Source organism: Lygodium microphyllum, chromosome 19, assembly GCF_053477565.2.
Source record: "Lygodium microphyllum isolate KBCC chromosome 19, Lygodium_microphyllum_v1.1.10, whole genome shotgun sequence".
NCBI lineage: Eukaryota > Viridiplantae > Streptophyta > Polypodiopsida > Schizaeales > Lygodiaceae > Lygodium > Lygodium microphyllum.
Genome location: NC_141153.1, coordinates 71,032,375 through 71,104,463, shown reverse-complemented (window position 1 = coordinate 71,104,463; position 72,089 = coordinate 71,032,375). Strand labels below are relative to the sequence as shown.

Below are 72,089 nucleotides of genomic sequence, written 5' to 3'. Positions count from 1 at the left end.
GTTTTTGATAGTTTGGAATGGTTTTAGTATGAGTTATGTGGTTCTGATGCTTTCTGTTAGCCCTTTGGGAAATCTTCTGTAAACCTTCTATTGAGCTTCTGTAGAGCCTCTATTTTACTGTTTTGTTCTGTTTTTATGCCTCTATAAGTGTTTTGTGGAATATATGTGTGGCTTTGGGAAAGTTTTCTAGCCTTGGAAAGAGGTGAATGCAAGTTCAAAAGAGCCCAAGAAAGTGAAAGAAGTAGCTGTTGAAGACTCAAGAGAAGACTGGAGTGAAGTGACAGTGGTGAGCTATGAAGAGACACTGTAATGGCTCTGGTGACCTTTCATATCAGACACGCCTTTTGGAAAAGACATCCACGACCAAAGAAGGATTATTATGAGTGATTATAGAGTATTGAAATGAGGAGATAATGTATTATTGATTGAGAGAGAAAGAGAGAGTTACAGATAGCCAATTCTATGCAAAACAATGTATCTATCTATGAAAGATTGTGAGAGAAAACTTTGAAAACAATGAAGATGAATACTATGTGATATTTTTCCATTCAAATTTGTGTTTCTCTTGTGTTCTCTTTGTCTATCAATGAAAAATATAAATAATATGAAGAGAATGATGAATTTTGTTGAAGATAAAGCCGTGGGAGATTGTTTATATGATGTTGCATGAAGAATTCTTGCTAGTGGTGTTCTTTTCCTTGTTGTGGTTCTCTAAATATTGAAACAAAAGCTTATTGATGTTACAAGACAGATTTTCTTACAGTAGAAACCCCTTTTCCTTGGTGTCTCTCTTAGGGCTTCATGTTTTTGGTGTGCAGCCGAGGAAACTTGCCATCAACAAGGCATCAGAAGAGGCTAAAAATAAAGGAAATGGCATTGCCAAGAAGAGAAGAACTCAATGGATGTTTGCAAAGTTCCTTCTTTCACTGAAGAGTTGGACATTCTCATTACCAAAGCCACTTTCCACAAGAAGTTCATCCCACAATGGTGGAAATATATTACCATCATGATGTATGCTCTATGTGGTGGATTATTTCCTCTTTCTATTGAAGCAGCAAAAGCTTACATCTTGGTGGCAAATTGTTTGGGAACAAACTGAAGTGCAAAAATAGAGAGAATGACTATCCGTGGAAGATTTGGCATTCATTGAGAAGTTTTCGGACATCATCAAGTGGGAGATCGTGAAGAAGCTTCAGGAGTCATGGTCAATTGAGGTTCACGAAAACAAGAAAGAAAGAAGTTGGAATTTGTTCGTATATGCTCAATAACAGGATACGTGGGATGCATGGTGCACTGACAATCTCTTGTTTGTCTAATTAGCAATCCACTAGAAGTTGGTAGGTAGAGTATTCTTTACAACATACACTATTGAAACCATCAAAAGCTAGCATTATTATGATGATGGCACAACAACGATCCTTAGAAGAATGAGTTTTGATACCTTCAAAGCAGAATATCTCCCCCTCTGTAATGGTTTGAAGGCTAAATTCAAAGACATAAAAAAGAAGGAAGTAGAAGGGATGTTGGCTAGAGAATCCTCTAGAGACTAAACCCCCTTTGATTCCATTTAGTTGAGTATAGACTAACTAGTTGGAGCCAACCCCCTGATGAATGACACAATCAAGAGGCAAGCACTAGAACGATTCTAGAGGTATGTGAGATGAGAGAAGGCAAAAATCTATGAAAGAGTCGCCATAAAAGACAAGCAGCACAAACTTTTGGCACATGGGACGACTTGAAGTTGGCCTTCCTCACTAAATTCAAGTGTGAAGGTTTTGAAGAGCGGACGTAAGAGGAGTTTATGAACCTAAGTCTATGTCTCACAAATGGAATCCATCTTGAAGAGATGGACCAATCATCATTTGGATGAAGGCATCCAGAAAGAAGTGTTCCTTAGAGGCCTACAACCAAAAGTTTGCAAGTTAATGGAATTGAGAAGACTAGTTAATCTGCAAGTTGCAATGGAAGGTGCAAGACTGTATGATGAAGTTGAAGCAAGGTTATTAATGACCTCAAGAAGAGAAGTCTTACCTCCTCCCATGCCAGGAATGGTATATCCACCAAATGTAGTCCCAGGGACAGTTCCCTACCCCTACCCCCAGATGCAAACAATGCCACAATACAATGCACCTAATCCACAATGGGGGCCACAGACAACAATGCCTCAAATGATGATTCGACCACAACAGTAGTGGTCTCAAACAGTTCCTCCAATGGCGACTCAACAACAGTGGAATCCTACCCACCGGAATTAATAACCCCAAGTCTCAGGAGCTCTGAATTAGAACCAAAATAGATGACCTCTTGGATCAACCCAACCAATGTATGTAATAATTATAGAAGATTTCCAAAACCCTACTACAAGGGCTCCAAGAAGTGAAAATATGAAGGACTATCTGTCCAATTCAATGGCAAGCATTAAGAAAGAGCTTATGGATGTGATTACAGAGCAGCTATAGATGCAGTAGCTACAGATGCTGAAGGTGAAAACCGCCAATATATCCATTCCTACAAGAGGTGGGAGAGATGTGATGCGTTCTAACACATGGTGTGGAACATGCCATCAACAAGCAAGACATTTAGCCACTGAATGTACCCGAAAACCAACCATTCCTAGAGCCTTCTACTCGTACTCTTTGAGGAAGAATCATGTAGAGGATATCTGCTCTCTAAAAGAGATGCACGAACAAAGAAAGAAAGATGAAGATATAAGATTCAACTTGTTGGAATCCAAAATGACAACGCAGGACATTGGACCAAAGCCTAGGGAGTTTGGTCCTAATTTTGGTCCAAGGAGGTTTTCCTCTCAGAGTTAACAGAGCACAACAATCTAGCGATGGTCAGATATCAAAAGTGGAATGTTACAAATGTGGGGAAAAGGGTCATATCTCACCAAATTGGCCAAACCCTAGAAGGTCTGTGGATTACAAGCCCTTATGCAGTCAATGCAAAGGAGAAGGCCACACTACAAAAGACTGCCCAAGCTCAGCTCCAATGAAGAACAAATGATAACCAGTCAAAAGTCCAAGAGCCTGCCTCCAATTTGGTGGAATTGGAGGTTGCTGTCATCACACGTGCCAAGAAGAAGGAACCACTTGTCCAGTAAGAAAATAATCCTACCAAAACAGTTAAGTTCAGTCTTCCAACAGAAAACTAGAATAGAACAGTGTTGTACAGAGCACTACAGTGCCACAAAGAGTCACAAAGATAGTCCTAGAGACAGGACCAAAAGTCCATGAAATAGAGGATATAGAAGTACCTCCTCATGAAAAAGAAGCGTAGATGTTGCCGCTCCTAGAAGAAAAAGGGAAGATAAAAGTGGGCCTGGCCCCATTTCCCAGACGATTGGAAAAGCATGTGGATCCTATCAAAGAGTATGATTTGGTCAAAGATCTAGACACTTTTAAACCAAACTTAACATTTCGATAGTTGCTGATGTTGTCTCCCAGCTATTGAAAGAACTTGAAAATCATACTGATTAGAAGAAGAGGCTTAAGAATTGTTTCCTTCATGGTAACCAAGTCCAACAGAGTCTCAGAACCCGTAAAGGAAGTAGATGTGGCTAACGCCTTCCTGGATCCTGGAACCCCAAAGATTGGCATATGGATTGAAGAGTGCTTTATTGCAGATGTATTGATTGATGGAGGCTCGTCAATAAACATAATGACAGATGTGACAATGAAGGATCTAGGTTTGCAAGGAATGCAACCTACACAGTGGCTTATCAGATTGGCAGACCAAAGTAAAATCAAACCGTTGGACAAAAGACAACCCTCGTAGGAAGAGACTATTGGCTAACATATCTTGTGGTCAAACCAAATTCCTACGGGACCTCATACCCTCTGCTGTTGGGAAGACCTTGGCTTTTTGAAGCAAGAGCAAGGACGAACTGGTTCAAAGGAACCCTAACCCTAGGTAGAAGATCCAATAAAGTAGTATTGAAGTTCACAAAAAGGCAATGGATCCACATCCATCAAAGCCGTAACATACTCCTCCAATGAAGTAACAGATGGTAAGAGATGAAGAGGCCGTCAAATAGATCCTCCCCAAGAAAACAGAGACACCGTCCCTAATAGTGGGCACTGTAAGACAACTCCCAATAGATGCAAAGTCCTTGTCAATGGGTGAATACTTCTACATAAGCTAGGAACAACTTCCGAAATCACTACTGATAGTGAGATAGAAGCATGGATATATTGCTCTCCCTGTTACATGGCCATAGTAGAGCCAGAGATAGAGGTAGAAGGTGAAGTAGAGAACCTATTCTTCTCTTACAAAGCTCCTACAAGAGGTAGAGTTAGAGCCTAAAGAGGACGATGATGAACCTGAAGAAGAATATTATGAAAGTGAGACAGAAGAATCTATTCCATCCGAAGAAGGCATGGATGAAGAGGGAGTCCCAAAAGCCTCAAAAGCAAAAGACTTATGCAATTCGATAGAATGACGATGGTATCCTTTGGACTGGTAAATGGATCTTCTCATATGCAAAACCTTTATAAGAACTAGATTAAGAAAAATAAGCCGTCTTTTACCAATGGTTTTTGCCAACCTCATCTACCCTTGCCAAGAAAGGATGATGATGATGCCCCTTGTCAACAAGCACCAGCCCCAAGGGCCCAACAGAATTTCGAGAGCCCATGTTATGTGACGTTCTTGGATGCATCCTCAGAAGAGGAGTCCTTGAGCTCCAAGGTAATTAATACCCAAACCAAATCCAAGATAGCCCTAATATCATTTTAGCATCCTAAGGAGCAACCCAAGTCCTCACTGAAACAAGAAGTCGGGTCTAGTGGGACATCAAAAGAAGACACCACCCCCTTGAACGAGTTGGATCTGTACCTAGAAGCAGTCCGTAGGACCTTCATCTGTGAAGTGGAAGGTGAAAGGCAGTTAACCTTTGTGGATGCAAATGGCACTAAATGCCACTTGAAGGTGGGTAGCAACCTGCCAGAAGGGGAGTTGTTGATCTTATACAACTTATTGAAAGAGAATTTAGTCGTGTTTGCATGATCCTATAAATACCTGAAAGAGATTGATCCCACAGTATGTCAGCATCACATTGACTTGGAGCCTAATGCTGAGCCAGTACGGCAACAACAAAGGTGCATGAATCCAAATTACTCCACCTTGGTGAAAGCAAAGCTGCTGAAGCTTTTGGAAGCCGAGTTCATCTATCCAATGGCTAATAGTGTATGGGTTTCACCCATCGTGGTCATACCCAAGAAGAATGGGAAGCTTTGCATATGTGTGGATTTCCACAAATTGAATTCCAAAACCAAGAAGGATAACTTTCCTATCCCTTTTACAGACTATCTGTTAGACACAGTTGCAGGACACGAGCTTTACTCCTTGTTAGATGGCTTCGGTGGATAGAACGAAGTGCAGATAGCAGAAGAAGATCGGTCCAAAATAACCCTCACCACAAAATGGGGGATGTATGCTTACAGGGTGATGCCATTTGGGCTCTGCAACACCCCAGCTACCTTCCAGAGAGTCATGATGGCCGCATTCCAAAATCATCTACATGACTTTATTGAGGTATATCTGGATAACTTTTGTGTTTACAGTTTGACCCTTAAACATTGGGGACATTTAGAGCAATGCTTTGGTCGATGCCGGGAGTATGGGATCTCCCTCAACCCCAACAAATGCATATTTGGAGTCTCTTCTAGATTTCTATTGGGCCACATTGTCTTTACACAAGGGATATCAACACACCCTGCAAAGATTGAGAAGATCGTAGCCTTAACAACACCAACTAACCTCAAAAAGTTGAGGGGATTTCTAGGCCATGTGGGCTACTACAGAAGGTTCATAACCCATTTTGCAACAAAGGTAGCCCCCTGCATAAGCTTCTAAGGAAATATGTGAAGTTTATTTGGACAAAAGAATGTGACAAAGCCTTCAGCACTCTGAAGTAGTGTCTGATTGAAGCACCCATCCTGCAACCTCCTGATTAGACAAAGGAATCCCATGTACACTGATGTATCAATTGAAGGCTTAGGTGCAGTCCTATGCTAGAAGGGATCCTCGAAGCTGGATCAACCCATTTATCATGCAAGCAGAAAGGTCATTGACACAGAGCGAAACTATACACGGCGACAGAGGTGGAGTGTTTGGCAATGGTGTTTGCCCTAGAGAAGTTTCGCCACTACCTGTTGTCAACTCATTTTAAATTTTATGTGGATCATGAGGCCATGTCCTTCCTAATGAACAAAGCATATGTGAAGGGAAGAATGGTGAGATGGCTCCTTCTATTCTAGGAGTTTGACTTTGAGATAGTCAGCAAACCTGGTCGCTCCCATGTTCTGGCTGATCATCTGTCGCATATCCCGTAGAATGCAGACGAGGAGCAGGATAATCCAAACCTCCCTGATGCTTCTCTATTCTTGGTAGAAAGTGACATCCCCTAGTAATGCAAACATCACCAACCTACTGGCAACCCAACAGTATCCTCTTGGCATCTCTAGTCAGGAAAGGAAGAAGCTTCTGTTAGAATCATCCCCCTACACCCTATTAGGTGGCGCACTATACAAGAAAGGAAAAGATGAAGTGCTCAGAAGATGTATTGCAGGAGACGAGATTGGGATTGTTGTGAAGGCTTGCTATGATGAGCCATGTGGAGGCCACTTTGCAAAAAGAAGCAACAGCTAGAAAGGCTCTGTTAGTAGGTTACTGGTGGCCGACCCTCCCTAAGGATGCCTATGACTACTGTAAGTGATGTGATGCATGTCAACGGATGAGGAAACCCACCAAGTCTAGTGCCATGCCATTGCAACCTATCCTTCCCTTCTTGAAGTCGTTCGAGAAGTGAGGCATCGACTTCGTAGGTCCAATCGATCCCCCCACCAGACGGAAGCAGAACAAATATATCTTGGTATGTATGAATTATGTCACCAAGTGGTGTGAAGCTAAAGCTCTGCACAGCAGGATGATGGTAATAGCATGGCCTTGTTACTGTACAAGAATATCATCACCCGTTTTGGCAGTCCCCTAGAGATGGTAAGTGACAGAGGCATTCATTTCATTAATAAGGTCATGGAAGAACTCACAAAGCTATATAAGATTCGTCATCCTAAGTCCACACCCTATTATCCCAGAGCCAACGACTAAGTTGAAGTCACCAATCGCATCCTCTACTCGATCTTGACAATGACAATTGTTGCACATTGCCGTGATTGGGATGATCGACTTAGTAGAGGCCCTATGAGTGTACAAAACCTCCCATAAGGCAGCTATAGGGGATAGATACCCTTCCAACTAGTGTATGGTTTAGAAGTCGTTTTTCCTATTGAATTGGAGTTGCCCTCCCTGCGGGTGGCTATCAAGGAGCGCTTGGGAGATGCCAAGTCCTTATAACGCTGTCTCCTGCACTTAAAATGTCCAGACAAGACTCACAGGATGGCTCTATAGTGCATGGAAGCCACGCAAGCTCGACGAAAGGCTTATCATGACAACTTTATCAAGCAAAAGAAGTTCAAGGAAAGCGACTTAGTCCTCGCTTATGATTCTCAATTTGGCAAGTTTCTAGGAAAGCTTCAACAACGTTGGATGGGTCCTTATAAGGTACTTGCCGCCGTCAATCCAAATGGCTCAGTCCAAGTCCAAGCAGTCAATGCTTCAAATGATCCATTCCTTATTAATGGCTATCGCCTCAAGAAGTATTAACCCTCCTTGGGGATCCTGACAATCACAGTCGACTCACTCTCCCCCTTTTGGGCGTTGCACTGTCTTTCTCCTCATGCCCTTGATAGCCCTTCAGATCTTCTTCATGAGGTGGCCTCATTCTACTAACCCCTCACAGATACCTCCCACCCCTACCTTGTTCTCTTCTCGTTTGATTCAGCAATGCTGGTGAGGATGGTCCTGACACATGGTATTTCTACCATTCTCTTTATTTTTAAAAAAACCAAAAAAAAAACAAAACAAACTGTTATGGGAGAAAAGAAAGCAAGTCCCTGTCATAGCAGGCCTCGTTCCGAGAAAAGGTGGAAACACCCTTGGACAGAAAGTTGGCTGTGGAAAAGGTGGTAATGCCCCACAGTCTAGGATAGTCGAATCATCAACAGACACTTTTCCAGAAGAAGTTCCAAAGCCACCTCCCTTGGTGTGCTGTCTCTATACTCCCCGCAAAACATGTGATTCCCTAACATAGACGACATGATCTCCAAAAAATCTATAGTACCAGATATATGGGCTACCTCCCTGGATATGCCTTGTCATCAACTCCCTGATGCTAGCAACAGACAAAGCAATCTTCATCGACAAACAATTGAGCGATGTGAGCTTTCATTCTAATAGGATGGCCTGTGAGTATGGGCTGCCCTCTATATTTATCAACAGAGCGTAAGACAGAGGGTGGGGTGATGACCAATCCTTGCCCTTGATATTCAACATAGAGGTGAGATGTGTAAATGGAGGGTTGCACACACGAGATGGGCCTCTTAATGCACAAAGCACAAACTTGTTCCTGTGTACAGAACTATAAGGCTCTTTGGTCTTCCTTCTTGCACCATATGCTGGCACATGGCGGGATACACTGCTGCACCATCAAATGTGCACAAGGCATACAACCTTTGCACAAGTGATTGTGAGGATAATAATAATGGGTGTAAGGATCGGGTTGCCCTCCTATATTCTCAAACAGAGTGTCAATCAGAGGGGGGTCGAGTGTGACTAGTGTGTCCTCAAAACAATCATCGAGAGGTGAGATTGAGGGACGTTATGACACTTGGCACAAGGTATGTTTTTCTTTTCCTATGCAACCACAGGATGGGTTTCTGCTATCACCACAGGACACGTCACCCTGTTCTGTACACTGCACCATAGGGCTCCCTGGCCTTCCTACTTGCACCTATGCCAGACACACTTATGCACCATCAACTGTGCACCCTAGCATACTCCTTCTATCCCATTTCCCTTGTCAATTTCTAAATCGGGTGTACATTATGGGGTTCTCTACGAGATTCATCGAGTGATGTATGTTATGGAGCAAGTAACTATTCTTTCCTCCCCATTTGAGCGACTATGGCACTGAGTGCAATATCATTCGTCATCACTTGAATTCATGCACCTTCATCAGCAAAGTTGCCTCCCTGGGTGCTGCTACGTGGTCCCTGCTGTGAAGACATCTTGGTACCTCCTACAACCGACTGCGACCCATGATGCAACATCAATAGTCAACCACAATGCTCGACAAACTGGGCCAAGTTTTTCTAACCCTCCACCTTTTTTTTGCCAATGACGGTCATGTTTTAAGTATGGGGACGTTAACGTACAATGCAGTGACACGTCTTGTGTTCATGCGGAGCCATTTCACCCTACCCAGTAACGTTTTAAGTGTGGGAACACATCCCTGCACATCTGTCGAGTATACATCTTGCATATGTCATTCACGAAATCTGCATATATCCCATGTCTTCACTTTACCTTAGTGTTCCCTTGCCCACCCATTAGCCCTCATGTCCCTACATATGTCATTCACAAAATCTGCATATATCCCATGTCTTCACTTTACCTTAGTGTTCCCTTGCCCACCCATCAGCCCTCATGTCCCTTATCGACGAGGTTGTTCCTATTGTTATTTTTCTTTACACGGTGTTTTGGTTGCTTTTCCTATGTGAACACATCCTAAGGTTACAAAAATCCAAGTCCAACCTTACAGCCATGTGTATCCCTTTAAACTGTACCTTTTTCCTTTTTATCGCCCCCGTTTCAAGCAACGGATTGAAAGTTATTAATTTTTGAAGCAATTCTCGCACATTGGATGTTTTTCCATGTGAACGCTCCTTCGGAACGCTGATCTGATGTGAGACCCATGTCCTACACCTTCCATATGACATTTTTTCTTTTAACGCCTTATCATTCCGACGTACGGTTTGTCCGTTATTAGTTTTTGCGTGTTTTTGTATCTTTTTCGTGTATATTTTCATTCTTTTTTCATGTGAATCTACCCTAGTCTCCTCGAAATTCAATTCTGAGTGGATAGCCTTGACCGGCCCCCTTTCCTTCCCATTTTTCCTTTTTCCACTGCCTTGTTTTGACCTATAGATTTTTCATTATTGATTTTTATAGGTGTTTTTGAGCTTCGTTTTATTATTTTCTATGTGAATGCCTCCTAACCCCATCGGAACTAAGTTCTAATGTGTCAACCTTGAAGATCATCTGCATCCTAACATTTCTCCTTTTGACTACCCTCCATTCCAGTGGACGGATCATTAAGTATTAATTTTTGAATCCCTTTTTGGGTACGATTATTGGGTTTTTTCCATGTGAACGCATCTTATCTTGATCAGAATTGTGTTTTGATGTGATAGGATTGTCGGACAAGTTCTTCGATACATTTTTCATTCTTCCTGCACTTCATTCCGACGAACAAATTCTCTGATATTAATTCCCGTATGCATTTTCAAGCTCGATTTTTGCCTTTTTTTCATATGAATGCTCTGCATTCTCCCCAAACCCCCTGTTGCATTTTTCCATTGTCTTCTCTCTACCTTCCGACACATTTTCCATTTTTACGACATTTCATTCCCATGCACGCTTTGGGTTTTATTTAAAAAAATTCGTATTTTTACGTGTGTACTCGCCTCCCACGTTGCGTGCGAACATCCGCATTTTTCAATTTACACATCTTCTGATGTATCCGTCACACCATTCGCCCCCATAACGATGTCCCAACCATCTATGAGTCCCGCCATTGCAAAAAAATTTTGCCCATGCTTTGCGCATGAACATCCGCATTTTTCAATTTACATGTCTTCTGATACGTCCGTCACACCATTCGCCCCTGTGATGATGTCCCAACTGTCTATGAGTCTCGCCACTGCAAAAATTTTTTACCCTCACCCCACGCCTGTGCGTGGGACAAGGGGGCTACCTTTGATTTTTCTTTTTTTTTAACACACACATCAAATACTTTTTTTTTCTTTTTTTAAAAAATAAAAATCATAATAATCCCTCCCCGATGGTTCCCTCCTCCCCCCTCCTTCCCTCCTCTCTCCTCTCTCTTCCTTCTTTCTTTCTTTCTCTCTCCTCCCCCTCCCTCTCTCTCCCCGACACCCCCTTCTCTCTGCTCCTTCTCTCTTCCTCTCTCTCTCTCTCTCTCTCTTTCTTCTTCTCTCTCCCCAACCCCCTCTCTCTCCTCTCCTTCCTCCTCCCCCTCCTCCTCCTCCTCCTCCATCTTCTTCTTCTCCACTCCCTCTCCCTGCCTTCATGCCGCCACCTCTTCTTGCACCGCCCAACCGCTCGTGCTGCCGCCGCATGGAGCCGCTTGCCTTCTCTCCCTGCACCACCCCACCTAGCCGCCCTGCCAACCAACCCACCACCCCCTATTTAGTCCCCCTTCCTCCTACCCTTCTCCACCACCCTCTCCTTAGCCCCCCTTCTCCCTACCCTTTCCCACCACCCCCTACTTAGCCCCCCTTCACCACCACCCTACCGAAACAAACACGAACACACCATCCCCTTGTGTGCTTGTGTTCGCGTGCGAGAACCTTGGTCTTGCGTGTTTTTCGGCCTTGTTCACGTGCCACCGCCGCGTGGAGCCACTCACCTTCTCTCCTTGCACCACCCAGCCGCCCCGCCAACCAACCCACCACCCCCTACTTAGCCCCCTTCCCCATACCCTTCTCCACGACCCGCTACTTAGTCCCCCCTACCCTTCTCCACCACCCCTACTAGCCCCCCTTCCCCCCACCACCCCCTACTTAGCCCCCCTTCACCCCCCAAACAAACACAAACACACCATCCCCTTGCGTGCTCGTGTTTGCATGTGGGAACCTTGGTCTTGCGTGTTTTTCGGCCCTGTTCACATGCTATAGCAATTTATACATGTCTTGTTTGCGGCTGTTCGTGTGCGGGACTGTCACTAGTGTTTCTTGCGAGTTTGAAGCTGTCGTTCCTGTGTATTTCGTGTCTCCTGGATCATGTCCGTGACTTGCTCGTGCAATGTTTCGTGGCTATTCACACGAGTGGATGCGCGTGTCCCCTTGTTCGTGCGATGGTGCGGGTGTTAGCAGCCGTTCACGTGACGTAGCCATTCCTACACAGTTCATATGTGCTAGCAGCTGTTCACATGTAATTTTCAAACCCGAATCCATTAAAAAATCCAATTAAAACACCAACAACCATAAACAAATTTAAAAACCATTAAAATCTATAAATTTTTAAAAAATCACAAAAAATAGATGGAAATTTTCTTAATCAATTGCTACTTTTTTGAATCATTTTTCTTTGCTAAAGACACATGAATAAATGATAAAATAAATTATAAAATTTTCAAAATCCTTTCACAATTCATAAATATTGTAGCGTTAAAAAATCATTAAACAAATCAATAAAAATCCAATTTTTTTTCAAATTTCAAGTTCTGTGAGAATGGAAAATGGCACTAAATTGGATATCATTGGTATTAGGGATGTTAGAATGCACTTTACTTTAGGTAGCTCTTTTGTTGCCATGTATTGGCTTTAACCAAAAGCCTAGTCTCTGGTGGACAATTGGATGATGCAAGATATAATGTCCCTTTTGGTGATTATACATGGAAAATTACCCATGGTTATCTTATTTTTGCTTGAGGTGTCAAGGTTGAAAGCATCTATCCTTTTGCTTGTATTTGGATCTGTTGACCATGTGGATGTGACCAATCTACCACATGTATCTTTATGGCATCATCACCTTGGGCACATGTCTTTGAAAGGAATGAAAGTACTTACTCGTTTGCAATATATTCCACCTTTTGATTACTCACATTTTGATTCATGTGGTCATTGTCTTTATGGCATGTAGACATATGACGCTTATAAAAAGACTGGCTCTACATGCATGAGTGAACCTCTAGCTTTGTGCATTCCGATATATTGGTCCCATGCCATGTCACTCATTGGGTGGTGCAAAGTACTTTGTGGCATTTATTGATGATTATTTGTGTAAAGGTCTGGGCTTATCCTACTAATAAGAATTCAGATGTTTTGGCTACATTTCATCGCTTTTACTTCTCATTTAGGCACTTTTGCCTTTAAGTGGGAGGTTATTGGGGGTTAAAGGTGCATGTGCCTAGCTAGAGACATATATTCATTGTAAACTATATCCGTACACTTTGTACACTATAGGTGGTGGGCACCCATCACACTGTCACTTTACTCTTTATTCTTTCAAGACAATAGAATAAGGGGAAGGCCAATCACACATTGTGATTGTTGGAGTTCCCACATGCAGTCTCTCTCTCTCTTGCTCCATCTGCCATAGCTCTTGCTTTTGCTTGTGTGCTTCAACTCAGGCTCTATGTTTCCACATTGGCCTATCGACATCATTATTAGAGAGCAAACCAAGTTGCATTTGCTAGGGTGATAGGATATTTCCATGCTACATTAATTAAAACAAGCTCTCTCTTAGCTACTTATTCTATTCTGGCACACCCTATAGCTTGCATTTTGCATCCACGTGTCTCTTACTAGTAACATCATTATGACAATATGCCTCTATTTCTCCTCATTCTCATTCATGATGCTGTTATACACTAATATACAATAGCCAAGTGGGACCCTTCTAGGCTAACATCATCTTTTTTTAGGCCATTTAAATCAAATGTAGCATTTTTCTTATTTTGTTACAAGTATTTTCAAAGGATGCAGATAGTAGACCAATAAGATCAGTAGGATTGTATTGATTGGGACTATGAGGATCACTAAAATGATGATCGAGATTGAGAGGACCAGTGTTCCAATCACCATGCTTGTGAGGATCATCTCAAAGATCAAGATAGAGATAGTGGTATGAGTCAACACATGGACTATGATCAATTCTCGACCACCTTCATGCCATTCTCTCTTTGTTCCCCCTTCCATGGCTTGAAGTTTACAATTGGCTATTATGGCACCACTTGTTTAAGTGCTTGTACTATATTCTCTTCCCACTTTTGAAATGCAAAATGGTTTCAACAAATTTATGGGATTGGCCAAAGCTTGCTCGTTTCTCTTATTGAGCTATATAGATTTTGTGCTCATGCATGTTAGATGTATTTTCATTGTTATGGAGGTCTAGATCCGATTGGCATCCTTCTATCACGTGTTATTATTTGGGTATCATATGACCCTTGAATTGAAGATACAATATGTCTATTGATTAGAGTTTCCTTAGATAAATGATCAAATCAACAAGATGGAGGAGGTTTGCGATGAGCTTGCATCCCTCGGTAAGATTATAACTTTGAAGATCTTATTGTGATACTTTTTCACATTTGCCATCACCAAAGCATGGCATCTTCTATATGAGTCCTCTCACCTCTTGTACACAGGTACTATGCTTGGGAAGAACTTGGTTGGGAGGAGCTAGCCCTTTGTGGTGCTTGAGCAAGATGCACATCACAATGACATAGAGCGGAGACAGTGTACATCACTATGGATTTATAGCTTCATTATCATATAAAGGTTAGTCTAAGAAAAAGAAAGGGAAGAGCAATTGCTGTGAAAAATTGGTAGAAGAGGGGGCTATATTGGCTCCCTTCCCCTTTTAGCATGAAGGATCCTTTGAGGTAGCTCTCCCTTGTTGCACTTGTTTCCTTTCATGTACCCCCATCTTTCAAGTCCTACCCCATCTCCTATGGTGGTTCCCTTGTACCCCCCATCCCTTCTAGATTTTGTTGATCTCAAACATATGATTGTGGATCCTTAGGCCCTTCTATTTTCAAGGGGATTGCTAGGATCATGAGTAGATTCTTCGGGGATTGTAATCTTCTAGGGTCCTTTCATTCATGTGGTGGACTCTTTTTCTTTGTCATTGAATCACCCATCCCCCACTAGATATCACTAGAGTGGTTCGTTTGAGGGCTCTCCACTCTCGTGTTCCTGTTGTGGCCTCTCGTTGGCTTGGACTTTCATCTAGACAAGGGGTTTTATTTCTTGGTTGGCTTTCTTCATAGACAAACTTCATTGGCAATGGTACTTTTCTTGCCACCTTCGAATAATTGGAAATGGTACTCTTCTTACCACCTTTGAATTATTAGTAGTGATACTCTTCTTGCCACCTTCAAATCCATTCCATCTCCTTTAGCCTTCCGCTACCACATCTAGGCTCTGAGAAGGGGTATTGGCAGTCATGAGTGTCTTGTATGGTTATCTCTTACTTATGAGCCTTAGTTTGAGTTAGATGATGACATTAAGAGCTCTAATAGCTTGTTTATCCATCAACTCTTGCTTGCAAGCCTTAGTTTGAGTAAGAAGATGCCATTAAGAGCTCTACTAGTGTGTTTGTCCATCAATTCATTTGTCCTAGACACTTTGGTGTAGATCCACTCTTGTATTTCACACCAAGTAGACTATTTGGCTTTCATCCCAATTAGGCATTTATGGCAACAAGTAGGGTAGACGTAATCAAGTAGGAAGGCAACACGTGCTACATTTTATTAGGCATAAGTGTTTAGGTCCAACTTGCATTAATGCAAGTCAATCAATTTTAACATGTTGCACTCAATCATTACTTGTCTATTCTATTATTAGCCCTCTTCATCATTTAGTCTCCATCTCTTCTACCTTTGCCTGACATCCTCATTAACACTCTATGATACGTATAGGGGCTAATTGTTTCACCCTTTTACTTTCAACTTCTATTAGTTTTGTTCCTTTAGTTTGACTATGTTCCTCTTGTCTCATTTTATATTTGTTTTCCTTTTTGTTGCACACTCTCATAGTTTCTAAGAGTATTTAGAAGGAGCACAAGGAGATTTCTCATGCTTTCAGTTTATTTTGCCTCTTTAATGGTTGTTGAAGGTTTTTGTATAAGTTCCCGAATCATAGTAACATGCATTATTCTTGAAAGACATTCCAAATTTCTTGGTAGTCCCCATTTACAATGTTGAATCTCTCATATTAGACAATGGTCAAAGCTTTGGCCTTTGTAGTAATAAAGTTTCCCTTTCCACATATTCCACATCCCTATCTTGTTTTCAACAAGAAAATCCATGATGTGATCTTGAATCTTACTTTTGCTATAAGCTTTGAATTTGGAGGAAGTCCTTGTTCTTATAATTTGGATTTTGATAAAGCGTATGACAAAGTTAACTAAGCATTTGTCATTTGCACTCTAAGGGCTTCCAATTTTGGCCATATGTTACTAGGATGACAAGTCAATAACTATTTTGGACTCGATTGACCATATCATTGGATCCCCCTCAGTCCCTGTTAAGGTTAAGTTGAGTTTGTCTAAGGCTCTCTTTTTAAAGGGATTAGGAGATGGATTGAAATTTGGGGCTCTTCTAAACTAGGTACTTGGGATTTGCATAGCTAATTGGGATAGATTATCATATCATGGACAAAGAGAAGGATTGGGTGGTGCAAGTCTTTTTAAAGAAAAAAGAATAAAAAGAATAGTGATAGTTTATGGAGCTTGATGCTCATTGAGTTTTTAACTGTCGCTACTAGGAAAACTCAATGGTCTTATAAAAAGAACAAAGATATTCAAATATTCTCCATAGCAACAAACAATATGCTTGTTTGAAAAGAAGATTTAAACTAGTAAGCAAAAGATAAGGCATATGCGTGCTATGAAAGCCACTCCTTGGAATTAGCATAATATGGACTTAACATGGTGCTATAGAGATACATTATGAATAAGTTTCTATTGGAAAATAGGTCAAATGATGTATGCTGCATGATGATGTCACAACTCTATAGAAACAGAATTTGTATCCTTTTTTATTAATTTGTTTATATAATGATTTATTAAATTTAATTCCTTTGCACTAATTAGATATAAAGAAAAGTGCATTGGAGCTGGCCACTGATGAGTGGTCACAGGTTATGGTGGACCCACGCGGTGGGTTAGAGAAAAGATAGTTCACACTTCCACCTATATGGCCCGATTGGGCGCCTATGACTAGAACTCACGCATATCAGGGTTAGACTCGCACACAGAAAGGATTGATGCCTTGAAGTGTGGGCTAGATCCACCAGAACAGACAGTTACAATCAACAAGATGGCATGATCATGAAATGCTTGTATAATGTGCACGTGTGGGCTGAAAGCTTGAAATGCACATTTCTTTGCATAGGAAAGTCACATGAAGATTCGGATACCATTTTTGCGATGTACACGGAAAAAGCTTTCATATGACACCCATATTGGGGGGTCCCTAAATTTTAGGAGATCCCTAAATTTTAGGAGGTCCCTAAATTTTAGGAGCCTCGAATTAGCCTAAAAATGCTAGTCCTAAAAAATAGGGATGTCATTCTAAAAATAGTAAGTTATGTACTCTGATTGTGCTTACTAAATTTGGTTGTTTCTATTCTTGACAGTATTCAACCCAAAAAGGAAGGCCATAGAGAAGAGACAAGTGTCAAGACACTTGTTCACACAAGTTTCCAAGTGTCCCACCACTTGTCACATCTCATGACATGTGGCTGGACACTTGTCTTGTGCTACTCCACTTTCCCCTTTTGTACTAGCTCTTCCCTCTCCTATAAATAAGAGCTCGTTTTTCTTCATTGAGCATCATTTTTCTTTGCTGTAAACTCATGTACAACACCCCATAGATAGCCAGAAACTGGCCCCATCCATCCCCATCATCATCCCCCACTTCTCCATTATCAAATTCCTCCATATTCCCTCTTCTATCAGTGCTCTTTTACAGGATTGCAAGCCTGTAAGTTCATTACAACATCTCCTTTTCAAGCTCTTTCTTTCATTTTAGCAACAAGAAGCAAGCCCTATCCATGTACTATTGTTCAACGATGGAGAAGGCCGATTTCCCCTTTTTCTTCTCTCATACTGTAAAGAAATCTGTTATTATCATTGCATAATAGATAATGCGTTTGTGTTTGTACATCTTTGCATGATCTTGTGAGAGTGAGAATTACTCTCAGGTTGATTGTAACTGAGCTCTTCCCTAAGGGACTTGGGTTGAGCAGAAATACATTCCTTCGGGGGGGGGAGGGTTGCCCATCTTCAACCCTCAATCTTGTCTCCGTTACTTTTTCATTTTCATGGCTGTAATTTTATGAGTAATTTTCATTTTCAGCTTTAAGTGTTCATTCTCTTTTATATTAAATCTCGAAAACAAGCGATTATCATAATTGTTAAGCATACTACGTTGTTCGGGGCGTTTACAGTGGTATCAGAGCTTTGGCTCGGTCCTCACCCCAACACTAGTAGTGCTTACAATTATAAGTTTATTTGTTTTCAGCCCTTGCATTGAGTGCTTGAGTATTTTTTTTTTCTTAAGAGTCTCGATGGATCAGTTGAGTGCTATCCTTTAAGCCCTTCAAAGTCTTAGAGAGGAGAATCAGCAAATTCGTGACCAACTTCTCAAACTAGAAAAAGTTGAGAAGCCCAAATAATTCAAGGAAAGAAGCCCATCTACTTCAAGGAGACAAAGCCATACCAATGAAAGGAGCCGATCAAGAAGTCCAACTACTTCTAAGAGGTAGTCCCATTCTACTTCAAGACAAAGAAAGAGATCGCGTCAAAGCTCATCCTCTTCTTCAAAGTCATCTGGCACCTACTCTGATGGACCCTCTTCTAGTAACGAAGAGTCACACCCTTCTCGTGGAAGACCTCATCATCATCAAAAGCGTCGACATTCTTCACCCTCGTCTCCATCTTCATCCCCATCAAGCACTTCATCATCTTCAACCTCAAGATCCGGGCATGGACGAAGGCATAAGAAAAAGAAGAAGACTAAGTCACTATCTCAACTTGAAAAGAAGATCAAGTTCAGTATGTATGATGGTTCCCGAAATCTTGATCTTCTTCTGAAGTTTATTCGTCAATTTCAAATTTTGTATGGTCGTGACAAGTATAAAGAAAAAGAAAATATTAAGTTTGCAGCTTTACATTTAACCGACTTAGCCCATACTTGGTGGACGGGGTTGGAATATGATCATGCTGCCCCAAACTCATGGCGGTCCTTTGTTCGCATGATACAAAGCCAATTTCTTCCTGTTCATTTCAAAAGAGATGTAAAAATGGAATGGGATCGGCTTTGGCAAAGGAAAAATGAGTCACTTGGTGACTATACCAAGAGATTTTGGGAGCTATTTTTAAAGGTCCAACATTTCAAGAAGATCAGCAGTTCGGAAAAGCTTAGGAAGTTTCAAGGAGGTTTGCATTTTAAACTTCGTACTGCTCTTAATCATTATCATTGTTCTAGTCTCAGGGAACTCATTGACCATGCTGAGACATGGGAAATGGAGCACAATGGCAACAAATCATTCCAAAAGAATGATAAGAAGAGAGTAGCTGATGATGAGGAGTATTCAGCCCCAAACAAAGGACAAAAACAGCGGCAAAAGTGTTAGAATATCAAGCTCTGGGTGTGTTGACCGACATGAGCTGGACACAGCTAGTCTAGCCATAGTAGTTAGATACATTAAATAAGTCGGTGCCTTTGGTGTGAATGGTCTTATGACCGTAGGTTGTATCTTTCACTATTGAGTGTGGTTTGAATATAGAGTGTGAGAGAGGAAGCTTGTTGCTTCACTCTGTCTGTCATCTATCTGCCTCTTTGAATCTGAACATGGTATCAGAGCAGGACTTGGTGGATCTCTGAGAGTTGGAGAAAGTGAAGATCTACTTCCAGGAAGTGAAGACTCATTTTTCTTTTGTGCAGACAGGCTGCCATTGTGGACTGCAGGTAGGCATTTTGTTCATTACACACTCCAGGGTCAAGATCAGAGCTTGTGGCTTCTTGAGAGCCCTGAGGAGGCTGGTTAGAGTGCATTTGAGTGTGGCATCAACATCACCATCATCATCTTCATCAGCAGGAATTGGAAACAGAGGTCTGCAATCAGCGTGATTGCGCCTGTTTGGGCTGAAGGCCTGCACTGTCTACTGCAATCACTGGTGACCATAAATGGGTCATGAGAAGCATGTATGGCTATTGAAAAAGGTCTTTGTGAAGTACATGGAGTAACTACTTGTGGTTGAGCTCTGATATGAGCTGAAACAGAGTGGGCAGAACTGTGTAAATTGTCTGCACTGCTGTATACACAGCATACATGGAGTCTACAACACTTTGAAGAGCATTGGAAGCTCTTGAGTATGCCCAGAAGCACCTGTGAAGTATAGGTACATGCTGGAGGCTACATGTACTTGTCTTGATCAATTGCAAGCTAAGTTTGGTGGCTGAAATACACAGATCTGAAGCTTCTTTTGTGGCTGGAAACTGTCTTGGATTGTGGGCAGTAAGCATTTTGCTTTCTACTGAAGCACAGAGTGACAGATGCAGACATCTGAAAGACATATATACTGTCATATGCATGTTAGAATTGTCTTGGGTTGAGAGGAGCATCAAAAGCCACTGAATACTGGAAGTTTGCAGCTGAAATAAAAGAAATCTTGTCTTCTTGGGATGAATATAAATTGCAGACATTTTTGGTTGACTTGCTTGTCAGATATAGACAGGGTATTGTCACTACATAGTCATGTACTGACGGTGACATACTGAAACAAATGTATGGTCTGATTTAAGGACTTTTTTGAGCTAGTTGAAGCAGGTTATGCTGGTTTATTGACTGCAATCTTTACATAAACTGTTAGCATTGGCACTTGTTAAGAATACACTGGCTGATGTCTCTATGCTTATGTCTGAAGTGGCATATGTACCAGAAGTCAATTTAGCAGCTTTGGAACATGCATTACATGTATCCAGGTGGAGTTTGACTTTGGAAAGGCTGCTGTAATTGCAGTTTACAGGTTTGGACTGCATGCTTTTGGATCCTGGCAGTGGATCTGCAGGAGTTAAATCTGAACCGAACATCAGGCATATGTATTGGCAATTGTCCTTATGAGTTGGATCAACCGATTGGGACGTTGTTTGGGCTGATATTTGACTGAAATTTACTGGTTTTTTTCCTGCAATTAATTGCAGAAAACTGTCATAAACAGTTCCGGGCTGAAGTTGAACTGTTAAGAAAATCTTGGTTTGCAGGTAGTCAGGCAAGGTCTGCAACATGGCAAATGCTGATAGAACTGATAATGTAACCCAGATTGTGGGAGAAAAGCTTGATAGCAACAATTATGCAATATGGAAGTTCCGCATGGAGAACTTTCTGATAGGCAAAGGATACTGGGACTTAGTGACAGGTGTTGAGGCTGAACCTGAAGTTCCAGATAGGAATCCTACAGCTGATCAAAGACGAGCACATCGAGCTTGGACGGAAAGAGCTCGCAGAGTTTTACATTGGCTGTCATTATGTATCTCGGATGCTATGGTGATGCAGATCATGAACTGTAAATCCCCAGCAGATGCATGGAACATATTGGTCAGGTACTATGGCACAACTACGAGTGCCAGGAAGATACAACTGAAGCAAAAATTCAACAACATAGAGAGGAAGAACAGATCCATACAGGACTATGTCACAGAGATTAAAACCTTAGCAGATCAGCTCGCATCTGTTGGCTCACAGGTAGAAGATGAGGATATGGTTGCAGTGACCTTAAATGGTTTGGGTCCGGAGTATAAGTCCTTTGACACTTCAGTATCTGTGCGGGCTGAGATGCTTGATTTTAATGAGCTGGTTGCGTTGTTGATTCATGAAGAGGTGAAGCTTGGCTTAGTTACAGGGTCAAGCAGCTCAAAGAATAAGGATGCAGTTTTTTATTCGAATCAGCGTGGTCGTGGTGGCCGTGGTAGAGGCTATGGATCTGGCAGAGGAGGCCAGCAGAATGCATCCTATAGTAATAGCAATCAGCAGTCATCACATGCAAGAGGTAGTGGCAACTTTCGAGGAAGGGGGAGATCTAACTCCCGTGGCAGAGGCTCATGGCAGCAGCAGCGTCAGTCAGACAATCCAAATAAAGATAAGGATTGTCACTACTGTGGAAAGTATGGGCATATTGCAAAGGATTGCTGGAAGAAGCAGGGAAATCAGAAGGGCAAGCAGCATGGACATTATGCTACGTCCAGTCAGGCAGATGACTCTGGTGATAGACTGTTTGCCATGCAATATGTCAAAGATAAGGCTGCTGAAAAATCATCTGATGATGCAGTGTGGTACATTGACTCGGGGGCGTCGAATCACATGACCCCTCATGGTGATTGGTTCACGGATATGGTGGCTGAAAAGCATGGCTATGTATGCACAGGTGATGACACGCAACATAGCATTGAGCATAAAGGCAAAGTGCCTCTGGTTGTACATGATGGCATGAAGAAGAATCTTCATGATGTTTTGCATGTTCCTTCGATTACGAAGAACCTATTGTCTGTGGGCCAAATGACAGAGCAGAACTTGCAGGTTCGCTTCAATAAGCATGGCTGCTTTATTGAAGAGTTTGGCAATGGATGCAAGTTGATCGCGAAAGGCCACAGAAATGGAAGAATGTTCACTCTTGATGCTACACTACCAGAGCTGAATTCCGCTATGCTTGCTCAGGGTTCTGGCACTATCAGGGACTTAGAGATTTGGCACAAGAGAGTGGGGCATGTCAATTTGCAGAGGCTGCAGACCATGCAGAAGAAGCAGCTGGTAACAGGGCTCCCTAGATTCCAATATTCAGATATTGGTCATGTCTGCGAGGCTTGCCAGTTTGGTAAGCAGTCACGATTGCCGTTTGTCAGGCATGTAAGACAGAGTACACGACCACTGCAGTTAGTGCACTCTGATGTTTGGGGACCAGCTCATAATGCATCTATGGGGGGTTCCAGATACTATGTATCCTTCATTGATGACTACAGTCGATATACCTGGCTTCACATATTGAAAACAAAAGATGAGGTCTTTGCTGTTTTTCAGAAATTTAAGGCACAGGTTGAGAAGGAATTTGAGTGTTACATCTCTTGCTTGAGATCTGATAGCGGTGGGGAGTATGTTTCCAATGAATTTGCTGATTTTTTGGCTGAAAATGGCATTCGTAGGCAGCTAACCTGCAGCTACACTCCGCAGCAAAACGGAGTAGCTGAAAGGAAGAACAGGGTTCTCATGGAAGCTGCCAGGGCCATGATGAATGAGAAGCATATGCCGCTTTACTATTGGGCAGAGGCTGTTGTGACAGCCGCATATATTCTGAACAGGACTCCCACTGCAGGCATTCATGACATGACACCGTTTGAGAGGCTCTATGGCTATAAGCCGGATGTAAGACACATGAAGGTCTTTGGCTGCCTTGCTTATGTGCACATTCCAGATGAGAAAAGGAAAAAGTTGGATCCCAAAGCGCATAAGAGTGTGTTCATTGGATACTCGCAGGAGAAGAAGGCATACAAATGTTATGATCCCTCTACCAGGGAGACTTTGGTAAGCAGGGATGTCATCTTTGATGAGCTGGGCTCTTGGTATGTCTCACCAGTTGCAGTGCCATTCGATTTGCCTTCCACTCATGTCTCTACAGTTGATATGCAGCAGAGCACTGCTATGACAGGACCTATCAGTCAGACAGTATCCCCATGGACAGGGAGATTGAGGAGCTCACCGTCCACTGACACGGGTATGTCAGTGAGGGGGAGACATGATGTCTTGGACAGCAAAGGAAAAGAGAAAGTTAGTGAGGATGGTATGATGACACCTGGCAGAATGACTTCGGGCTATGAGTCTAGTGATACTTTAGACAGCGAACTTGGTATTCCGACTGTCTATACGCCTGGCACGAGGCAGAACAGGTACATTCCGCCTCATGAGAGAGGTGAATCGAGTAGTGCACCACAGCCTAGACGATCGCAGAGGGTCAGATACCCTGTTGACAGGTTGACGTACTCTGGTTATTCTGCAAAGCATTATGCATACATGACAAAAGTGATGGAGATCAAAGAACCAGGTACTTATGCTGAAGCAGGAAAGGATGAAAACTGGTGCATGGCTATGGACGAAGAGATGAAAGCCTTGGCTGAAAATCAGACTTGGGATTTGGTACCACTGTCTGAAGGGAAAAGGCCTGTTGGCTGCAAATGGGTTTATAAAATCAAATGTAAGTCTGATGGCAGTGTAGAAAGGTACAAAGCAAGGCTGGTCGCTAAAGGATATGCTCAGCAATATGGCTTGGATTATGATGAAACATTCAGCCCGGTTGCAAAAATGGCAACCATACGAACTGTTATTGCCTTGGCTGCTGCAAAAGGCTGGAAATTGCAGCAGATGGATGTTAAGAATGCATTCCTCAATGGTGAATTAACAGAGGATGTATACATGGTTCAGCCGGAAGGGTATGAGCACCCTGATTTTCAGCATTATGTGTGCAGGCTGAAAAAGGCACTGTATGGGCTGAAGCAGGCTCCGAGAGCCTGGCATGCTAGGATCAGCAGTTACTTGCAGAGTCTTGGATTTGTTGTTGGCAGGGCTGATCACAGCCTGTTTACAAAGAAGACTGACAGTGGCTTGGTAGTGCTGGTCATATATGTTGATGACCTGATAATCACTGGAAATGATGACATGGGAATTCAACATGCTATGAAGATGCTGAAATCTGAATTTGACATGAAAGATCTGGGAGATCTGAAGTATTTCTTGGGTATTGAGGTCGTACCAGCTGAAAATGGCTTATGGCTGATGCAGAAGCACTATGCCATGGAAATGCTTAAGAAGTATGGCATGGCTGAATGCAAACCACTGGATACACCTCTGGACCAGAATGTAAAGCTAGACATGAACACTGGGGCTGAAGTAGAAGATGTGACTATGTACAGGCAGATGGTCGGCAGTCTGATTTACTTAACCATCACTAGGCCTGACTTGAGCTATGCAGTAGGGCTGATAAGCCAGTTTATGCAAAAGCCGAGAAAGCCGCACTTGGATGCAGTTAGACGCATCATGAGGTATGTTAAGTCCACTGTAGACTATGGGATGTTCTATGTCAGAGATAAGCCCTTGATACTGATTGGATACACAGATGCAGATTGGGCAGGATGCTCAACTGACAGACGATCTACCAGTGGCTATGCCTTTGGCTTTGGTAGCGGCATGATCAGTTGGAGCAGCAAGAAGCAGCCTACGGTTGCTTTATCTAGTACTGAGGCAGAGTACAGGGGGGCTGCATAGGCAGCATGTGAGATTGCTTGGCTGCTCAAGCTTATGGCTGACTTGGATATTCAGGTTGATGCTCCAGTGAAACTGTTATGTGATAATCTGAGTAGTGTACTCCTGGCCATGAATCCAGTTTACCATGCCAGGACAAAACGCATAGAGGTACACTACCACTTTATTCGTGAGATGGTCCTTGCAGGAAAGGTTGATCTTATGCATGTGAGGACTGATGAGCAGGTAGCAGATATCTTTACCAAGTCTCTGGGTAAAGATAAGTTCTGTGGTTTTAGACAGCTACTTGGAGTACATATGCTGTCTTGAGCTTGAGGGGGAGTGTTAGAATATCAAGCTCTGGGTGTGTTGACCGACATGAGCTGGACACAGCTAGTCTAGCCATAGTAGTTAGATACATTAAATAAGTCGGTGCCTTTGGTGTGAATGGTCTTATGACCGTAGGTTGTATCTTTCACTATTGAGTGTGGTTTGAATATAGAGTGTGAGAGAGGAAGCTTGTTGCTTCACTCTGTCTGTCATCTATCTGCCTCTTTGAATCTGAACAAAAAGCAGCCATCAAATCAAAAGAAGATGAAGCCCTATACACCTCCTAATGCTCCTCAATTTCACTCCAATCTATACCCACAAGCAAAGCAACTTTCCGAAGAAGAAAAGCAACGCTTCATGAAAGAAGGGAAGTGCTTTAAATGTGGACAAACAGGCCACATAGCGAAGCAATGTCCAAACAAGGGACAAAGCAAGGTTTCTGACAACAAGCCTAAGTCGCCAGTGAAAATCAATGCTATCAGTGATGTAGTTGCAAACACAACTCACACTCCAGAGACGCGCAAATTATTAAAAGCTTGGGGACAGTTGCAAGGTAAGCAAGCACTATTCTTGATAGATCTTGGGGCGAATGAAAATATCATTTCCTTGCAATTAGCTAAAGAGCTTGGATTAAAGAATGAAGAGATGGACACTCCGGCAGAAGTTCGCCAAGCTTTAAATGCTGATGAAGGTGACACAGTGAAGACTGTGATACCCTACATTGGCAAGCTCAAGTTTCAAATTCAAGGCTACAATGACGAAGATACCTTCTGTATCGGAGACCTTGATGGTTGCGATGTGATTCTTGGCATGCCCTGGAATCATAGAGTAGATTCAACCATCTTCTCTCAGAAAAAGAAGGTAGAACTCAACAACAAAGGCAAGAAGTACGAGATCCAAGCTGGAGTTTCTGGAGACACCATACCTATGGTAAGCCATATGCAAGTCTCTAGAGCAATTAAGGTTTGTGTTCAATGTTGTCTGCTTTATGTCACTGATGTAAAAGATAATATGAATGCTGAAAACCAAGAGCGACTTCAGCTCTTGGAAAAGTATAAAGATTGTTTTTCGGAAGATCTTCCTTATCAACTTCCCCCAAAAAGGCCAGAAGACCATCATATTGATATTATTCCGGGCAGTTCTCCTTCTAATATAGCACCATACCGTGTGAGGCGTCCTCAACAAGAAGAAATAAAAAAGCAAGTCAAAGACCTACTCGACCGTGGGCTAATTAGGCCAAGTAGCTCACCATTTTGTTCACCGGTTCTTCTTGTTCAAAAGAAAGATGGCACATTTAGGATGTGCATTGATTATCGAGCCCTCAACAAAATCACTGTGAAGAATCGGTTTCCTATTCCCAGAATTGACAACATTTTGGATCGTCTAGGAGGCTCAAAGGTTTTCAGCCGCATTGATCTAAAGAGTGGTTATCATCAAATTAGGGTAATACCACAAGATGTACACAAAACTGCTTTCCGCACTTCATACGGTCTTTATGAATTCTTGGTGGTTCCTTTCGGATTAACCAATGCACCAGCCACCTTTAATTGAATGATGGAGCGCATCTTTAGAGAGCATCGACAATATGTCGGTACTTTCTTTGATGATATTCTTGTCTTTAGCAAGAATGAAGAGGAGCATCATCAACACTTGGAAATTGTTCTACAATTACTTCAACAAAATCAACTCTTGATAAATGGTAAAAAGAGTGAATTTTTCATGCATAAAATAAATTACCTTGGGCATGTCATCTCTTCTAAAGGGATTCAGATGGATCTTGAAAAGATCAGGATAATCCAAGAATGGCCTCATCTTCATGATGTACATGAGGTGCGATTGTTTCTTGGCTTATGCTCTTATTACCGCCGCTTCATCAAGCATTTTGCACATATGGCTTCTCCACTTCATGACCTTACAAAGAAGAAGATCTCTTTCCAATGGAAGAAAAAAGAGAAGGCAGCCTTCACAAGGCTGAAAACAGCTCTTACTTCTGGACTTGTTCTTATCATTCCAGATCTGGTAAAACCATTTGTGGTGGAAGCAGATGCTTGCGGTGATTGTATTGGTGCAGTGCTAAATCAAGAAAGCCATGCCGTAGCCTTTGAAAGCCGCCATCTAAATGATGTGGAGAAAAGGTATGAGATTTATGAAAATGAGCTCTTAGCGGTGGTTCATGCTTTAAAGATATGGAAACATTATCTTTTAGGCAATGAATTCCTTATTAAAACTGATCATCAAAGCTTGAAGTATTTCAAGACTCAAAAGCATTTGCAGGAGAAACATGCAAGATAGAAAAATTTATTGTCTATGTTTCATTTTCAAATTATGTAAACTCCAGGGAAACAAAATGTAGTTGCTGATGCACTTTCTAGAGTGCCTCGCATTGCAACTATTACAATGGCTCATCATGAAGATTTTCAAACGATGAAGAATACTTATGATGAAGATACTGATTTTGCAGCAATTTGGTCAAATTTACAGCAAGGAGGTTCTCATCTAGATTATTCCATCAAAGACGGTTACCTTCTCATGAACAATCGCCTTTGTGTCACTCTTCCTATTCGACAAAAGGTGCTTAAAGAAAGTCATGAACCCCCTTATGCAGGGCATAGAGGGAGGGCAGCCACTCTAAGTGCAATTGAGTGCTACTTTTATTGGCCAACATTACGAAGAGATACACATAACTTCATTGAGGCTTGTCTGGTATGCCAAAATCCAAATATGATAGGCAGAAGATTCCAGGATTGTTGCAACCTCTTCCAGTGCCCAAAGATCCATGGGAATCTATCACAATGGATTTCATCTCAGGTATTCCAAGAACACCTCAAGGTCATGATATGATTTGGGTCATAATTGATAGATTCAGCAAACAATCACATTTTATTCCATGTCATAAAACATTGAAATCCACACAAGCTGCAAGACTTTTCATTCAACATATCTTCAGATTACATGGTATGCCTTCTGAGATTATTTTGGATAGAGACTCCAAATTCACAAGTAACTTTTGGCGTGCTTTATTTGAGAATTTGGGAACCACTTTAAAGTTCTCCTCAGCTTTTCATCCTCAAACTAACGGCCAAACAGAGGTGATGAATCTTACTCTTTTGGATATGTTGAAAGCTTATGTTAGTGAACATAAGTCACAATGGGAGAAATATCTTCCATTATTGGAGTTTACTTACAACAATACAGTGCACTCATCCACAGGGAAAGCTCCAAATGAAATAGTACAGGGTAAAGTGATTCCTCCTCCAATTATTCGCACTAAAGATAAAATTTTTGCTGCTGATGAGTTTGCTTCAGATTTAAAAATCGCAATGGATCAAGTTCGAGCCACTATCAAAGTTGCCCAAGAGCGACAAAAGAAGCAAGTAAACGAAGAAGACCTTTGGCTTTTGAAAAGGGTCAATATGTCTTGCTAAAGTTTGATAAAAGTAGGCTCAAACAAGGTTCTGGTCAAAATTCATATTTTCCAAAGCTCTCCAGTAGATACTTTGGACCCTTCAAAGTGATTGAGAAAATAAATGAAGTTTCTTATCGACTTGAGCTTCCTACTCATTGGAAAATACACAATGCTTTTCATGTAAGTTTGCTAAAACCTTACATAGGACCAGAACTAAAGGAACCCATTACTGAAGATTCCCCAGAAGTTGAAGAAACAGAGCAACTCTTGGAACCTAAAAATATTTTGTTTCTCAAGGATCGAACCACGAGAAGTGGCCTTGTGACACGAAAATTCTTACTAAAATTCAAGAATCTACCCACAACAGATGCACAGTGGGTAGATGAAAAATTCATGAAGGATTACCCAAATATTCTTCAGCCATATCAAGAAGCTTTTCAGCTGAGGACAGTTGAATAAAAGCCAGAGGGCTGTCACAACTCTATAGAAACAGAATTTGTATCCTTTTTCATTAATTTATCTATATAATAATTTATTAAATTTAATTCCTTTGCACTAATTAGATATAAAGAAAAGTGCATTGGAGTTGGCCACTGATGAGTGGTCACAGGTTATGGTGGACCCACGCGGTGGGTTAGAGAAAAGATAGTTCACACTTCCACCTATATGGCCCGATTGGGCGCCTATGACTAGAACTCACGCATATCAGGGTTAGACTCACACACAGAAAGGATTGATGCCTTGAAGTGTGGGCTAGATCCACCAGAACAGACAGTTACAATCAACAAGATGGCATGATCATGAAATGCTTGTATAATGTGCATGTGTGGGCTGAAAGCTTGAAATGCACATTTCTTTGCATAGGAAAGTCACATGAAGATTCGGATACCATTTTTGCGATGTACACGGAAAAAGCTTTCATATGACACCCATATTGGGGGGTCCCTAAATTTTAGGAGATTCCTAAATTTTAGGAAGTCTCTAAATTTTAGGAGCCTCGAATTAGCCTAAAAATGCTAGTCCTAAAAAATAGGGATATCATTCTAAAAATAGTAAGTTTTGTACTCTGACTGTGCTTACTAAATTTGGTGGTTTCTATTCTTGACAGTATTCAACCCAAAAAGGAAGGCCATAGAGAAGAGACAAGTGTCAAGACACTTGTCACACAAGTTTCCAAGTGTCCCACCACTTGTCACATCTCATGACATGTGGCTGGACACTTGTCTTGTGCTACTCCACTTTCCCCTTTTGTACTAGCTCTTCCCTCTCCTATAAATAAGAGCTCATTTTTCTTCATTCAGCATCATTTTTCTTTGCTGTAAACTCATGTATAGCACCCCATAGATAGCCAAAAACTGACCCCATCCATCCCCATCATCATCCCCCACTTCTCCATTATCAAATTCCTCCATATTTCCTCTTCTATCACTGTTGTTTTACAGGACATCAAGCCTGTAAGTTCATTACAATATCTCATTTTCAAGCTCTTTCTTCCATTTTAGCAACAAGAAGCAAGCCCTATCCATGTACTACTATTCAACGATGGAGAAGACTGATTTCCCCTTTTTCTTCTCTCATACTGTAAAGAAATCAGTTCTTATCATTGCATAATAGATAATGTGTGTGTGTTTGTACATCTTTGCATGATCTTGTGAGAGTGAGAATTACTCTCAGGTTGATTGTAACTGAGCTCTTCCCTAAGGGACTTGGGTTGAGCAGAAATACATTCCTTCGGGGGGGGGGGGGGGGGATCCATTTTCAACCCTCAATCTTGTCTCCATTACTTTTTCATTTTCATAGCTGTAATATTGTGAGTAATTTTTATTTTTAGCTTTAAGTGTTCATTCTCTTTTATATTAAATCTTGAAAACAAGTGAATATCATAATTGTTAAGCATACTACGTTGTTCGGGGCGTTTACAGATGAGGAGACTTGTATTCCATAAGCACAGTGAGGAGAGTGGAGAAGTTGAAAAGCTATAAAGGCATGTACTTGGTTCACTTTTCAATATATGCTATTGTACTTTGTACTTCATTGTGAGTCCTTGTCATGTCCTACTCAGGATTGTCTTTATGAGTCCAAGCATTCTATCTTGGAACCTAATTCAACCGAGTAACAGTTAGTGTCATTTGCCTATGTTGTCATGGCTTTATTTACTACATTCCAACCTCCATAGCTACAGCCATGCTCTAGATCCACGTGTTTCTCAACATGGTATCATAGTGAGTTGAGCATGGCTTAGCTCTCCTCTCTGCTTCTTTAGCGCTTCACCGTCTCAGATCAACTCAGGATAAGTGTATGACTTCATCTTCAACTTCATTTTCTTCTTGCCCTACTTGGCAACCATAGCCAAACAAGACCTGCCCATCTTGGAGCAACTGATGTAGCCAAAGGAAAGCATATCTTGCCCTGCTCCCTTTTGGAGACTTCTTCCTCACATCAAGGCGCAACATCTTATGATCTCATAGTTCGACATTAGCCTGCGTATAGCCTAACATTGCAAAAATTTGACCTTGCTGTCCTGTTTGTGCACGTCCTTTGTTGTACTCTTAGATCTGCACCTACATGCTGCCATTGATCTTGTGTGTATAGGGCAAAGAAAGCCCATAAAGTAGGCTGGCTTCTCACAAAAGGTCTCCTAGAAATACCTCTTGTATGAGCTACACCAACTGAATACTTAGTTGCCTATCAAACCCTAGAAGCAGGAAGCCATAACCAGAAATTTGAAAACTTGCCATCCTTGTTCTTTTCTCACTGCCATCATCAATAATGATTTTGATCACTCTAACATTACCTTTGAAGTCTATTGCGGATTTGAAAGTGCCCAAGGAAGTTCAAAAATTACCCAACAAACATCAAGCCCAATATCAAGATCTTCAAGACATAGTATCTATTAATACTCAATCGGTGTCTCTTGGCACTTGTGTATTCAACTCACTTATGAACAAGCTATTCACTGATTTTACCATAGTTGTTCAAAAGCTTATTCTCAGCACTTGTAATGATTTAAAGCCCTATTGATCAAATCCATTTGTAAGCATGGAAGAAAATGAATAACAAAGCTCTAGGTATTATTGCCTTGGGTCTATTAGATGACGTATTATACCACATCTCTGGCATCAAGGATGCAAAGAAGGCATGGGAAGAGCTTGATAGGATCTTTGGTACACAAGCAAAGAACTCAAAGGTAAAATTACTCATGCAGTTTTATAAGTTGGATGTTAAAGATAGTTTGTTTGTATACATCAATAAGTTCAAGAGCCTTAAAACTCAACTTGCAACTCTTAAAAAGAACATTGATGAGGATGAGGCAATAACACTGCTACTTACTAGTGTTAATCGTGAACCATATGAGAATCTTGTGTCTACACTAAGTAATGTCCCCAATATCTCACTCAAAGACATTGAGCACTCATTGCTTGATGGAGAAAGTAAATTTAAAAGCAAGGATGTAAAAGAAACCAGCTCAAGGGATAACCTCTTGTACACCAAATGTACTTATGCAGCAAGGACGTGGTTGAGGATTCACCACCAATAGCAACAATGACCGAATTATTTGTCATTATTGTGGCAAGAATGGCCATGTAGCCATTGAATTTTTCCACAAGAAGAGAGCACAACATGTGCAAGAAGATCACCACCAAAGCCAGTTTATGCATGAAGAAGAAGAAGAAGAAGAAGATGCTTCTACTACCATCAATAAATCTGACAGACTGTTTTAAAGAAATTTTCATTGTATCTTCCCCATAGTGGATCATGTTTTTCCCATAGTGGATGTTTTCTTTCCCTTGGTGGATTTGTACTAAAAAAAACCTTGCTAAAAATGTAAAATTTCAAGCTTGACTTGATTAGGCTGCCCAAGAGCTAGTCTCTCAGGCCATGTTATCATGTAGGGGGGGGACAAAAGCCAGCAAGTGTAGGAATTCATCATTTGAGGGGGGGGGGGGGGGGGGTGTTGGAAAATAGGTCAAACGATGTATGTTGCATGATGAGGAGACTTGTATCCCATAAGCAAAGTGAGGAGAGTGGAGAAGTTGAAAAGCTATAAAGGCATGCACTTGGTTCACTTTTTAATATATGCTATTGTACTTTGTACTTCACAATGAGTCCTTGTCATGTCCTACTTGGGATTGTGTTTATGAGTCCAAGCATTCTATCTTAGAACCTAATTCAACCAAGTAACAGTTAGTGTCATTTGCCTATGTTGTCATAGTTCTAGTTACTACATTCCAACCTCCATAGCTACAACCATGCTCTAGATCCACGTGTTTCTCAATAGTTTTCTACCAAGAACATGACCCAATATATCACCCCTCACTTGGAAGTGGATGGAATTTGTGCGTCTTCATGATAAAGTGAAGCATAAAGTTATCCTTTTTGGTGATGCCAATAGTTTAAATGAAGTAGCATTGAAAGTTTGGAACCAAATAAGGATAGTAGTTATTAGGGTTATTTGAAGATTTAAGATTGCTAGACTATTTGGCAAATGCTATAGTTTTATTAAACTCATGGATGTATAAGCTAAATGCAAGGAAGAAGTTCTAGCGAAATAAAAGGACATGCAAAGTATGCTTTGGTGCATAAGAAGACTTTAAGGAGAATGGTCAAGGCCAATAGTCTACCCTTATTTTGATTGCCTCTTTGGTTTTGTTATTAAAAAAAAACTTGAGTTGCATCCTAAGTTGATGTTGTAATATTTCCTTAGAATGATTACACATTATTAAAAAAATGATGTAAATCACAATTGATTGTCAAAAAGCTAGGAACACAGTTTAGCTATCATGGCCTTAGTCATTCATTAGAATTGCCCACTAGGTCAGGCTCAAGTGGATAGTTGGAGGGGTCAAGTTGTTCTTTAAGAGAGGAATTACCCCTAGGTTGGTTGTAGACTAACCTAAACGGATAGGCAAAAAACTTTGAGAAAGGGGCGAGCTTTTGATGTATTAAAAGATAATTAGACTTATAGTGCTCACATAGGAATCTATTGTGTTGAGCCTATTTTGGACGAAAATTGCATGATTTTGACATCCACCTAGAGACAAAAGGTCTTAGCCACTCATGTAGTCAACATCACTTACAAAGCTTGTGGAAGATGCTCATTTGCTATGTCTATTTTCCCATGAAGATGGTCGCTTGCACCTACATGAGGTGTTTGTCCTCATTGTGTGAACTGGCCCCTTGCTAACTTATAGTGGTTGGTGGTATGTATATGAGCCGGTGGTGGTATGCATATGAGCCCCCATGCCTGAGCCACAACTAACCCTGACGAGGAAAATACAACAACACAAGGCCACAATAGCTTCCCTAGGATGAAATTTTTTGCACCTAAACTTTTTGATGTAGGCCTATTCAATGTAATGACTGCAAATTTAATTACAAAAAACCCGATTACTATCTAAGAACTGATAAAAGAGTCTGACTCGGCCGGAGAAGAGAAAACAGGGAGAGAGCCGAAAGATTCGTCGATCCAACGAATCCTTCGATCCAGAGAACAGAGGAGCTCGCCTGACAGCAGAAGGAAGCAGGAGATTCATGGCGGCCTCCGCTGCAGCACCGAATGATCCTGCCACAAAGAAAATGAAGGTGCAAGACCTGCGACCCGGGACGTCCGGCCATAACCTGGTGGTGAAAGTAGTCAGCGCCAAGGCTGTTCTACAAAAGTCCCGGGCAGACATGCCTTACCAGCGTCACGGCCGACTCTCGGAATGCATTGTCGGCGACGACACAGCTTCGATTGTTTTCACTGCACGGAATGATCAAGGCAAACACTCTTTACTCGTTTTCTTTTGGTTGTTCTACTGCTTAGTCATGGATCCGTATTTGATTTCTAGTGATAAGCCAGTTTTAGATCTCGAGGCTGTTTTTAAAAAGAAACAAGGTGTTGCTAATTATATTACTCAGAAGAATTTTGCAAAGAAGTGCAGGTGCTCAACAGTCTCGCTGCAGCTGTCTGTAAATTAGGAATCATCATAAGATGTTAAGACTACTAGTACCTTTTCTTTTTTGGTGATTACTTTTCTAATTAAGTATTTTGGGGTCCAAAAAAAACAAAGAATTGCAATGTTTTTCTTTCCCTGTGATGACCTACTACTGACACTTTGCAGCAACAGTTATGCGTGATAGAAACTTACTGAGAAGAATGTTATAAAAAACCCAACTTTTGTAGGAGAAGAGTAAAAAGTATGAAGAATGTCATAACAAGCTTAACTTTGGTAGGAGAGGATGAAGCTTTTCTTTGGCTATTCATGAACGGAAAGCTAATTACCAGGTGATGAGTGATATTCCATAATTTGGCAAGCTAATTATGGTACTAGTTATATTCCATATTTATGATACTATGACGTGCATGGATGTGGCATGCATATGTTATTACCTTGGACATGAGTATTAGTCATGTTGGATCTCATTTATTGTATATTCGGTATTAATTCCTAATTATTATGACTAAGGAATTCACTAGATAAGATGGAAGCTTTAGCGCTTGACTCCATAAATATTAAGAGGAGGCTGCCAAGGAGTTGGTAAGATTCAGCTAGATATTCTAGTGTAAATGCCAAGCGTCTTAGGCTCTAACTATTGGTTTGGTTACATGCTTAGTCGACCACTTACAAGAGCACTGCAGGCTAATGGATGAACATCGCACAAACGTGAAGAAAGGGAGAGGATAACTCCAAAAAGTACTGTTATTGCTGGATATGTAGGGGGAAAAAGATGGCAATCAAGCATTGAACATTGCTACAAGAATAGGTTGGCTTTTGATAGGCCTGACTAGTAGGTCCAAGTAAAGTTTGATGGATGATTTCTTGTTGATGAGAGTGCTAGATGGGCAATTGCCACATTTGTAGTTGCCACTTGCCTACACCATTGTTTCCAATATACCTCTATGGTCCATGCTCTTGTAAGTGTTTACATAGTTTGCTAAGCTGTAATCAAGCAAGCTTTATTATGGATTGGTTAAGCTCCATTGATTTACAAGTGCCTCAGTTTTGGATTCATAGCCATATGTTGGTTGTTGCGCTTTTGGCCAAAGTAGATTTACAGAAGGCTAAGCTAATTAATTGCTTTTGGTATTAAAGGTGTCGAAATTTTAGGCAAGTGAGGACAGCCATTCAAAGTGTTAGATTTCATGGAAGCAGGAAGGAGAGCAACACGGAGTGAAGCAACTTGCTTCCTCTCTCTATTCTTCTTCTTATTCATTTAGCACACACATAGTGCATATACAACCTAAGGTCATAAAGACCATTCACACTAGAAGTAACACCGACTTATTTAATATACCTAACTGATCTAGCCAGACTAGTTGTGTCCAGCTCATGTCGGTCAAACACACATGTACGAGCTTGATATTCTAACACTCTCCCTCAAGCTCAAGACAGCATATGTACTCCATGTTAGCCTGCTCTTCTTCAGTCTCAGTCTGTCATCTCCTGGTTGTGAGCTCCTGTCAGAGTCTGACAGGAGACAGAGGGGCTCTGTCAGTGTGTTTTTAGGCTGCTTTAGTCAGCATGCAGCCTTGGGCATTTTACAGCCCAATCTGGGCTGTTTCTGGGCTGACTGCCCATTATTTTGGGCAGTCGGCCAGATCTGGCCATAGTTGGACCAGATTTGGCTGGTCGGCCAAATCTGGCCAGGTCGGCCAGTTTGCTGGCTGGGGGCTATTTATAGCAACCCCCCCAGTCAGTCCAGCATTCACTCTCTGCAGGTACAGCACTGCTCCCTCCGTCTCCGTCTCCGGCATTGGTGCTGCCTCTGCTTCCAGTCTGTCCTGGTTCCCTCACTAACGCTCCGGGCTGCGTGCAGGGACTGTTCTGTCCATTCCAGTGTATTCAGCATTCATCTCAGTCAGTGCAGACTTTCTTCCTTCATTCTCTGCTTCCTCTCTCCTCTCCTCTGTGTTCGTGTTCTTCTTTCGCTGCGCACTCTCACATGGTATCATCGCCTGATTGAGAGTACGGAGGACGACCTTCAGGAGAGAAATACCTTACTGCTGCTGCCAAGATCCACAACAGCCAGGCGATTGCTTCAGGCGGCTGCCAACAGGTCCCTCCCAGCCAGGCGACTGCATCAGGAGGCTGTACAGCCTGCGTTTGCTGTACACAGGGGCTGCCACGTCATCCAGTGACGCAGCAACCCTGCGTTTGCTGCCAGGCGACCTCTTCTGTTGCAGGGCGACCTTCCTACAGGCTGCGTTTTGCTGCTCTGCAGGTCGCTTCTACCCCAGGCTGCTCCTTTCCTGCAGGCAACCTCTGTCTGGGCTGGTTCCCGGTACTGGTGGTCTCTTTTCTGGTGTTCGACATCAGATCTATTTGCGTTTTGCAGATCCAGGTGTTTGTAGGCATTCTCTGCCTGTGTCTTGGTGGTTGGTGACCACATTGCTGGTCCTATTTTGTCAGCGGCACAACTTTCTTTGGTATTTTGCAGATTGGAAGATGTCTTACCAGTTTTCAGGCTTTGAAGACTCAGAGGATGAGCTTTTTTCTCATCATTCCTCTGAGCGGAGGCGGGACTATCGTGAAGTTCGACATCGGGAAGACCCTCCTCGCACTCGTCCTTCTTCAGTCCATGCATCTCAGAGGGTTCCATCTACTTCGAAGGTTTCTTCAGTGAAGACTGCATCAGATGTGCGGATGCCTTCCTTGATTCCCTCTATATAGGTGCCGATTCTCCCTTCCTTTCCAAAGGAAGACAAGTTGGATGGTTCCAACTACTCCCTATGGTCATGCAAGGTGGCTTGCATCCTTGATACCTTTGATCTGTGGGAGCTTGTTTCTTCGCCCATCGACCGACCCCCCGTGGATTCGTCCGATGGCACCTCTATGGACCGTGCAGCCTTATGGGATAGGCTCAACTCTCGAGCCCGTTCCTTTCTTTTTATGAGTCTCCATGATTCTGTTCTTGTACATGTTCACAGGTTAAAGACTGCGGCGGAAGTATGGACAAAGCTTGCGTCTTTGTATCAGCACAAGACATTTGCCCACAAGATTTCCCTGGAGAAGAAGTTGCGGATGCTCAGTCTTGATGGTTCTTCTTCCATGAAGGAGCACATCACAAAGATGGAGGATATGCGAGGCGAGCTAGCCTCTCTTGGCCGTCTGATATCGTCTGAGGATATGGCGATGATTCTGTTGACTCAGCTGCCATCACCCCGTTATGATGTCTTCTACACCAGCCTCATCACTTCGAGGACCCGTGAGACTCTCCTATGGGAGGAACTTTCCCCGCTTGTCTTGGAGCATGACGAGCGACTCAAAGAGGTGGGAGTCAGTGGCTCCACCAAGGCATTTACGGCTGGCACAGGTGGTGGCAAGAAGAAGAAACAAAAGAAGGAGAAGTCCAAGGACAAGAAGGAGGAAGACAAGAAGGATGCGAAGGAGAAGAATCCCAAGTGTCCCCATTGTGGGAAGGGCACTCATCCCGAGGAGAAGTGTTGGCAGAAGTATCCCCATTTGAAGCCTAAGGAGAAGGACTCGAAGGCGGCCCCAGCCACAACAGAATCTGGGTTTGTGCATCTCTTTGTTGAGGAAGACACTGCCCTAGCTTCTACCACACAGGAGAAGCCTTGGCTCGTCGACAGTGGAGCATCTTCACATATGACCTTCCGTCAGGATTGGCTTCAGGATCTTCGTTCCAGAGGGGGTACAGTCACCATTGGTGACAATTCTACAGTTTCTGTTCATGGAGTGGGGACTTTACCTATGTTTTCTGACAGGCGGTCTTCCTCCGCCAAAGTTCTCTATGTGCCTGATTTGGGTTTTAACCTATTATCTGTGCATGGTCTTACTCAGTTAGGTACCCGAGTCATTTTTACTCAGGATGCAGTCACAGTGGAGGATGCTTCCACAGGTGATGCTCTTTGGATAGGTACACAGGAGGGTGGGCTTTATACGCTCACAGCCTTGGCTGCGCGGACTTCCCATGAGCTTGGGCTGCTCTGGCATGCTCGGTATGGTCATCTGAACCTCGATTCTCTTCGCCGGGCTTCTAGGAGGAAGATGGTGGAGGGACTTCCTGATTTCCCTCCTCTTCACACTTTGTGCCCTAGCTGCTTGAGGGGCAAGCAGCACCGGCAGCCTCACCCGCAGGTTGCTTCTAGGCGGGCTACTACTCCGCTTGAGTTGGTTCATACCGACCTTTGCGGACCTCTGGGCACGGCCTCCCTTGGGAAGGCCAAGTATTTGATGCTGATTGTGGACGACTCCCCAAGGTGTAGGAGAGTCGCAGAGGGGTGGCGGCATTCAGCCGTTGGAGGATCCCCTATGTTTGTGCTTCGTGCCATTAGTGGTGGAGCGTGCGAATCGGACCATGATTGAGATGGCCCGATCTATGCTGGAGCATGGGAGTCTTCCTCATTTCCTTTGGGGTGAGGCGGTGGCTACAGCGGTGCATATACGCAACCGCTCTCCGACTTCAGCACTACAGGACATGACTCCATATGAGGCTTTCTTTGGGAAGAAGCCTTCCGTGTCCCATTTTTGCATCTTTGGGTGCGATGCTTTTGTCCATGTGGACAAGAAGAAGAGGAAGATGAAGTTCGAATCTAAGTCGAGAAAGCTTATCTTCGTTGGTTATAGTACGACCACGAAGGGATATCGGCTCTACGACCCGACGACGCGGCAGGTTGAGGTGAGCAGGGATGTGATCTTTGATGAGGCTTCGGCCTTTGAGGATCCGATTGATGGTTCTATTACAGATGTTTCTTCATCATCGACGGACCCCCATCCCCCCCCCCCCCCCCCCCCCCCCCCCCCACCCACCCACCCACCTTCTCTCCCTTCACTTCCTTCCAGGATCACCCTTAGCACCCCCCCTATTCCTCCTCCTTCGGCTTCCCTTTCCCCTTTGGTGGATGTGCCTTCGACTTCTGCGAGCTCTTCTACCGCCACTTCGGGATCTTCACGGGATATATAGCCTTCTTCAGATGCGGAGGATCTACCTTCACTCGGTGAGGGGGAGTCCCTCTCCGATTTGGGTGCTTTACAGGTTCCGGAGACCCCCCGGTCTCCCTCACAGCAGCAGGAGTCTCTCAGGATTCCTTTGTGGTATCGCTGGCTCATGCAGGATTCAGGTGTTACTCACTTTCCTGCTTCTTCTACAGGTCCTCGTCGATCAGCCCGTTTACAGGCCCAGCGGGACAGTTCACTATGTGTGAACTATGCTCTTATGTCACAGATTCTTCAGGATTCCGAGCCTTCCACTGTGGAGGAGGCTCTTGCACAGGATATTTGGAGACAGGCTATGCAGGCCGAGCTCGACTCCATCGAGCGAAACCATACGTGGGAGCTTGTACCGTGTCCCGCGAAACGGAAGGTGATTGGTGTGAAATGGGTCTTTAAGACCAAATATCTTGTAGATGGCTCCTTGGACAAGCATAAAGCTAGGCTTGTTGCCAAGGGTTTTGCCCAGCGTGCAGGGTTGGATTACTTTGAGACTTTTGCTCCTACGGCTAGGATGTCCACCATCCGAGTGCTTTTGGCTCTTGCTGCTCACCACCGTTGGCCTGTCTATCAGATGGACGTCAAGTCTGCTTTTCTGAATGGCGTTCTTGAGGAGGAGATTTATGTTTCACACCCTCCTGGTTTTCTTGTGCAGGGGAAGGAGGATCATGTCTACAGGCTGCGGAAGGCTCTTTATGGCCTAAAGCAGGCTCCTCCTGCTTGGTACCAGCGGATTGACCGCTTCTTTCTACAGAGTGGCTTTGCGCGCTCTGCTTATGATCCCAACCTCTACTTACAGGTTGTGGATTCTCTTTCGGTGTTCCTCATCTTGTATGTGGATGATCTTATCATTACAGGGAGCGACACTCAGCAGGTGGAGCATACACGGTCCATTCTACAGCAGGAGTTTGACATGACGGATCTAGGGATCCTTCACTTCTTTCTAGGTCTGGAGATCTATCAGATGGCACAGGGCATTTTTATCTCGCAGCACAGGTACATCTCCGAGCTTCCAGGATCACCCTTAGCACCCCCCCTATTCCTCCTCCTTCGGCTTCCCTTTCCCCTTTGGTGGATGTGCCTTCGACTTCTGCGAGCTCTTCTACCGCCACTTCGGGATCTTCACGGGATATATAGCCTTCTTCAGATGCGGAGGATCTACCTTCACTCGGTGAGGGGGAGTCCCTCTCCGATTTGGGTGCTTTACAGGTTCCGGAGACCCCCCGGTCTCCCTCACAGCAGCAGGAGTCTCTCAGGATTCCTTTGTGGTATCGCTGGCTCATGCAGGATTCAGGTGTTACTCACTTTCCTGCTTCTTCTACAGGTCCTCGTCGATCAGCCCGTTTACAGGCCCAGCGGGACAGTTCACTATGTGTGAACTATGCTCTTATGTCACAGATTCTTCAGGATTCCGAGCCTTCCACTGTGGAGGAGGCTCTTGCACAGGATATTTGGAGACAGGCTATGCAGGCCGAGCTCGACTCCATCGAGCGAAACCATACGTGGGAGCTTGTACCGTGTCCCGCGAAACGGAAGGTGATTGGTGTGAAATGGGTCTTTAAGACCAAATATCTTGTAGATGGCTCCTTGGACAAGCATAAAGCTAGGCTTGTTGCCAAGGGTTTTGCCCAGCGTGCAGGGTTGGATTACTTTGAGACTTTTGCTCCTACGGCTAGGATGTCCACCATCCGAGTGCTTTTGGCTCTTGCTGCTCACCACCGTTGGCCTGTCTATCAGATGGACGTCAAGTCTGCTTTTCTGAATGGCGTTCTTGAGGAGGAGATTTATGTTTCACACCCTCCTGGTTTTCTTGTGCAGGGGAAGGAGGATCATGTCTACAGGCTGCGGAAGGCTCTTTATGGCCTAAAGCAGGCTCCTCCTGCTTGGTACCAGCGGATTGACCGCTTCTTTCTACAGAGTGGCTTTGCGCGCTCTGCTTATGATCCCAACCTCTACTTACAGGTTGTGGATTCTCTTTCGGTGTTCCTCATCTTGTATGTGGATGATCTTATCATTACAGGGAGCGACACTCAGCAGGTGGAGCATACACGGTCCATTCTACAGCAGGAGTTTGACATGACGGATCTAGGGATCCTTCACTTCTTTCTAGGTCTGGAGATCTATCAGATGGCACAGGGCATTTTTATCTCGCAGCACAGGTACATCTCCGAGCTTCCAGGATCACCCTTAGCACCCCCCCTATTCCTCCTCCTTCGGCTTCCCTTTCCCCTTTGGTGGATGTGCCTTCGACTTCTGCGAGCTCTTCTACCGCCACTTCGGGATCTTCACGGGATATATAGCCTTCTTCAGATGCGGAGGATCTACCTTCACTCGGTGAGGGGGAGTCCCTCTCCGATTTGGGTGCTTTACAGGTTCCGGAGACCCCCCGGTCTCCCTCACAGCAGCAGGAGTCTCTCAGGATTCCTTTGTGGTATCGCTGGCTCATGCAGGATTCAGGTGTTACTCACTTTCCTGCTTCTTCTACAGGTCCTCGTCGATCAGCCCGTTTACAGGCCCAGCGGGACAGTTCACTATGTGTGAACTATGCTCTTATGTCACAGATTCTTCAGGATTCCGAGCCTTCCACTGTGGAGGAGGCTCTTGCACAGGATATTTGGAGACAGGCTATGCAGGCCGAGCTCGACTCCATCGAGCGAAACCATACGTGGGAGCTTGTACCGTGTCCCGCGAAACGGAAGGTGATTGGTGTGAAATGGGTCTTTAAGACCAAATATCTTGTAGATGGCTCCTTGGACAAGCATAAAGCTAGGCTTGTTGCCAAGGGTTTTGCCCAGCGTGCAGGGTTGGATTACTTTGAGACTTTTGCTCCTACGGCTAGGATGTCCACCATCCGAGTGCTTTTGGCTCTTGCTGCTCACCACCGTTGGCCTGTCTATCAGATGGACGTCAAGTCTGCTTTTCTGAATGGCGTTCTTGAGGAGGAGATTTATGTTTCACACCCTCCTGGTTTTCTTGTGCAGGGGAAGGAGGATCATGTCTACAGGCTGCGGAAGGCTCTTTATGGCCTAAAGCAGGCTCCTCCTGCTTGGTACCAGCGGATTGACCGCTTCTTTCTACAGAGTGGCTTTGCGCGCTCTGCTTATGATCCCAACCTCTACTTACAGGTTGTGGATTCTCTTTCGGTGTTCCTCATCTTGTATGTGGATGATCTTATCATTACAGGGAGCGACACTCAGCAGGTGGAGCATACACGGTCCATTCTACAGCAGGAGTTTGACATGACGGATCTAGGGATCCTTCACTTCTTTCTAGGTCTGGAGATCTATCAGATGGCACAGGGCATTTTTATCTCGCAGCACAGGTACATCTCCGAGCTTCTTTCGGAGTTTGATATGGCTGAGTGTCGGCCTATCTCATGCCCTATGGACCCTGAGTCCAAGCTTTTGACAGCTGGAGTTCCTCTTACCGATCCTTTGGGATCATGTATGGAGATGGGATTACCCTTTCTGGATGGAGTGATTCTGATTGGGCAGGTGATGTGGATTCGTGACGATCCACTACAGGTTATGCTTTCACCCTTGGATCTGGTGCTGTCTCTTGGAGCAGCAAGAAGCAGCCTACTGTGGCACTTTCTTCTACAGAGGCTGAGTATCGGGCCCTATGTTCGACCGCTATGGAGGCAGTTTGGCTCCGTCGCTTACTCGCGGAGATTGGCTTTTCCCAGACCGGACCTACAGAGCTGCGCGTGGATAACCAGAGTGCTCTTGCTCTGGCCAAGAACCCGGTGTTTCATGCTCGTACGAAGCACATTGAGGTTCAGTATCACTATGTTCGAGAGCGGATCGTGGATTCGGAGCTGGTGGTGGTCTATTGTCCTACGGCGGCCAATGCAGCTGATCTCTTTACGAAGCCGTTGCCTCAGGCTTCTTTGCTTCATCACATGCGGTTCTTGGGTCTTCAGACTCTCCCAGGAGTTGAGAGGGGGTGTTAGCCTGCTCTTCTTCAGTCTCAGTCTGTCATCTCCTGGTTGTGAGCTCCTGTCAGAGTCTGACAGGAGACAGAGGAGCTCTGTCAGTGTGTTTTTAGGCTGCTTTAGTCAGCATGCAGCCTTGGGCATTTTACAGCCCAATCTGGGCTGTTTCTGGGCTGACTGCCCATTATTTTGGGCAGTCGGCCAGATCTGGCCATAGTCGAACCAGATCTGGCTGGTCAGCCAAATCTGGCCAGGTTGGCCAGTTTGGCTGGTCGGCCAGTTTGCTGGCTGGGGGCTATTTATAGCAGCCCCCCCAGTCAGTCCAGCATTCACTCTCTGCAGGTACAGCACTGCTCCCTCCGTCTCCGTCTCCGGCATTGGTGCTGCCTCTGCTTCCAGTCTGTCCTGGTTCCCTCACTGATGCTCCGGGCTGCGTGCAGGGACTATTCTGTCCATTCCAGTGTATTCAGCATTCATCTCAGTCAGTGCAGACTTTCTTCCTTCATTCTCTGCTTCCTCTCTCCTCTCCTCTGTGTTCGTGTTCTTCTTTCGCTGCGCACTCTCACACTCCAAGCAGCTGTCTAAAACCACAGAACTTATCTTTACCCAAGGACTGTCAGAAGTGGTGCAGCAATGGAAGCGTAAAGAATATGCTGAAATAAATGCTGAAACACAAGACAGAAGAAAGAATGAACACAGTAGACAGATGAGAACTCAGATGTATGCTCGGGAAATGGAATCCATATCGAACACGAGACAGCAGCATACAACGGTGAGTCACTGGCTGCGTGGGCTCCTCAGCACCGGCTCCTCTCTCCCAGAAGGATCTCCACTGATGGCTGAAGTACCACAGACTGTGGAGGAGGAGCCCTATAAATAGCTACAAAAGTGGGGAGCATAAAATGCAGGTCGGCCAGCATTTAATGCTGGTCGGCCAGCAATAAATGCTAAAAGTACATCATAAATGGCCACAAAAATGTGCCATAAAATACTGCATAAAATGCTACATAAAATGCCCAGCCTCTGCACACAGACTCACACCATGAGCTGACTAATATCTGCTAACACCCTCTCTCAGAGCATGTGTGATCTGATACAATAAAATAATGACGGAGAATCATAAACTACACAACAAAGAAACACCAGAAGGACCATGGATGTCCAAGCGGTGAGTGGCCAGCCCACCACCAAGATGCCTCGGAGAGTATCTGATGTTGATGTCGATCATACCAACAACACCTGAAAATAGAGAAGACTCATAGCAGCTCTCTGTGTAATGTCACCTATGTCACTCAGGACAGACAAAGCCAATCTGCCAAACATGTCTCTGAACATGTGACCATGGATTCCCGGCCTTTGGCCAAACCACCGAAGTGTCCCCTCATGTGAGCTCCAGACGAAAGCCTCTCGCTCTCTGTCAAGAAGAACAGCTCATCATGAACCCAGAAATCAACTCCAGTCTCTAGGATTTCACTGCCAGATACCGTCGATGCGTCAGGGACATCCCTCTCTGGATCCTGTGCATCTATATCAAAATATAGATGAGGCACTGCAGCCCCACCAACACCCGCTCACACTCCCTCTCTGGCATAAGAGAGTCGTGAGGGATGACCTCATCACCACCACTAGAAAGCAGCCGAGGAAGGGGCAACCAAGCCCTTCCCGCGATCCGAAGAAGAGGATCCCTTCCGCGCCTTGGACTTCTCCTTGGTCGGAGGATCGGAGTCGGAGTTTGATGAAGGAGAGGACTCATCGGTAGAGTCAGCATCCCGCTTCGTCTTCTGCTCCTTCTTCCTGGAAGCCGCTAACTTCTTGCAGTCCTTCCGCAAATGTCCCTTCTTGCCACAGTGGTAACACTGGGCCTTTGACTTCTTCTTCCCGTCACCCCTCTCTGAAGCTACATAAGCCTCACCTCCATAATGTGCCGGAAGCCGCCCCTGTAATCTGAAGGATGCCTCATGCTCAAGAAGCATCGAGGTCATATGTGTAAAACTGACAGGAGTCGATGATGTCTGTGCTCGCAAAGCATTGGCCACTCCATCAAACTCCGGGGGGAGCTTGTAGAGGACCGTCCCGACAAGATGCACCTCGGGAAGAGCAGATTGCATGTGCCGAAGCTGGTCCTGTACCTGCGTAACACGAAGAAGAAAAGACTGAATAGTATCTTTCGGCTCAAACTTCATTTGGTGGAGCTGGCCATAAAGTGTGACGGCCCGCATGGTGGAAGGTGCCTCGTACATCTGCTGCAACTTCTGCCATACTTCAGGAGACGTCCTATAGGAGATAACCGCCGGTAAGACCGCTTTAGAAATACACCGAAGCAACGCCGAGTAAGCACGGGCATCGTCCGAGTCCCATGTGAGCACCGCTTCCTCATGGTTGTCCTCATCAAAGTCTTCAGGAAGAGGAAAAGGACGGAGAGGTCGAGCAAGAGCTCCACAGACAATGTACCATAGCCGTGCACAAACCAAGCTTTCATGACAGCACTCCATGTGAGATAATCAGGTCCATGTAACTTATCTTCACTTGAGGTGCACGGAGGGGCCATCTGGAGGAGGTAGAAAAGAGAAGTAGAAGAAAAGAAGGTCGTTTGGAGAGTGAGCACAGCCAAAACGCAACCAAAAACACCAAAAATAGTGAGTTCACATGCAATATAACCCAAAGGCTGACCAAAATAAGCCAAAAGCTGCTGCACAAAGTGAAAAAATCGGTCAAAAACTGCCAAAAACAGCAAAAACGGCCTGAATAATCAGAAAAACAGGCAAAAATAATGCTGTAAACAGCAAAACGCAGGCTGCAAACTGAATAAACAGGGGCTAAAGACTGTTGCCAGCAGTTTGATGAAGGAAACACGGGCAGCAAAGAGTGGAACAGCAGTAAACGCAAATCTGTCCAGAAAAACGCAAAACGCAAATGCTGAAACACTGTCGCCAGCAGCAAATCAGCAGTCGCCAGCAGGAAGGACAGCCGCCTGATCAGCAAGAAGGGTGTAAATCCTGAAATCAGCAAGAAAACACAGCACAAATAGGTTGCAGCTTGAAATCTGATACCATGTCAGAAGTGGTGCAGCAATGGAAGCGTAAAGAATATGCTGAAATAAATGCTGAAACACAAGACAGAAGAAAGAATGAACACAGTAGACAGATGAGAACTCAGATGTATGCTCGGGAAATGGAATCCATATTGAACACGAGACAGCAGCATACAACGGTGAGTCACTGGCTGCGTGGGCTCCTCAGCACCGGCTCCTCTCTCCCAGAAGGATCTCCACTGATGGCTGAAGTACCACAGACTGTGGAGGAGAAGCCCTATAAATAGCCACAAAAGTGGGGAGCATAACATGCGGGTCGGCCAGCATTTAATGCTGGTCGGCCAGCAATAAATGCTAAAAGTACATCATAAATGGCCACAAAAATGTGCCATAAAATACTGCATAAAATGCTACATAAAATGCCCAGCCTCTGCACACAGACTCACACCATGAGCTGACTAATATCTGCTAACAAGGACTTGGTAAAGATATCCACTACTTGTTCATCAGTTTTCACATGCATAAGATCAACTCGTCCTGCAAGAACCATCTCTCTGATGAAATGGTAGTGTACCTCTATGTGTTTCGTCCTGGCATGATAGACTGGATTCATAGCCAGGAGTACACTACTCAGATTGTCACATAGTAACTTCACTGGAGCATCTACCTGTATGTCCAAATCAGCCATAAGCTTGAGTAGCCATGAAATCTCGCATGCTGCTAATGCAGCACCCCTGTACTCTGCCTCAGTACTTGACAAAGCAACCGTAGGCTGCTTCTTGCTGCTCCAGCTAATCATGCCGCAACCAAATCCAAATGCATATCCACTCGTAGATCTACGATCATATGAGCAACCTGCCCAATCTGCATCCGTGTATCCAGTCAATATCAAGTGCTTATTTCTGACATAGAACAGCCCATACTCTACAGTGGACTTAACATATCTCATAATGTGTCTAACTGCATCCAAGTGCGGCTTTCTTGGCTTCTGCATAAACTGGCTTATGAGCCCTACAACATAGCTCAAGTCAGGCCTAGTTATGGTCAAGTAAATCAAATTGCCAACCATCTACCTGTACATAGTCACATCCTCTACTTCAGCCCCAGTGTTCTTGTCTAGCTTGACATTCTGATCAAGAGGTGTATCCAGCGGTTTGCATTCAGCCATGCCATACTTCTTCAGCATCTCTATGGCATAGTGCTTCTGCATCAGCCATAACCCATTGTCAGTTGGAATTACCTCAATGCCTAAGAAGTACTTTAGTTCTCCCAGGTCTTTCATGTCAAATTCAGATTTCAGCATCTTCATTACATGCTGTATGCCCAAGTCATCATCACCAGTGATTATCAAATCATCAACATATATGACCAGCACTACTAAACCTCTGTCAATCTTCTTTGTAAATAGGCTATGATCAGCCCTACCAACAACAAAACCCAATCTCTGCAAGTAGTTACTGATCCTAGCATGCCAAGCTCTTGGAGCCTGTTTCAGCCCGTACAATGCCTTTTTTAGCTTGCATACATAATGCTGAAAATCAAGGTGAACATACCCTTCCGGCTGAACCATATAGACATCCTCTGCTAGATCACCGTTAAGAAATGCATTCTTAACGTCCATCTGCTGCAATTTCCAGTCTTTAGCAGGAGCCAAGGCAATCACAGTGCGTATGGTTGCCATCTTGGCAACAGGGCTGAATGTTTCCCCATAATCAAGTCCATACTGTTGGGCATACCCCTTTGCAACCAGCCTGGCTTTGTATCTCTCCACACTACCATTTGACTTGCATTTGATTTTGTAGACCCATTTGCAGCCAATGGTCTTTTTCCCTTCAGGCAGTGGTACTAAATCCCATGTTTTATTTTCAGCCAAGGCATTCATTTCTTCATCCATGGCTACACACCAATTCTCATCTTTCACTGCTGCAGCATATGTACTTGGTTCTTTGATCTCCATCACTTTTGTCATGTACGCATAATGCTTTGCAGAGTAGCCACTGTATGTCAACCTATCAACAGGGTATCTGACCCTCTGCGAGCATCTAAGCTGTGATGCACTACTCGATTCCCCTCTCTCATGAGGCGGAATATACCTTCTCTGCCTTGTGCCAGGCGTATAGACAGTCGGAATACCAAGTTCGCTGTCTAAAGTATCACTAGACTCATAGCCCGAAGTCATTCTGCCAGGTGTCATCATACCAGATACATCCTCAATAACTTTCTCTTTTCCTTTGCTGTCCAAGACATCATGTCTCCCCCTCACTAACATACGGGTGTCAGTGGACGGCGAGCTCCTCAATCTCCCTGTCCATGGGGATACTGTCTGACTACGAGGTCCTGTCATAACAGTACTCTGCTGTAAATCAATTGTAGAGACATGAGTGGAAGGAGTATCCACTGGCATTGCAACTGGTGATACATACCAAGAACCCATCTCATCAAAGATAACATCCTTGCTTACCAAAGTCTCCCTGGTAGAGGGATCATAGCATTTGTATGCCTTCTTCTCCTGCGAATATCCAATGAAAACACACTTATGTGCTTTGGGATCCAACTTCTTTCTTTTCTCATCTGGAATATGCACATAAGCAAGACAGCCAAAGACTTTCATGTGACTTACATCCGGCTTATAGCCATACAACTTTTCAAATGGTGTCATCTCATGAATACCTGCAGTGGGAGTCCTGTTCAAAATGTATACGGCTGTCATAACAGCCTCTGCCCAATAGTAAAGTGGCATATGCTTCTCATTCATCATAGCCCTAGTAGCTTCCATCAGAATTCTATTCTTTCTTTCAGCTACTCCGTTTTGCTGCGGAGTGTAGCTGCAGGTGAGCTACCTACGAATGCCATTTTCAGCCAAGAAATCATTAAATTCATTTGATACATACTCCCCACCACTATCAGATCTCAAGCAAGAGATGTAGCATTCAACCTCCTTCTCAACCTGTGCTTTAAATTTTTGAAAAACAGCAAAGACCTCATCTTTTGTTTTTAATATGTAAAGCCAGGTATATCGACTGTAGTCATCAATGAAGGATACATAATATCTGGAACCTTCCATAGATACATTATGAGCTGGCTCCCAAACATTAGAGTGCACTAATTGCAATGGGCGTGTACTCTGTCGTACATGCCTGACAAATGGCAATCGTGACTGCTTACCGAAGTGGCAAGCCTCGCATACATGATCAATATCTGAATATTGGAACTTCGGTAACCCTGTAACCAGCTGTATTTTTTGCATAATTTGCAGCCTTTGCAAATTGACATGCCCCACTCTCTTGTGCCATATTTCCAAATCCCTAACAGTGCCAGAACTATGGGCAAACATAGCTGAATTTAGCTCTAGCAAAGAAGCATCAAGAGTAAACATTCTGCCATTCCTGTGACCACGAGCTATCAACTTGCAGCCATTGCCAAATTCTTCAATAAAGCAGCCATGCTTATTGAATCTAACCTCTAAGTTCTGCTCCGTCATCTGACCAACAGATAACAAGTTCTTCGTAATTGAAGGGACATGCAAGACATCATGCAAATTTTTCTTTTTGCCATTATGAACCACAAGAGGCACTTTGCCTTTATGCTCAATGCTATGCTGCGTGTCATCACCTGTGCATACATAGCCATGCTTTTCAGCCACCATATCCATGAACCAATCACTGTGAGGGGTCATGTGATTCGACGCCCCCGAGTCAATGTACAACACTGCATCATCAGATGATTTTTCAGCTGCCTTATCTTTGACATATTGCATGGCAAACAGTCTATCACCAGAGTCATCTGTCTGACTGGACGTAGCATAATGTCCATGCTGCTTGCCCTTCTGGTTTCCCTGCTTCTTCCAGTAGTCCTTTGCAATATGCCCATACTTTCCGCAGTAGTGACAATCCTTATCTTTATTTGGATTGTCTGACTGACGCTGTTGCTACCATGAGCCTCTGCCACGGGAGTTAGATCTTCCCCTGCCTCGAAAGTTTCCACCACCTCTTGCATTTGATGACTGCTGATTGCTATTACTGTAGGATGCATTCTGCTGGCCTCCTCTGCCAGATCCATAGCCTCTACCACGGCTACCACGACCACACTGATTCGAGTAAAAAACTGCATTCTTATTCTTTGAGCTGCTTGACCCTATAGCTAAGCCAAGCTTCACCTCTTCATGAATCAATAATGCAACCAGCTCATTAAAGTTAGGCATCTCAACCCGCACAGATACTAAAGTGTCAAAAGACTTGTACTCCGGACCCAAGCCATTTAAGGTCACTGCAACCATATCCTCATCTTCTACCTGTGAGCCAACAGATGCCAGCTGATCTGCTATGGTCTTAACCTTTGTGACATAATCTTGTATGGATCTGTTCTTCCTCTCCATGTTATTGAATTTTTGCTTCAGTTGTATCTTCCTTGCACTTGTAGTTATGCCATAGTATTTGACCAATATATTCCATGCATCTGCTGGGGATTTACAGCTCGTGATCTGCATCACCATAGCATCCGAGATACATAATGACAACCAATGTAAAACCCTGCGAGCTCTTTCCGTCCAAGCTCGATGCGCTCGTCTTTGATCAGCTGTAGGATTCCTATCTGGAACTTTAGGTTCAGCCTCAACACCTGTCACTAAGTCCCAATATCCTTTGCCTACCAGAAAGTTCTCCATGCGGAACTTCCATATTGCATAATTGTTGCTATCAAGCTTTTCTCCCACAATCTGGGCTACATTATCAGTTCTATCAGCATTTGCCATGTTGTAGACCTTGCCTGACTACCTGCAAACCAAGATCTTCTTAACAATTCAACTTCAGCCCGGAACTGTTTATGACAGTTTTCTGCAATTAATTGCAGTAAAAAACTAGGGTATTTCAGCCCACTGACAGTCCAAAACAGCTCACAACCAAGTGGCTTAACCTGTGAGTAAAGCAGTCAGTGCAAATACTATGTATTCACTTCGGTTTGAACTCCTACAACCTCACTGCCAGGGTACATATATGCAGTCTGAAAACTGAGATTCTGTGAGTGACCAGCAGTGATTTCAAGCCCAAAACTGAGTAGTATACATGGCATACATGTCCCAAACCTTCATAGACATCTGCTAGTACATGTAGCAATCTGAGCATAACCAATGAGGCACAAATCAGTGCATAGATAGCAGGTATAAGTATCAAGCCTTCTGCTTACAAATTGCAATTAGCAACTTCTTAGTAAACCACAGTCAGTCCAGCTCCAAAACATCCTCAAATCATGTCAGACATTCACTTTGAAGTGTTAGGTTCAATACATGAGCATTCGGGTAACTATAGGCATCCTGTCTTCATGAATCCAATTCATATATTGCATTTACTGCTTGCAACCACTGAGACAATGTCACTGCAGTAATCACCAGCCTTAGACTTCAACTTCCATGATCCCTTGATGCTCAACCCAATCCATAAACCTTCAGCATACATATCCCATGTCATACATATGATAAATCCCAGCCAAGTGTCATGTAATGCTTCAGTGAAAGCTAATGCTTGCTGCCCACTGTTCTGAGACAGGTTTCCAGCCTGTTTAACCTTCCAGATCTGAGTATTTTCTTCAAGGAACTTCAGCTCAAAGGCATGAGAACTGATACATATGTCTTCCAGAGTGCTCCTAGACTCCAATGAGGTCCATAAAGCATGTCAGAGAGCTTCAAGGCTCTTCCAAAGTATTGCATATGCTGTATATACACTGTATACAGCAGTTCAATCTTCTGTCCCAGGTCTGTGTACTCTGATTTTAGCTCATAACAGAGCTCCAACACAAGCAATGGTTTCTTGTAACCTTGAACTACCTTCCAATATATCCTCACTAGCATTTGATGACTTCTTGTACAGTGCTCATGTCAATTTTGCTTCAGCAGAAGCCATGCTTTCATCAGGCGCAAACATGGAGGTCTGCTAGGAGTGTACAGCAGCACCATTTGATGATAATAATCATGATAGGGCCCACACTAATACTCAATCAAGCCTTTGAAGACTCCTCAGTGAGCTACAACTCCTCCTTCAAGCAATAGGAATCCAATGCTTCACAGTACATACCTCTGTGTGACCATTGATGGAAATGACAGTCAGTCCTCTTCCTTTTCCAGCTCTTCAGGTCACTCTTCAAGTCTTCTTCTTGAGTGCATTCCATCAGTGAGCCCATTCATGGCTTTGATACCATGTTAGATTTCATGGAAGCAGGAAGGAGAGCAACACGGAGTGAAGCAACTTGCTTCCTCTCTCTATTCTTCTTCTTATTTATTTAGCACACACATAGTGCATATACAACCTAAGGTCATAAAGACCATTCACACTAGAAGTAACACCGACTTATTTAATATACCAAACTGATCTAGCCAGACTAGCTGTGTCCAGCTCATGTCGGTCAAACACACATGTACGAGCTTGATATTCTAACACAAAGGTCTTTTAATTTCATTTGAAGTGAAAGAAGCGTGCAATGAAGGTGGTTGGGTCATGCTCAAGTGTGAAAAAGCTTATTTGAAAGATGAAAAAGAACAAGGAAAGTATCTATATCAAGTTTCCTAAGAGAATTTATGGGCTTTTATACTTTAGTCTTCTTGGATTAATTGAAGATTCACATTGTTTTTATGAGCATCTTTTACTTCTAGGAGAACCACTTTACTATGAGTTTAATATTTATGAAGATCTAGTGTCCATGAAACCTTGAAATCCAATTGCTTGGAATGGACAATGTGAATAAATATAGGGTATAGCAGTTCAATCCCTAAGTGGTAGTAAGCCCAAAGGTAGAAATCTCTCTTTTAGAATTTAGAAGAGCCTTAATGAATACATCGGCCATGTTATCCTTTGTAGGGATATAAATAAGGTTTATATATTCAATATGAAATCCTTTCTTTGAAATAGTGATAATGCATCTCAATTTGCTTTGTGTGAGGATGAAACATTAGATTCCTTGTAACTACCATAATGCTTTGATTGCTAGTGTAGATAGGAGTAATTGATTGTTGTCCCATACGTAGATTGGCCAGCAGGCATTTGAGCTATTCAAATGCAGCTATAAAAGTTGCTAGGTATTTAGCCTCACAATTGGAGGTGGCCATCATTGTCTATTTTTCATCAAGCCAAGAAATACATAATCCTTGAGTATGAAAGAATTCCCATTGGTTGACATTTCTAGTATTGTAACATCAAGCTCAATTATTGGTGTGTAAATCCATGAAAATGTGGATGGTGATAGTTGAGATCCTTGAGCATAAAAGATTCGAGTGTCTAAGTGCTTGTGAGATACCTGAAGATATGTTTAGTTGCTTATATTAGACATGCCCATTAGGAGATCCCAAATTGAATATTCAACCATGTTTTGCACAAGTATAATAAGCATCCAAAGCTTGTTGATAAAGAGAGGCATCAAAAAGTTACCTTGCATCCTCAATTGTGAATCTATGTCTTGTGTTAAGCCTTATAGTGTTTGAGTAAGGCACTTTGGTGAATTATGAGAAGATTCATGTTCACTTGATCGCCCTTGGTTTTTGCACCAAAGAGCACATTATATGTTTGCAAGGATGGTGAGGATGTATCGATCCTTATTCTTTATGTGGATGACATGTTATTGACTAGGCGGAAGTGGGCTTTTTGATGTTGCTAATCTTGGTCTATTGCATTGCTAACTTAGCATTCGATTTGCATTAGTTGAGGGTGTTAGAATAGGGAGTAGCAATGGTAGTGTGAGAGATTATTGTAGTAGATTGCACAAACACAAAGAAGAAGGAAAAACGCCACAAAGAATAAAAAACTCAAGACGGATATACTTGGGAAATGGAATTTGTATACCAAGGCACAAGCATTATATGACTTGAACTCAAAGTCATCGGCAATGGGTACGATCTCCCTCTCTACACCAAGAAGTAAACTTGCAAGTGTGGTGACAACTCTAAGAGGAGAATGGAGCTTGCTTATAAATAGCCATAGACAAGACCAAAAGTGCAATTACTTGGCCACTCCAAAAAGAGGGCGCTTGATGCAAATTGGCTAGTTGAGTAGTGGCGCTCAAAATCAAGGCGGCCAGTCTTGATTCACTCTAGCATAAAGTAGTGAAATGCTTACTAAAACACAGACTCTAGCTTGCGAGATATACAATCTACTAACACCCTCTCTCAAATCGTGGGTGATTGGTACAATAAAAGATATGATAATAAGAACTTATCATAATACATACAATAATGACCATCAGAGAGGAGCTTGGATATCCATGTAGTGGGTGTGTAAGCTACCACCAAGGTACCTCAAAAAGTAATTGATGTCAATGTTGATTGTACCAATCCCAAAAAATAGAAAGTAGCGATAGTAGCTCTCAATGCTTGTCATGAACCACCTTCAAAGTTGGTGGAAAGCACATTATGGCCATGGATTCCGTGCCTTTAGCTAGACTGCCAAAGGGTCCTCTCATGGGGGCTTTGACTAGGGGAGCCAAGCCTGCTCTAAGCTCTTAGTCATGAGATAACTCTACATGAAATTCGTAGTTAATGCCATCTCCAATATTTTAATCTAGTAGACTTTGTTGATGCGTATGGGAAGTTGCAATTTGGGTCATTGCATTTGCATATAAATGAGGCTCAAACGCCCCACCTCCACTACTCTTTCACCCTCCCTTTGTGGCATGGGAGAGTCATGAGGGATGCCAATACCATTAGGGCGAGAAGGTGGAAAAGGTTGGTGTGGCCTTAGTGTTCACATAGAAGAGGAAGCCTAGGTAGTTGTCACTTGGGCGGCATGGCTTAAAATGGAGTTTGAACTTGAAGATGATGATGACTCGTTGAAGGAGTCATTTTCCTTCATCTTCATCTTCATCTTCATCTTCATCTTCTCCTTCTCTTGCTACTTGTTAGCGTGTATTGTTAGTTTATGAGTGAGTTTGTGCATGTTCTAGTGGACTGGGTACCTTTTACCAAAGAGTGATGTGGTCTGCCTATTTTTTGGGTGCCTATGTATGGCTGATTGGCATTTTCAGGTTGACCGACTATATTTTTGTGGTGCCAGATTGCTAGTTGACTTGATCACACTAATTGCCTATTTATTGGCCAAGTACTCCCTTCAAATTATCTTGCGCATACACCATCACATGTAGGTCTTGTTGGAGAGAGGTAGCTAGAGTTGGTGCATATATAGCAAGTGACTCACTATTGATTGTGTACTCTCTCGTCTTAGTATATGGATTCCATTTCTCAAGCATCTACCTTGTGAGTTCTTTTGCAATGTTCTTTCGTTGTAGTGTTTCTCTTCTCTCGTGCTTGTGCAGTCTATTTTAGTAGATTCTCACGCTTCTGTAGTTGCATCCACTGCTGACACTGCTATGTCCCTAATGTCCTATAATCTTTTTGGAGATGTCCCTTCTTGCTACAATGGTAGCATTGTCCATGGGTTTTTTTTGCATGTGACCCCTCTTTGAAGTTGCGAAAGCTTGAGCATTGAAGCAACAACTAGAGATAGTAGCCTCACCTAAACTTGAATTTGTACACAAGCAACGTCCAAAGAAACACTCAAAGATGAGTCATCATTATCTTGAAGCTTATCATGAGTTGTAGAACACAAAGGAGCCATTGTGAGGTAGATTAAAAGGCGATGGAATAAAGAAAGGGATCATAGAGAAATAAGTGCATGCTAAGACCCTCTTAAGTGGAGGAGGGAGCGGGACCTTGCCTATAAATAGGCATAGAGAATACTAGAAGTGACACTAGTTGGCCAACCCACAAAGAGGGCGCTTGATGCAAGTTGGAAATTGAGGATTAGCACCCAAAATTAGGGTAGCCAGCCTCAATCCTCTCTGGCTTAAAACAATGAAATGCTCACTAAAACACAAACTCTTACCCATGAGATATACAATTTGCTAACTGAAAGTAGCCTTCCTTCTCTGAGAGGGTGGTAATGATTTGATTAATCAACAATTACAAGTAGTATAAATTCACATAAACTGAAAATGCAAATGTTACCACTCAATCTTGAACAATGGACAGCTTGTTGGCCCCAAAATTGGCATCCCTTATGGTATTTCTTTATCTTGAATTGCAATCTGATGGAATACAATGAGACTCCTTGAATCTCCTCTCTCCAATCCAAATTTCCCCTTGGTTTGCTTGGGGATTGCTCTCTCTCTCTCTCTCTCTTCTAGCCTCAAAAACGTTTTTTCCACTTGCATAAATTATCTAGTTAATTTAATAGCTATTTATGGCTCAAAAAATTAATTTGATTAGCTGATTCCTTGGTGTCACCATTGATACTTATGGAAAATTAAATGTTCTAGGCCAAGTTCTTGTGAGAGTGCACAATGGAAGAGCAACATGAAAGAGAGAAAGAGGAAGTAGAGGATGATGGAAGAATACTGCATTGAGTGAAGAAGAATGTTGATACAATGATGGTGGACCGATCAGTCCCTGTACGCAGCCCAAAGCGTCAATGAAGCATCAAATTAGTTTGATGTTGATGGCAACACCAAGCATGGAGAGTTGGAGTGTGCACTTGCAATGGGAAGATTGAAGACGGAAGAGTGTGTGTCTGTCAAGTGGAAGGGCTGGCTATAAATAGCTATAAATGCTCAAATTTGACTGGCTTGCACCAATAGGTGCCAAAAAAGCTGGCCAATTGGCATTTAACGTAGGTTACTGAAGAAAAATGCCAAAAAAATAGGGGAGGCCCTAGAAAAATCCGAGAAGACAATGACAATGTCTGGTAGGTGTAGGTAAATTGTGGAAAGCAAAAATTGACCTAGGAATGCACACGAGAAGCTAACAAATAAAGAAAATGCATGTAAACTGCAAGAGCTCCTATGCCTGTGTTAGAGTTTGACAGGAGCTCACAACCAGGAGATGACAGACTGAAACTAACATAGGTAGGCTAACACCCCCTTTTAGATTTTGGGAGTGTTGGAAGACACAAGTGTTAGTAGTCATATTTGTCATCCCTTGTCATCTCTTGCTTGTGAGCCTTAGTCTAAGTCAAATGAGGACTTTTGAAGCTTTGACAAGTTTGTCATGTTTTGATGGGGGAGGCTACTCATTCTAGATTGGCTATCTGGGTGTATTTCTTTTGTTTGTCGGGTTCTAGTGTGTTTTCCATAGGCAGTTTTTACATTTCCTAGGCTGTCCACACATTTCGGACATTGTCCTTACTAGTTGGATTTTTTGGTGGCCATTTGGTATTTATTATGCCACAACCAGCATTAAAAGCTGGTTGGCCAATATTTATGGCATTTCAAGATTTGAGTAGGCCAGTTTAGGGGTTTTGTGCTATTTATACCATTCCTCACTTGACGATCATTCATATCATCTCCCTTTTTCCCTGGTAGATGCATACTCTAAGTCCGCCATCTTCCTCTGTCTCCGGTGTTACCGTCATCATCAGTCTGATTGGTCCTCTCACTGACGTTGTGGGGTGTATGCATGGATGGATCAGTCCATCATTATTGTATCAGCATTCTTCTTTAGTCAATGAGTATTCTTCCCTCATCTTGTGCTTCCTCTCTTTCTCTCTCTATGCTTCTCTGTGTGTTCATGTTTCTCTTCCGTTGTGTACTTTCACATGGTATCATTGCCTAAGTGAGGACCCAGTTTGGAGATTTCTTGCAGAAGAGCAAGTCCTCATTGTGGAGGATAGCCCAAATTTCCAAAAAGCAAATTTTCAGCTTGTGTTTAGTGTGTTTATAGCTTGAACAAGTGGTCCATTGCTTGCACCCCTAGGCAGCTAGGTGGTAGTCTCCGGGGACCAGGCGGGAGCTTTTCTACAGTAGGTGGTTCAACTTTTGCGTTTTGCCGAAACACAAATTTACATTCTTTGTAGGTGTCTGTTTCCTTGTACATGCGTTAACATATTTTTGTAGGCGATAGCTTCCTTAGTCTTGGCAATAGCTTTTTGGTGCGGGTGACAATTTTTTTGTTTAGGTGATAGCCTCTTGGTGGCGGGCGACAATTGTTTCTTTGTCACATGCAGCTTTTTTGGGAGATTGTAGGTTCGAAGATGTCTTATTACCAGTTCTTTGCTGACTTAGAGGATGGCGTCTCTATTTCTGCCTTTGAGAGATGAAGAGATTTTCATGCTAGTTTACGCAACGAACGAGGGTCACCAACATGTTTATTCGAGATCCCTCTCCTCCCCATTCTCTCCATGTTTCATTGAAGGTGTGTTTTGTTGGCCTTCATATGCCATTCATGACACCCTTGATACAAGTGCCCGTACACCCTTCTTTACCCAAAGAAGATCGGCTTGATGGCTCGAACTACTCGCTTTGGTGTGTAAAGTGGAGTATATCCTTGATACCTTCGATCTTTGGGAGTTTGTTACCCACTTTCTTCCTTATCGAGTGGAGGATCCCACTGTTGGATTAGTGATGGATTGTGTGGCCTTACAGTATCGGCTCAACTCTAGAGCCCGATCTTTCCTCTTTATGAGCTTATAGGATTCTATCCTAGTGCATATTCGTAGGTTGCGGAATCCAACGGAAGTGTGGATAAAGTTTGCTTCTTTGTACCATTAGAAGACATTTGCCCATTGGATTACTCTTGAGAAGAAATTACAGATACTTGCTGTTGATTCTCTTTCCATGAAGGATCATATCAATAGGTTGGAGGGCACGAGGGATGAACTTGTGTCCCTTCCTTGGCAGGATGATCTCTTCAAAGGATATGGCTACGATTCTTTTGACTCAGCTGCCATCACCTTGGTTTGATGTCTTCTTCACTAGTCTTCTTACATCGGCTCAGCTCTAGAGCCCGATCTTTCCTCTTTATGAGCTTATAGGATTCTATCCTAGTGCATGTTCGTAGGTTGCGGAATCCAATGGAAGTGTGGATAAAGTTTGCTTCTTTGTACAATTAGAAGACATTTACCCATCGGATTGCTCTTGAGAAGAAATTACAGATACTTGCTGTTGATTCTCTTTCCATGAAGGATCATATCAATAGGTTGAAGGACATGAGGAATGAGCTTGCGTCCCTTAGCAGGATAATCTCTTCAGAGGATATGACTATGATTCTTTTGACTCCGTTGCCATTGCCTTGGTTTGATGTCTTCTTCACTAATCTTCTTACAATGAGGACTCGTGAGAAGCTTCTATGGGAGGAGCTTTGCCCTGCTTGTTTTTGGAGCATGACGAGTGTGCCAAAGAGGTAGCCAATGGATCCACCTCCACCAAAGCTTTTGTTGCAGGTTTAGGAGGGGGAAGAAGAAGAAAGGGAAGTCAAAGGCTAAAAGACAGGAGAGTTCTTTAGGCTCTGATTCCGACTCAAAGAAGCCTAAATGCCCATATTGTGGGAAGGGGACACATCAAGAGGAGAAATGTTGGAAGAAGTACCCTCACCTTTGTCCAGGAGAGAAGGATTGAACTAAAATGTATAAGCCTTCTATCTCTACTCTAACTGTTACCCATGAGTCAGTGCTCCTTTATATTGTTGACTTGGAGAAGCCTTCTTCAATGGTTGCCTCATCTTTTGAGACCTTGGCTGGTTGATAGTGGAGCTTCTAGTCATATGACTCCACGAGGTGATTTGTTGTAGGATCTATGCCCTTTTGAGGGTTTTCTCAGTGTTGGTGACATTGTTTCGGTGCCTATTTGTGGTGTCGGCACTTTGCCTTTATTTCATGTGGTGTCTTTATTTTCTAACTGCGTGTTGAGCTCCCTTTCATAGGCCCTTTATATTCTGGACTTGGGCTTTCCACTCCTCTCGGTTTATGGCTTTACTACGAGTGGTACTTGGGTTGTCTTCACTGAGCAGGCCATTTGCATTGAGGATTCTTCTACAGGAGCTGTTATCGCAACAGGTTGGTAGGAGAGTGGGCTTTACAGACTCCATTTCCATTCTCTTATGCAGGGTTTTTCGTGGCAGTTGTCTATTGCTGCACATGTTCTCGCTTGTGCACCATCTTTTCCACATGTGTCTTTCCATCCCCCATCTTCTTCGGTGATTCCCTCGTACCCCCTATCCTTTTAAAAGGGGGATAATCTTGGTGATGCGGCTATGGATTTCCTAACCCCTAGTGTTTTCGAGGGGGTTTTTCAGTGTCACTAAGGGTGATACTTTTTGCAGTTGCTTTCCTTATTTACTTATATAAATATTTTATTTTTCTTTTCTTTAGTTGCTGTTGCTTTTTACCCCTAGAGTTCTCTTGGATTAAGCCGGGATCTTTGCATGGCTAGAAGAGGTAGCCATTGGGACAAATTGGACTAATGGTTTATCTGAGCCTTAAGACTGGTTCCATATTGAATGTGTTGAGATATCGAGCTCCACTCGTAATACGCTAGGGTGACCGTTGTGTATTTATGTCACCGACTTGTCAGTTGCAGATGCGGTTGGTACACCGTCCATGAATAATAGCTACATGATAGCTATCCTTATCTACTCTAGTTTGTGGCTCAGTTAGTATGCCACCTTAGTTATTTGAGTTTGGTTTGAGACCCATATATAGGGTTCTTCTATTTTTCTTTGTATGAGAGTTCTTTTTGGCTTACACAACTAAGAAGAGGAAAACTGTTTTCAGCCTCCACCCTTGTGTGTATTCCCCCATTGTGCAAGCAAGAAAGCTACAAGTGAGACTCTTTCCTTCTCTCCCACAATATTGATATGGTATCAGAGCCTTGTTCGTGGTTATGAGCTCAAGAAAGCAAGCCAAGCTCGCGGTGTTCTGGTAAGAGCAGTGTTGCTTTCATTTTCTGTTTTGGGAGCAGATCTCTGCAGGTAGCACAGCCAAAAATTGCAAGAGTGCATTGTCTCAGGTTGAGACGTCCTTCGCGGTGAAGCAAGTGGCGACCCTGTTTTTTTGATTTGAGGCCATTTCGGGGCCTGTTTTGGAGGCGGAAGTTTTCTGTACGCACTCAAGAAAAAGCCCTGTTTTATGCTGTGCGACCACTGTTCTACAGGTCGGTGAAAAGTTACCATAGATATTGCATCGTATGCTCGTGTGCAGAGACATTGGGAGTTACAGAATCATCCTTGGTTCTTGTATATACAAAATCGTCACTAGGAAGTGATTGTGTGGTCAAATACCACTTTCGCGAGTTTTGCAGATTTGCCCTTGTGAGGTTGAAGCTGTGTTCTTTGTAGTGACAGAATTTTTTGCAGTGTTCTGTAACGGCGTCTGATTCTCTTTCACAGATTGTCACTGAAAAGCTTGACCAGAACAACTTCCAAGCATGGAAGTTTAGAATGATAAATTTCCTTATGGGAAAAGGATATTGGAAATTTGTTGCAGGAAATGAAGAAGAACCAGTTCTTCCTGATGTTCCCAATCAACAGCAAATGCAGGCATTTAAAGCATGGCATGAGAGAGCCAGGAAAGTTATGTACTGGCTGTCTATCAGTATTTTAGACTCTATGATTGTGCATATTCAAGATGCAAGTACGCCAAAGAAGGCATGGGATACTTTGTCAAAAATGTATAGCACAAATACGCAAGCCAGGAAAATGCAGCTCAAGCAAGAGTTGCACAATGTGTAAAGAGAAAATATGAGCATTAACGACTACCACATGAAGGTGAAGAAGATTGCAGATGCACTTGCTTCCATTGGGTCGCCAGTGGAAGATGATTTAGTTTATGTGACCTTGAATAGTCTAGGAAATGATTATGCACAGTTCCGAACATCCATTTCCGTCCGTGAAAGATTTCCTGATTTTGAGGAGTTGATTGCTTTTCTAATTTCTGAGTAGCAGAGAAATGGTGGTGCATCTTCTTCAGGAGGAACTTCAAAAGAAGCTGTCTTCTACTCAAATGCTGGAAGAGGTAGAGGCAGAGGTAGATGAGGCCGATTTGGAGGCCGTGGTAGAAATCAGAATATGCAGCAAACTCAAGAAAACCAGTCCTATGGAGGAGGACGTGGTAACTCTAGAGGCAGGGGGAGCCAAAGAGGTCGTGGTGAATGGCAAAGAGGCCAAAATGCAAACAGTAATGTTGAATGCTACTACTGTGGTAAAATGGGTCATATGGCTAAAGACTGCTATAAAAAGCTGAATGACATTATGAATGGAAAACTGCAACAAGGAAATTATGTATCTTCTAGTAGACAGGGTGATGACAGAAATGAACATTTGTTTATGGTACAACACATGAACAATTCTGTGATAAGTGCAGAAGAAAGCAACGAAGTGTGGTATGTTGACTCAGGTGCATCAAACCACATGACAGGTCATACAGAATGGATGGAGGATGCAAGGAAAATGGAAAAACCAGGATTTGTGGAGACTGGTGATGATACTATACATCCTATTGTGCAGATTGGAAAAATTCATTTGTCTATGCAGGATGGGAAAAAGAAATACATGTCGGATGTATTTTATGTCCCGAATATCACCAAGAATCTGGTTTCTGTTGGTCAAATGGTTGAGCAAGGCTTGCAGGTCAGATTTAATTCTCATGGATGCTTTGTTGAGGATATGAAAAATAAAGGTCGCTTGATAGCAAAAGGAAAGAAGAAGGGCAGAATGTTTACATTGGATGCAGACATGTCTGAATTGAGTGCAGCAATGTTTACACATGGGACCGTTGTAGTTGCAGATATTGATATCTGGCATAAACGCATTGGTCATGTTAATGTACAACGACTTAAATCAATGCAGGCCCAAAATATTGTTGCAGGACCGCCTAAATTCAAGGTTGCAGAAATGCATAAGGTATGTAAAGTCTGCCAATTTGGAAAACAGGCAAGGAAACCATTTCCTAGACATGTTCAAGAGAGTGAGAAGCCATTGGAATTAATCCACTCTGATGTGTGGACTACTAAAGTTGCATCTCTTGGAGGCTGTCATTATTTTATCAGTTTTATTGATGACTATAGTAGAAAAGTTTGGGTGTATTTTATGAAAAAGAAAAGTGAAGTTTTTGGGCATTTCAAAACTATTAAAGCTATGGTTGAAAAAGAAACAGGTCTGCAAATAAAATGCCTAAGGTCAGATAGAGGGGGAGAGTACCTCTCAAATGAGTTTGCAAGGTTCCTGCAGGAGCATGGCATAAAGTAGTAATATTCATGCAGTCATATCCCACAACAAAATGGAATTGCAGAAAGGAAAAACAGGCATATTGGAGAGGTATCTCGTGCCATGCTCAACGAAAAAGGCTTGCCAGATTTTTATTGGGCTGAAGCAGTTGCTACAGCAGTCTACATAATGAACAGGACTCCCACTGCAGTAATACATGGGATGACTCCAGAGGAGAGGTATACTGGTAGGAAACCAGATATTTCTCATTTGAAAATTTTTGGTTGCATTGCCTATGTACATGTGCCAGATGAGTTGAGATCCAAGTTGGATCCAAAAGCTGAGAAGTGCATCTTTATTGGTTACTCTCTGCAGCAAAAAGGGTATAGATGCTATAACCCTTCTACTCGTAAGTTTACAGTGAGTAGAGATATTGTTTTTGATGAGATAAGTAGCTGGTATAAACCAGTAAATGTGATTGATGATGTAGATGCACAAAATGGTAATGCTGCACAAAATTCACAGCAGCAGTCACAAAATATTAGTGGACCTGGAGCGTCCTCTAGCAGTGGTTCACATTCTTCGCCATGGATAGACAGATTGAGATCAGGAGAATCTTCTCAAAGCAATGCAGATAGTGGTATGCAGGTATCACGAAAAGGAAAAGAGAAGGTTGATCAGCCTATATTTGATGTGAATGCAGGTCACTCTTATGTGGATGGTGAATCCAGTGGCTCAGAACAGAGCATTGATGATGAGTTGGGTATTCCTTCTATTGTTACACCTGGAGTAAGGAAGACCAGGGATGTTTTGACAGCACCTGGGTTTCAGTGAAAGGACTTACAAAATTATGAGAAAGAGTTATTGGTTGTGATCCATGCACTTTCTAGTTGAAAGCACTATTTGCTTGGTGCGGATTTTGTAGTGCAAACGGATCATCAAACACTTAGATACTTTCTCACATAGACTAATTGTTAGAGAAACACATACGTTGGGAAAATTTTCTATCTATGTTTCATTTTCAGATAGTGCATGTGGAAGGCAAGAAGAATGTAGTTGCAGATGCTTTATCTCGCAAACCACAGGTGTTAGTTGTTTCAATTTCTTTATCACCATGAATTGGATGATATAAAAGAGCAGTTTGTTGATGACGAAGACTTCTTTGAAATCTATGAACAGTTGATCACTGGCCAACATCATGATTCTTATGTGTGCAAACAAGGCTTTATCATGATGCATGGAAGACTATGCATTACAAAATAGCCGAGGCCGAGGCCAAAAGTTTTATTAGAAAGTCATGCTCCACCGTATGCAAGTCATCGTGGTATTGATGCTACAGTCAAAGCAGTAGAGACTTTCTTCTATTGGCTAGCCTTGAGATCTAATGTTGATGCATATGTCAGATCTTGCCTTGTATGCCAAAAGGTCAAATTTGATAGACAGAAGGCACCACAGTTATTGCAACCATTGCCTATTCCAGAAAGGCCATGGGAAAGTATTGCCATGGATTTCATTTTTGATCTTCCAAGAACTTCTTTAGGGAATGATGGAATCTGCAAATAGGCACATTTCATTTTTGTAAGGAAAAAGGTTAAGTCAGAACACATGGTAAAGGTATTTATGCAAAATATCTTCAAGTACCATGGAATGCCATGGTCAATTGTGAGTGATAGAGACCCAAGAATGACTAGCTTGTTTTGGAAAGCATTGTTTGAAAACATGGGCACTACGCTGAAATTTTCATCTTCTTTCCATCCACAAATTGATGGACAATCTGAAGAAGCAAATTCGATTGTTTTAGATCTACCGAAGTGTTATATTTCAGATCATAAGATTTCTTGGGAACACTACTTGCCATTGGTTGAGTATGCATACAATAATTCAGTGCACTCATCTAGTGGCAAAGCACCTTTTGAGATTGTGGAAGGTGGAAAGAAACTGCCTCCCATTTTGCAGACAAAGGATAACATTTTTGAAGCAGATCATTATGTAAAAGGTTGAGAAGAAGCATATAAAAAGGTCAAATATGCCTTAGAAAAGTCACAAGCTAAACAGAAAAGAGCTGCTGATAGTCATCGTTGGGAACTCTTGTTCAAAAAGGATGATTGGGTCTTATTGCATTTTGAAAAGGGACGTTTGAGAAAACAGAAGGGCAAGGAACGTTTGTTTCCAAAGCTGAGTATGCGTTACTATGGCCCTTTTCAAGTCTCAGAGAAGATCAATGACGAGGCATATAGGCTGAAATTGCTAGAGAATCGGAAAATTCATAATGCATTCCATGTGAGCCTATTGAGGCCTTTTATTGGTGAAGTGCCAGAAGATATGGTTCAAGAGGAACAGCCTGAAGTAGAGGAATTAGATGAGATTCTAGTTCTTGAGTAGAGGCACATAAGGATAGGAAAGTGAAAGCTAGAGTTATAAGAAGATTTTTGGTGAAGTTCAAGAACTATTCACCAATGGATGCCAAATGGATGGAAGAGGCTGAATTGGCAGATTCGCCTAAGTTATTGCAATTTTGCCAAGAAGCTTTCTTACTGGAATCTACAGTGACTTAGAATGCTTTTTGAAGCAATGTACATTCTCTATTGTACAGTTAAATACTGCATCTCATTGAATAATGCACAATGTATGGTTTACACTTTAGCATTAACATGTGTATCATTGAATGACATCTCAGTGCTTTGAAGTTTTATTTTTTTTCTTCCTTTACACAAAAAAAACCAAAAATAAGAATCTTCGACATTGTTTTGCTATCATCTTCTCTTAGGATCCCTATTGGGCTTGAGAGGAGGGGTCAAAACATGGCTAAATTAGGCCAAAACAAATGGTAATTCATGAGTAATTGTAAAAGTTTGTGGGTGGCCATAGTATAAAGGGAGCCATGGGAAGCCATGCGTCATCCCTGAATCATTAATCATCTTCTCCATCAGTGCTTCCTGCTTCCTGCTGCTGCTGCTGCTGCAACATCATTCCAGTTTCTCCATGCCTTTACTTCACCATCGTTGCCCCTGCTGCTGGCTATGATTGCTTCGGCCCTTTGCCAGGCCAGTTGAGCTGTAATGGTTCCCAGAAAAAGGTCATGCTACTGTTGAGTATTGCTGATTCGTTTTGTCTTATTCAGATTATTTTTGTTTTGAAGAGTAACAGACTAACTGATTTGCTGAAATGCTTGCATAGCAGTGTGCTGGTTGATCAGACTAATAAAAGCAGTAGTAAACACTTGTTGAGAATATTGAATGGTCGATACTGTTTAGTGCAGATTTTTCCTTGTGCACATTCACATTTATAGCCAACACTTTTGCTGCATAAATCTTGGATGAGTTGCATGATTCTGCAAATAATTTTTTGTTTCCAACTAGATGCGCTGTCCCTAAGTGACTTTTATAGCATCTACTACAGTGCTTTATACGTGTGATGTGGTTGGCTTGTGCTTTGTGTCTTATTCCATTTTGTGTTTTGTTCTCCAGTCGATATTATGAAAGATGGGGAAACGATTCAATTGCATAATGCAAAAGTGGATATGTTCAGAGGCTCCATGCGCTTAGCCGTTGACAAGTTGGGCAAGGTGGAGGTTACTGAGCCTGCATCATTTGCAGTAAAGACAGACAATAATCTGTCCTTGATTGAGTTTGAGTCAATAGTTGTTGATGAATGATGGGAACCTTCTCTGTTGTATTCTCTCTTTGTTGTAAAGCGCGGTGTTGTAATAGTCATTTTCAGAGTGGACAGCAGATCTTAAATTGCTGTAGTGACACATACTTCACCAGTTACGAAGCAGATTTTGATGCCTGCAGTAAGTGGTTATTATATCTTGAGTATTTCACTTTACATTAAAAAGCTGGATAATATTTTATAATCTAAGCTGAGTTTCAGCTTGATGAGTGCATAAATTCTAGAGAGAGATGAAGTGATATACCTTTCTCTTATAAGTTTTGTCAATCTTAGCTATGCACAAGTAAAGAAAATTCAATGTCTGCATTCGGATCAAGACCAAAGACATCCATATATTTGACTAACAATGTTATTTTTGAAGACTTGAGACCTCTTGTAGATTTTCAAGCAGCTAATAATGGTTGCCTAGCTCAACCCTCCCACATGGTTCTACCTGGATGTGCTTTCTGTGTTGGACCAATAACTAGCATGTGCACAAACTGATCACAGGTCTGTTAACAGAGCCAGATTAGTGGTAGCAAACATAAATTTTATTTTAAAGGATCTGGCAAATGGGCACATTTAAACGTGGCATCTAGATAGAATGTTCTAAGACTCGTGTGAGATGCTAGTGCTTGGAGTGAGTTTGGCCCAAGTCATTGCTAGATCTGTAGATTCAATGGATAGCTAAGCAAATGATGATTCCGCCCAATAATCATTTTCTAAAATATTGGTCATGTTAAAGGAACTTGTGCTATATGAAGAAAGATTGGGTACATTTTATACAAAAATATTTGTAACTATTAACATTGATATTGTCATGAAGTTATGAAGAAACTAGTACATTGACTAATGCTCTTGTAAAAGAGTACAGTGTCATTGATGACTATCTAGATTATAAAGTGTGAATTTAGAGTAAATCAATGGAACAAAGTAACTTTACAAGGTCTAGTAGAAACTAGATGGAGGATGCGCTTGCATATGAGCTAGATGGACAGGAGTGCACGTATCCTCATAACAACGTTGAACGAAGAATGGGATGGGGGAATCATATTTTGAAAAGAATCGGAATGGGAATGTGTACTTGACTGGTGAAACTTTTCCCAAACCTTTCCTAAAAAGTGTTTTCTAATACGAATGGGTTTGTCCCTAGGTAAGGTAGACTAGAAAATTTTTGTTTTGGCTTTTTTGAACAATTGTTTTGTCTCTTTGTCTTTGCACTATTTTTTACATTTCTTTTCTCATTGTTGGCACAATCTACTAAAATGTGTGCGCGCACATGTGCAAGTATACATGTACTCTCTCAACCAAATATAGTGCATTGTTCTTTCTCTTTGTAAGTGTATGGTTTATAAATTGCTTGTTTTGAAGTGTTTGCATACTTGCTTTAAAATTATGAGAAACTTTGCCATCCTTGGTGGCTTTACATAGCCCTTGTATTCTTTCTTCGAACAAGAGCATGTACTTATTGCTATCAATATTTATGTTCATGTACTTATTGCTATCAATGTTTGCATTTCAACTATTTATGGCTATCGATCCACACCATCTATGGAAATTATTGTGCTTCCCCTACTTGGTCTATAAATTGTATAATTGCTTATCTTTGCTATATTTGATTATGCCACTTTGTATTTGATTGCTATACTTTTGCTTGAATGTTCATTATGTTTGGTCATATATTTCATTGCAAGGCTATCAAGTGCCTTTTGGTATTGCTTTTTGTGGTGGAGGTGGTAAACCATTTGGTGTATCTTCTTCTTCTATTTGAAACATAGAGGTTGGTTAAGGTTGTGGCGACCTAATGGAGGGTAGATCCTACAATGACTATGGGTAGTAGAGATAGCTATGCCTAGAGATATTGCTTTTGAAGTGCATGCCTAGTGGTTGTCATTTCCTGCAACTTTCTTTTAATCACTACACAAGCCATATGCCATGTCGTCCCTATGCATATGTGGGCTTGATCATGGGTGAATGTGGACTTAAGCCTTGATGTGCTCTACCTAGAACAGTAGCTTGATGGTTGAAGCATGTTGTATTTTCTTATTACTAATGGAAATCAAGATCCTCAACTACTTGCTTGGGCTATCAATTCATGGATGCCAAATTGATAAAATCACATTCAAACTAGAATAACAAGTCCTTGCTTAACTTTTGGATTGTAGCTAGTCTTGAAACGAGCCAATGTCCAAGTAATGATCTCATAAAGAACATAGAAAACTTATTTGTAAAGTAAAGCATTCGCATGTTATAGAGAGAACAAACCATTCCAAGTGCATTAATGCTACGTGTTGTTGCAAGTCTTATATTTTGATTGATGCCAATAATCAATCATTGAAACAATCATGCGTCAACTAACCACTCACCATCAACTCAGCCAAAGCAATGGTGGAAGAAAGAGGAGCTTTTAGATAGCTATAAGCAATAAATTTTGTGACCTATATTTGTATACTAAGCACCCATTTCATTATATTTCACGATGACTTTGTACTTTTGTCTAAGGTAATGCCTACATAAGTCATCTGCTTCATAAAAAGGCATCCACTTTTGAAGATTTGTCAAGTTACAAGATATAGTTAAAGAAAATAGTTCCTATTACACCTTTGCATCATGGTATATAGTTTTCATAGCCACAATGAAGGATCACAACTTGTCTTATGACCTTTGCATAGGCAACATGCCATGCCATCCTTATGCATACATGAGCTTTAACAAAGATGGTGAATGTTGAATTGACCTTGATGGGTTGTACTTACAATAGTAACTTGGTTTCCAATAGAAATTGAGATCTTCATCTTCTTGCTCTTCAAAAGGGTGCATGACTATTTTAACCACATTTGAACTAGAACATCAAATCTTGTTCAAAATTTCGAGTTGTAGTAAGCAAATGTCCAATGAATGACTTTGTATGGGAACATATAATTTCTTTGTAGAACAAAGAATAAACATGATGTAAGGGGTTCTCACAAGACCTATGTTTTGATTAAGCCATCAGCTTAAGTAATGCTGGAAGAAAGAGAAAGTTTCAAATAGTTATAGACAATAAATTGTTTTATATGCTTCTATATATGTTGGATTTAGGGTTGCAAGATTGCATACACGAAGCTTGGAGAAGAAGTTAGAGAGCACAGAATACAAATTGAGAAGTATTAATGTAGAAGATTTGTGAGATTGAGTTTGGCCTAGAGTGAATAGGTATACATATAAGGAACAAAGAGAGAGAGAGAGAGAGAGAGAGAGAGAGAGAGAGAGAGAGAGAGAGAGAGAGAGAGAGAGAGAGAGAGAGAGAGAGAGAGAGAGAGAGAGAGAGAGAGAGAGAGAGAGAGAGAGAGAGAGAGAGAGAGAGAGAGAGAGAGAGAGAGAGAGGGTAGTGGTAGGTAGGTAGGTAGGTAGGTGTGTATGTGTGCATGCGTGCATGTGTGTATACACAGACATATACACACAGACACGTGTGTGCTATGAGCATGGCAAGTGCTCTTGGAGAGTGAGGAGATTGCTCTCACAACTTACAAGAGAAGAACTTGAAAGGGAAATTGAATTAGAACTTAATTACGTGATAGTTGGATTACAAGAAAAATTGATTACAAGAGAATGCTCACAAGAGCGTGGCTTGACTAGAAAATGAGGCTCGATATAAGACAAGACTAAAGCATGACAAGAACTTGAAGAGGACTTACCTCGCACGAGCCTCACAACTAGTGTTGGCAAGACTGAAGGGCTTGTAGCCCATGATCCCTATTTGTACTATAGCTTAGGGAGGCTAAGGGAAACACATATCGTTACAAGAGGATGCCACATGGCATGATGTGCACATACATCTACACAAGGCATGACATGCGTGTTGATTCGTGGCATGTTGATATTGGTGATGAGGCAATAATGCAAACATATTCTAGAATGTTCTAGAATTTTCTAGAAACTTTATGGAACTAGGAGCACTAGCTTATATGTGAACCAATGATTGTCCTTACTTGAGCATTCATTACATTACCCCCCCTTCTAGCATTGAGTTTCATGAGGGGTGGTGGTTCACTTTTGAATAGGTATTGGTTCCTATGTTCATTCATGTGCATCATAGTCCTTCCAATGAACAAGATATTGTAATCTGCTCGTTGAAATTCTTGAACCCAAGATCTTGTCTACTTCATATTCTTGGTGATCTTCAATAATGATTGGAGAAGATGGTTTAATATTCTTCCAGGGGGGATACTCGATGTATGACATGGCTCCAATACAAAAACATGGAATATAGGATGGATTTTCATGGACTCAGGAAGTTGGAGATAATAGGTGACTAGATCATCTTGGCCAAGAATCTTGAAGGGCCCAAGTTGTTGATAATCTAGTTTTTGGGAGGAGCGAGAAGGACGTAGATCAAATTAAAGAAGCCACACTTGATCTCCAATTTTGTGTGATGGATGTTGCCATATGCAAAGCTTATTTGCATTTCTCTTATATTTCTCTTGAGCTTGTTTGATTTGTGCTTGAAACTCTTATGAGTATCAAAAAGGTATTGAGTGAAGTCTGTTGAAGCAGCTAGATTCTTCTCATGCAATCTAGATTCTTATCGTACGATCTTACATGATTGTCTATCCTTGGGTGTTAACCATAATTAGCAACAAGGAATGGGTGAATTGAGTGGAGGCATGAGAGGAATTATTGTATGTAAACTCAATAAGGGGTAATAGATCCACCTAATTGTCTTGATGATAGTTGATTGTGCAACTAAGGTATTGCTCCAAGACAGTCCACTCTTTCTATTTGTCCATCACTCTATGGGCGATTGGTTGAAGAAATATGTGCTTGTACTTTGAGAGATTTAAAGAGGCTTCTCCAAAACCTAGATACAAACTAGGGGACCGCAATCAAAGACAATATCATTAGGTAACCTATGGTGTCGATATACTTGTTCTA

The 72,089-nt window shown here is 42.6% G+C and overlaps 1 protein-coding gene across 1 annotated transcript; it reads left to right on the top strand.

Annotated features, from left to right (window-relative positions):
- The first annotated feature begins 34,082 nt into the window (after nucleotides 1-34,082).
- LOC148020012 (uncharacterized protein At4g28440-like) lies at nucleotides 34,083-67,399 on the top strand. Its single transcript, XM_087700264.1, has 2 exons — nucleotides 34,083-34,441; nucleotides 66,992-67,399. Exons 1-2 carry the CDS (start codon nucleotides 34,213-34,215, stop codon nucleotides 67,177-67,179), a joined length of 417 nt encoding a protein of 138 aa, XP_087556390.1. The 5' UTR covers nucleotides 34,083-34,212; the 3' UTR covers nucleotides 67,180-67,399.
- Nucleotides 67,400-72,089: the final 4,690 nt, after the last annotated feature.

Coding starts and splice junctions, on each gene's coding strand:
- LOC148020012 (XM_087700264.1), top strand. CDS start 34,213: ATGGCGGCCTCCGCTGCAGCACCGAATGATCCTGCCACAAAGAAAATG. Junction 34,442..66,991: donor CACTGCACGGAATGATCAAG/GCAAACACTCTT, acceptor TTTGTTCTCCAG/TCGATATTATGAAAGATGGG.